This window comes from Trichosurus vulpecula, chromosome 2, assembly GCF_011100635.1.
Source record: "Trichosurus vulpecula isolate mTriVul1 chromosome 2, mTriVul1.pri, whole genome shotgun sequence".
Classification (NCBI taxonomy): domain Eukaryota; kingdom Metazoa; phylum Chordata; class Mammalia; order Diprotodontia; family Phalangeridae; genus Trichosurus; species Trichosurus vulpecula.
Genome location: NC_050574.1, coordinates 162,466,026 through 162,538,114, shown reverse-complemented (window position 1 = coordinate 162,538,114; position 72,089 = coordinate 162,466,026). Strand labels below are relative to the sequence as shown.

General features: G+C 37.0%; 3 protein-coding genes and 1 non-coding gene across 4 annotated transcripts; all 4 read left to right on the top strand.

The window, feature by feature from the left end:
- The first annotated feature begins 22,148 nt into the window (after positions 1 to 22,148).
- Positions 22,149 to 23,072, top strand: LOC118836822 (olfactory receptor 8D2-like). Its single transcript, XM_036743977.1, has one exon. It carries the CDS (start codon positions 22,149 to 22,151, stop codon positions 23,070 to 23,072), a length of 924 nt encoding a protein of 307 aa, XP_036599872.1.
- Positions 23,073 to 40,988: 17,916 nt separating this feature from the next.
- Positions 40,989 to 41,094, top strand: LOC118840635. Its single transcript, XR_005009804.1, has one exon. It is a non-coding gene; the product is annotated as a U6 spliceosomal RNA (small nuclear RNA).
- A 5,201-nt stretch (positions 41,095 to 46,295) lies between these two features.
- Positions 46,296 to 52,887, top strand: LOC118836821 (olfactory receptor 8B3-like). Its single transcript, XM_036743976.1, has 2 exons — positions 46,296 to 46,318; positions 51,924 to 52,887. The coding sequence occupies exons 1-2, from the start codon at positions 46,296 to 46,298 to the stop codon at positions 52,885 to 52,887; spliced, it is 987 nt and encodes a 328-aa protein (XP_036599871.1).
- Positions 52,888 to 70,880: 17,993 nt separating this feature from the next.
- On the top strand, positions 70,881 to 71,840 carry LOC118836820 (olfactory receptor 8B8-like). Its single transcript, XM_036743975.1, has one exon. The coding sequence runs from the start codon at positions 70,887 to 70,889 to the stop codon at positions 71,838 to 71,840; it is 954 nt and encodes a 317-aa protein (XP_036599870.1). The 5' UTR covers positions 70,881 to 70,886.
- Positions 71,841 to 72,089: the final 249 nt, after the last annotated feature.

The following is a 72,089-nucleotide window of genomic DNA, read 5'->3' as shown; positions in this document are numbered from 1 at the left end:
GAGCAAAATTCAACTTCCCAGGAAGTGAATGGTTTTTTTACTCAGTCATTTCTTCACCTATTACTTTCTGCAGAATATAGTTAAAATTTTTACTACATCCAGCCTTCATAAAATTCTCTTTATATTTCTTTATAAAAGAACAGTTAAAACAGCTCTAAAAGAACCTTATTTCTCTGTGTATTATCCATAAATTCCTTGTAGATCTTCATAGATCAAAGTTGAACCCACAATTTTCATTACCTCCATTAGGAAGAAGTTCTGTTAGAAAATCAATTGTGACTGAACCCATGAAGTTCTGGTGATACCGCCCTTTCTGCAACATTTCATTTGGCTCTTAAAGATATAGTAACAATATCTATAGTCTCTGTGGGAGAGCCCGGTCAAACAGGTATGATAGTAATAATGTATTAATGTGCCAGTATAGGGAATTCAGTAATGAATATTTTGGAGATGCATGCTCAAAATACTTTTATTGTAGTCATGCAAGAACAAACCTTTGGGGATAACTCTACTATTCTAAAAGATGGAACCATAGTTTCATAATGGGAAGTGACCTTAGATTCCATCTAGTGCAACACTGTCATTTTATAGACAGTTTAAATGGTTGCCAGAGTGATATAGGTAGTAAGAAGAAGAATCTATTTTGAAGAGCTGAACATTATTTAAGGAGCAGTTTAGACTTGAAGGTTTTTGTTGTTGAAAAGGAGCATGGTGGAGTAGAAAGTGTGCTGAAATCTTTTCTCAAATCCCAACTTGGCTATTTGTTAAGTAATGCACATTGTTAAACTTAACTTTTCACAGCCCAAATTTCCTCATCAACAAAATAGGAATAAGAACACTACTTCAAAAAGTTGTCATGAGAATCAACTGATAAAATATAAGCATTAAAACTCTATATAAGTTTCAGTTATTATTTGTCTATTACTTTCTCTTCTACCTTTTCCAATGGGAATCGAATAAAAATAGTACTGAGACAAGTCATTGTCCCACGATTTTTATATTTAATGCTCTACACACTCAAGTTCAGGAGGCTATAATGATTGCTTTCTGTAGTTAAGTCAAAGGATGTGATCCTAATCTCTGCAGGGTTGTTAAAAACACCCCCAGTACAATTCTAGTAGTAGACAGAAAAACCAGCATGTTATATACCTCTTTCTGTTCTCAAATGTTTCTAGTTTTCTCTGTTAGGCATTTACATTTTTTTCATTTTACAAAAACTAACTTTGAGATTTATTTCCTGTTGTTTTTTTAACAGAGAAAACAACACACTCTTGGGGGAAGAAAGCAGGGAGTTGGGAAAGAAAGAGAGACAGACTCAGGGGGTAAAAATTATTACAACAGCACCTGGAGTTGACAGGCCTACCTAGGAGAGAAACACTTCACTGCCACAACACCACAGGGAATAGCTACTGTCTGAGGCTGAGCAGACAGGTCCAAACTCCAATGAAAGGTGCTATCGATCCAAGTCATAATAATCTTCCAGCTCATCATGAAACAAGTCCCACTTGTCTTCAGAGTCCATCAGGTCTTTGTCCCCACCTAGGCATTTATATTTTTAAAAATTTTATTCTATGTAGCTTGGAGTTTATGTGTATTTAATAAAGCAACATCAAAAAAATGTTTTGGCTCAAAACCATATCTGGGCAGATGTGACTGTTCAATTCTGTTATAGTTTATTGGTTACATTCCCCTTAACAGTTTGAGATCTTTATTTGTCAGATAGAGATTTGTCGTTTTTGAATCCATGAAAAGTACTGTGCCTCTCATGTACAATTCTAGCCACCAGGTCATGTCTTGTGAGACATTTTATGAGAGCTAAACTTTTAAACATTGCACTGATATATTTCAAAGGTTTCACTCTTTCTTTTCATAACTTCCATTTATCCTTGGGGTACCCTTATGTGGTATCTGTGTATACGTATACGTATACGTATACGTATATGTATATGTATATGTATATGTATATGTATATGTATATGTATATTCCCTTCAGCTACCCTAATACTGAGGTCTCATGAATTATACACATCATCTTTCTGTGTAGGAATGTAAACAAAACAGTTCCACTTTCCTAAGTCCCTTATGATTTATCTTTCCTGTTTACCATTTCATGCTTCTCTTGATTCTTGTGTTTGAAAGTCAAATTTTCTGTTCAGCTCTGGTCTTTTCACTGAGAAAGCTTGAAAGTCCTCTGTTTTGTTGAAAATCCATATTGTGCCTTGGAGCATGATACTCAGTTTGACTGGGTAGGTGGTTCTTGGTTTTAATCCTAGCTCCATTGACCTCCAGAATATTGTATTCCAAGCCCTTTGATCCCTTAGGGTAGAAGCTACTAGATCTTGTATTATTCTGATTGTGTTTCCACAATACTCAAATTGTTTCTTTCTGGCTGCTTTCAGTGTTTTCTCCTTGATCTGGGAGCTCTGGAATTTGGCAACAATATTCCTAGGAGTTTTCTTTTTGGGATCTTTTTTAAGAGGCAATTGGTACATTCTTTCAATTTCTATTTTACCCTCTGGCTCTAGAATATCAGGGCAGTTCTCCTCGATAATTCCTTGAAAGATGATATCTAGGATCTGTTTTTGATCATGGCTTTCAGGTAGTCCAATAATTTTAAAATTATCTCACCTGGATCTATTTTCCACATCAGTGGATTTCCCAATGAGATATTTCACATTGTCTTCCATTTTTTCATTCCTTTGGTTCTGTTTTATAATATCTTGATTTCTCCTAAAGTCACTAGCTTCCACTTGCTCCAATCTGATTTTTAAGGTAGTATTTTCTTCAGTGGTCTTTTGGATCTCCTTTTCCATTTGGGTAATTCTGCCTTTCAAGGCATTCTTCTCCTCATTGACTTTTTGGAGCTCCTTTGCCATTTGAGTTAGTCTATTTTTAAGGTGTTATTTTCTTCAGTATTTTTTGGGTCTCCTTTAGCAAGTCATTGACTTGTTTTTCATGGTTTTCTTGCATCGCTGTCATTTCTGTTCCCAATTTTTCCTCTACTTCTCTAACTTGCTTTTCCAAATACTTTTGAACTCTTCCATGGTCTGAGACCAGTTCATGTTTTTCTTGGAGGCTTTTGATGTTGGTTCTTTAACTTTGTTGACTTCTTCTGTCTGTACGTGTTGGTCGTCTTTGTCACCATATAAAGATTCCAATGTCTGAGTCTGAATCTGAGTCCGTTTTCACTACTTGGCCATGTTCCCAGCCAACTTGCTTGACCCTTGAGTTTTTCAGTAGGGTATGACTGCTTGTAGAGTAGAGAGTACTTTGCCCCAAGTTTGAAGGGTTGTGCTGTTGTTTTCAGAACTATTTCTATGCAGCAAGCTCTGCCACACCAGTGTGCCTCTTCCTCCAAGAGCCGTCAACCCGGATTGTGACTCAGATCTTAAGCAGGTTCTGCACTCCTGTTCAGATCCACCACTTAATTCCTCCCACCAGGGGGGCCTGGGGCCAGGAGTAACTGCAGCTGTAGTTCCATCCTCAGGGCTGCACCACCTCACCTGCCCCGGGGAGATGGCCTGACTGCGAACTCCTTTCACTCTGTTCCCTGCAGCTTTTCCCTGTTGTCTTTGGTGTTTGTGGGTTGAGAAGTCTGGTAACTGCCAAGCTCACTGATTCAGGGTGCTAGGCCCTGTCCAGCCTGGCTCCTAGTCTGCTTGATCTGGGCATGGCTCACAATGGGCTCTACTCACTCCGCTCACAGCTCTGTAGGATAGACTTTACCCAGTGACCATCTAGGCCGTCCTGGGCTGAAGCCCTGCTTCCCTCTGCTATTTCATGGGTTCTACAGTTTTAGAATTTGTTCAGAGCCATTTTTATCACTGTTTGGAGGTTCCTGGTGGGGAGCCCTAGGCAAGTCCCTGTATTCCACCTACCATCTACTACAACACTCAGTTCTACAAGTTTTTGGCTTCCAAATTTTCTCTCCTTCCCTCTTCTCCCCCCAGTCCCCCAAGATGGCATGTGATCCAATGTAGGTTCTACATAAACCTTCATGTTGAACTTATTTACATCATAGTCCAGTTGTAAAGAAGAATTTTAACCAATGGAATGAATAATGAGAAAGAAGAAATGAAACCAAAAAAGAAGGAAAAATAAAAAAAAAGAGAGCAAATAGTTTGCCTCCATTTGCATTCAGCCTTCATAATTCTTTCTCTGAATATGCATAGCTTTTTCCATCATGAGTCTTTTGGAGCTATCTTTGAACCTTGCACTGATGAGAGGAGCCAAGTCTTTCAAAGTTAGGCCTTACGGATACGGTATTTCTATAATCGTGTATAACGATCTCCTGGTTCTACTCCGCCCACTCAGTATCAGTTCATATAGGTCATTCCAGGTTATAATGAAGTCTGTCTGCTCCTCATTTCTGATAGCACAATAGTATTCCATTACATTAATATACCACAATTTGTTTAGCCATTCTCCAATTGACGGGCATCCCCTTGATTTCCAAGTCCTTGCCACCACAAAAAGAGCTGCTATAGATATTTTTGTACACACTGGTCCACTTCCCACTTGTGTAACCTCTTTGGAATACAGTCCCAGATGTGGTATTGCTCAGTCAAAGGGTATGAGCATTTTTATAGCCCTTTGGGCATAGTTCCAAATTGCTCTCCAGAATGTCTGGATCAGTTCACAACTCCACCAACAATGCAATAGTGTTCCAATTTTCTCACATCTTCTCTAGCACTTATCATTTCCCTGTTTTGATATGTTCACCAATATGAAAAGAGAGATGTGGTACGTAATAGTTGCTTTGATTTGCAAGTCTATAATCAATAGAGATTTAGAGCATTTTTCATATGACTATAGGTATCTTTAATTTCTTCCTCTGAAAATTACCTGTCCACATCCTTTGAGCATTTCTCATTGTGGAATGACTTGTATTCTCATAAATTTGACTCAGTTTCCTGTATATTACAGAGATGAGGCCTTTGTCAGAGATACTGGTTGAAAAAGTCTTTCCCAATTTTCTGCTTCCCTCCTAATCTTGGAAGCACTGGCTTTGTTTATATGAAAACTTCTCAATTTAACGTAATCAAAATTATCCATTTTGCATTTCATAATGCTCTCTATCTCTTGTTTAGCCATGAATTCTTCCATTCTCCATAAGTCTGAAGGTAAACTATTCCCTTTTCTCCCAAATTGCTTATAGTATTAGCATTTATATGTAAATCATGTACCCATTTTGACTTTATTTTGGCATATGGAGTAAAACGTTGGTCAATGCCCAATTTCTGCCATACTATTTTCCAGTTTTCCCAGCAGTTTTTGTGAAATAGTGAGTTCTTATCCCAGAAACTGGACTCTTTGAGTTTATCAAAGAGTAGATTACTGTATTCATTAACTATTGCGTCTCATGGATGTGACCTATTCCACTGATCCACCACTCTGTTTCTTAGCCAGTACCAAGTAGTTTTGATGATTGCTGCTTTATAATACAGTTTAATATCTGGTATGGCTAGGCCTCTTTCCGTAGCATTTCTTGTAAATGTAACCTTAAAAAGAATACACCTCCATAGAACATAAAGGTAAAAATTAAAAATTAAGCTTCAGTGTTCATGTAAAAATAATAAAATGAAGAGGAGATAATGCTTGTACAATTTTTAGTACTCTGATTCTAACATCAAAGGTAGGTTTATACTCACAATGTTTGGGGTTTGTCATACAACAGTAGCAATACTTTGGAGGCAAGTGGGTCTAATGATAGAATGGAGAAAAACCAAAACTTCCTTTTTTAAGAACCAGAAAATAAAGATCAATTTGGTCCCAGGAAATTAGTGTAGAAGGTGAATTCTCATCATCTGCCTTACCCTCACCTTCTTCAAAACCTTCACAAAATCCTAAAAGGCTATGGTGCTGTATCCTAGGCAGCCACTTAGACTGACTAGTCTGCATGCATGATGCATAAGTAACAATAACATGAATAAAACAATTCACCTTTATAAATCTTGTCATATTTATAAAAGTAATAAAATGAAAATGGCAGTTGTTTATTATCCTGGCTATTGAATGATTCTATTCTATTAATATCTTTGCTTTTCTCATTATTTTTGATTGGGTGGAAATGAGCCAGAGTTATGAATTGACCGATTTTTTATCTGGTTTTCACCCTTAGAAAAAAGTCATTGATTACCAAGGCCCCAAGAAATGTTGACAGTAAGCTTTGGAATCCCCTGGAAGTCTTCTCCATTGAGAGTTCCATTAACTGGACGAGGGAAATGATGATTTGACTGTGGAAAATTCTCTCTCTGTCTCTCTCTGTGTCTCTGTCTGTCTCTGTCTATCTCTCTCTCTGTCCCTGTCTCTCCATCTCTCTGTGTCTGTCTCTCTCTGTCTCCCTCTGTCTCTGTCTCTGTCTGTCTGTCTGTGTGTAGGTCTCTCTCTCTCTCTCTCTCTCTCTCTCTCTCTCTCTCACACACACACACACACACACATACACACACATACATATACACACACATAGACATGCTCTCACAAAAAAAATGCCCTCCCAATAAACTTTGAGATCTGAGCACCCATCACCCCACCAGCTAAGGAAACTCCCAAGGAAGCTGGGTGATATATGGAAGGAAATTGTTAGGTGCAGAGAGGGAAAAATACCATTTCTGAGGGATGCAATGACTGGGGGAAGACTCAAGAATCTCAAACAATCAAAAGTGACCTGTGAATCCTGTATGAATCATATCCAATTGTATTTTTGAACTGTGGGGCATAGAAGAGGAGAATCAAGATAAAGTTTATGCCTATCAACAAGGAAGAATAAGTGAAAAATCATTTCTAGAAAATCCTAAAATCTATACTAATTCTGGTATTACAAAAAACAAAATTATTAAGACAGTTCCTGCTATAAAGGAGCTTACATTAAAAAAAAAAACCCTTTTCAAGATGGTGGAGTGAAGTGAACAGCTTTTTTGTCAAGCTCTCCTAACACAACCCTTTATATACCTTAAAAATCATGTCAAACTAAGTTCTGAGAAGGAAAGCCAAGAAAAAGTCACAATGAATTATTTTTCCAGCCCAAGGCAGCTTCGGGAAGACAGAACAAGAAGATTCTAGATACTGATGAGGTGACTGGCTGGAAGTCTGGTATAACAGAAGTGGCACTAACTGCAGGCCTTAAAGGAAGTGGCACCATCAGCGGTGGTTGCCCCAGGAATGCCTAGCACCCAGGGATAATAAAGGAACTAAATACCTGGTTAGGGAAAGATTGCAAGGGACCCTTGTACTAGCTCTGGTCACATGATGAAACATTATTTGGCAGCTCTATCACCCATTACCTAGTTGTTGCTTGTAATTCCAGTAGAGAGAGGAGCAATTGTGGTCATGAGGGAACAGGGTTCCTGCTTGCGTAAGTACTGGAGTACAGACCAGGAATGTAGTGACTAAACCTCTCCTTAGATCACATCATTTTGGAGGCACCAAATATTTACAAGTGCCCATTGAACTTTAAAGGCAACAGATGCTCATGAAACACAAAACTCTAATTAGACACCATCACCACACCCACAAATGAGTAAAGCCTAACTCTGACCTGAAGTCCAAAATCAAGAGAGAGACTGAAAAAAATGAGTAAATGAAAAAAAAAAAGAACTTGACCACAAAAAGCTACTATGGTGACAGGAAATATATCTACAAGTAAAGCCTTGAAGAAAAATGCACATTGAACACAAATCCAACAAGAATTCCTTGAAGAGCTAAAGAAAGAGATTAAAAATTTTTGTGCTTTTGTGAAGGGGGAAAAAAGAGGGAGGGATAAAAGAGGAGAACAAAATAGAGGGAAATACACAGTTAGTAATCATAACTGTGAATGGAAATGGGATGAACTCTTTCATAAAAGGGATGTGGATAGAAAAATGGATTAGAAGCCAGAATCCAAAATATGTTGTTTATATGAAAGTCACTTGAAACAGAAAGATGCAGAGTTAAAATACAGGGCTAGATTGGAATATATTGTCCTTCAGATGAAGTAAAACTTGCAGGGGGAGCAATCATGAGGTTAGGTGAAGCAAAAGCAAAGATAGACCTAATTTAAAGAGAGAAATCACATTTTGCTAAAAGGTACTGTGGACAATGAATTAATATGAAACATATATGCATCAAATTCCTGAAGGAAAAGCTACGTCAGTTACAGGAGGAAATAAACAGTAAAACTATACTACTGGAGACCTCTATTTACCCTTTTTAGACTTAGATAATTCTGACAAAGAAAAAACAAAAATAAGTTAAGGAGACAAATAGAATTTTAGAAAAGTTAGATATAATAGACTTTTAGAGAATATTGAATAGAAACTGAAAGGAGTTTACCTTTTCTCAGCCATACATGGTACCTTCAAAAGAATGGCCATATGTTAGGGTTTCAAAAACCTCACACACAAATGCAGCAAAGAAGTAATATTTAATGTACCCTTTTTAGATCATAATGCAATAAAATAATTCTTGGCAATTTGAAATATGGATTAAAATTAATTAGAAACAAAATTACTACATTAAATTACTAAAATAAAATTATGAAAGAATGAATCGGTGAAAGAAAAAAATCATAGAAAGTATCACTAATTTTATTAAATGTAATGACAACAATGAGACAACATGAAAATCTGTGAGATGCAGCCAAAATGGTGCCTAGGGGAAAATCTGCATCTCTAAATACTTCTATCAGTAAAGGAGAGAAAGAGCAGATCAATGAATTGGGTAGGCAACTAAAAAGCAGAAAAAGAAAAAAATTAAAAATACTTAACTAGAAATACAAATTTTAAAGTAGAGACACTGAAAAATCAAAGGAGAAATTAACAAAATTGAAAGTTAAAAAACCCATTGAATTGATTAATATAATAAGGGGCTGGTTTTATGAAAAAAAATAAAACTTAATAAGTAAGCCATTGCCTGATTTGATGTTAAAAAAATAAGCTTTTATCCATGAATTTTTCTTTTTATATAATTTCTGTATTATCCTTTCTTTCCCTCTTTCTTCAGGAGAACTATACAATATAGTAAATAGCATTTTTAAGCAAAAAAGTTAAAAAAATCAGCATAACTGATCAATATATTGGAAAAGTCTCAAAAATATTTGCAATGAACTAGTATTTACAATTTCTGCTTCTATGAAGTGATAGGGTAGGGATGTCTTTTCATATCTCTTCTTTCATGTCATTGCTTATTCTTTATAATTTTGCAATATTTATTTTGATTTTTGTGGTTGTTTCATTTTTGAAGTAATTTTATTTATTTTCTTGGCTTACCTTACTTCAGTCTGCAATGGTTCATATAGATCTTTCTATGTTTCTCTGTATTTATCATGTTTGTCATTCTAATAACAAAATATTCCATTCTGTTAATGTACCACAACTTGTCTTCAAATTGTAACATGTTTCCCAGATAGCAGTTACTTGTCTCTTTGCTTCTGGATAAATCTTAAGCACCAAGTTTCTCTCTAAGGTCAAGATACTTATATCTAAGTCTAATAAATGGTTATCTGACTCATGACTGTTTCCACAATCTGGCTAGCAGCTGTTTTGGGGGTGAAAGCCCAACAACAAGAATGCTACGAGCATGCTGCAAAAGCACAGGTTCTTTTGATCTGCTTAACTAAGGAAAGCTAACTTAAGGGGTTTGACAAGCTTACTTTAATTCAGCATACAAATATCATTCACTTAGTTCAGGGGAAAAAGCCAGCACCCTGAACTTCAGAACAAATACAAACAAATTACAAACATTAACAGACAGACCTTGTCTGATTCCAATCCCAATACATAGTTACCAGAGTTTAACAAAGTCTCAGCATCCAGGTTATAAGCTGGAGGGCTGTTAGCTACAGCTTTCCGGGAGTCTCCACATCAACACCATCTTGACGGAGAGCCCTGCGCAAATGGCTCTGTCCTCTCTTCTTATAGGGCTTCTCAATGACCAGAACTTAGGCTGCTATAATTGGCTCTTGAGTTAGCCCCTCCCCTTAGGATCCTGGGAGGTTCACATCCACATAGGTTAGGTTAACACCTAATAGGGGTTAGAGCCTGGGGCTTAGCACTTAATAAGACTCAATGAAATACACTGAATTACTCAAAGCAAACAAAAGCCAAACTCTTCAAGGGCACTTGTTGAACTAAGTGTTAAGGAGCCCATTTTGCTTACCAACACAATGACACAAAGTAATATTTACAAAGTAGTGTTCAAGTCCTTTGTTTTTCATTCAAGGCCTTTCATAATCTGATGAGATGCTATTTTTCCAGCTCTATATCCTAGTTCTTCTCTGTAAGCATGGTCCATGAAGATAATAGAATGTTATTGTTCCATAAGAAATAATGAAATGGATATCTTCAGAGGAAACTGGGAGGACCTTATGATCTGATGAAGAAGGGAGTGAGCAGAATTATGAGATCAAATTGTATAGTGGTAATAGTATCACAGAGAAAGACAACTTTGAAAGACTTTAGACATTTGATCAATGTAATGATAAACCATGGATCCAAAAGAATGAAGATGGAACATTCTATTCACCTTCTAATAGGTGACTAAATGCAGAGAGAAATTTTCAGTTTTAGATATGACTAAAACGGGAATTTTGTTTGGTAGGGAGGACTATGTACATATGTACTAAAGGAATTACTTTTTAAGGTTTCTTTACAAACAATTTTTGAAAAGAATGGATAGGAATTTAGTACAAGAAGTGCTAACATGCAACAAGCATTTTAAAAGTACTTACTGTGTGCTAACCACTTACACAACATTGGTGTTACAAATACCAAAGGGAAGAAAGAGTCCTTGCCTCCAAGGAGCTTACACTATAATGGGAAAAAGTAATACACAAAAGGAGAGCGAAAAAAGCACAGGAGAGAGGAACAGAAAGTGGGAGAAGGGAGAGGTCTGATGTTGAAGCCTGGAAAATCTGAAGCAGATTTAGGAGGGTATAAAGGTAGGTTGACCTGGGCTCTTTCTCAAAATGGAGGCCACAAGAGGAATTCACAAATGCGAGAAGGGGGCCAGCATGGTTGAAGGATGTTTCAGGGTGAGAAGTTTGAGGAAGTCAATGGATACTCAAGGATAAAGAGGCCCAAGATGCTGAGGCAGCTGAGGCATGCTTATAAAGATCAGCAATTTAGTGTCAGAGGTAGGATGGGAATGAAGATGGCAGGAAGGCATTTAAGTAATAAGACAGTATGAGTGGATATATAGATTGGAAAGCACAGGGTATGGAGGTCTACTTTGCTGTCATATAGAAAGCCTGGAGTGAAGTCCTATGAAATAATGCTAGAAAAGTTAGATCATACCATATTGGAAAGAGTTTTGAATGCCAAGTAGCATTTGAACTTTACCACTAAGGAACCATTGAAAGATTTTGAGCAGAGGAGAGATTGATCGCTAAGCAAAGTGTCTTGCAGTGATTTGAAGGATAATTGAAAAGAAAAAGGAAAGAAATGAAGGAAGGAAGGAAAGTCAGTTAGGAAACCATCATAATATTTCCATTTATGATATTGTAGGATAAATTAGGGTGGTGACAGTAGGAATAGAGGGATTGTCTTTGTTTTGGTGATGGAACTCATGCTTTTGTAACTCTCACCTCTGGTTCCAAAGACAGAGTTGGGCAGGTATACATGAAATTTCCTAGGATATAGTATGATTTCCCTGTAAGGAATTACTTAGAATGGTCATTGTGAATATTTGTATTCAGCAAGCAATGATACTTATTTATGACCTGATATTTATTCCTCATAGATCCCGATCCCTTGGGATTTTTCTTAAAGGCTTTAATTGCTTTGTCATTAATTGTGTCTTCCAGCAAGAATCTATTCTCCAGAGATGTCTCATCCCATTGGAGTCTAGGACCTATGTATTTCTAACCCCTCATTCTCAATATGTCAACAAAACTAGTTTCTCATCCTCCCCCTGTCACATCCTGGGAGGAAAATGTCTTCAGAAAAATCAACCTGAGCTTCTTGAAAGGTCAGAGAAAAGTGCTGATTTATCTTGGGAGGGGCAGTGTAGATGAGGGACCGGCTTTACTTAATGATCCTGAGTTGTTGGGTTTATATATTACTCCAAAACATTTTCCTAGAAAAAGAGAAGATGCTGCCTTTCTGCTCACACTTATAAAGCCACTACTACCAAGAGCAAATTGTGAAAGGAAAGCCCCTGACTACTCTAAAATTCCTTCCCTGTTAGATGGTATGTATGAATTCTCCTTTTTCTTTTTTTTTCCTCTCTTATTTTTAAGCAATTGATTCCCAGTTGAAACTATTCAGTTTGAATTTATTCAATATGGGTTTGGGTTTCTCAAAAGTCCTCTTGGGGTTATAGACAGATCCAAGGAGGTCATCTGATTACTTTTAACCTTGTTAGCCTCCACAGCTACCAGTGCCACTTGTGAACATAGGAGACAGATATACAATATATTATTTGTCTAGTAATTAAATCCCAAATTCTATACCACTAGAAAATTTTCATCCTTTAAAGCTCCAGGACTGATCTGTCCAACTCCATTCATAGCTAGTGTGATGGGTGAAATCTGAAATAACTGAGGAAACAAAGATTTGAGTTTTCTAGAATATTAATTTGTTAAGCAATGCATACCAGTTGCATAACCAATTTAGACCAGACCTCTTCAGCTTTGGCACTAGACCCTGAATACAGGGGGGATATAGATTTTTATGCATTTAAAGATAATTATTAATAAGATATAAGCCAGGATGCAAGATAAGTTAATGTAATTCTAATTGGTGGAGATATTAGGGGCTTTCTGAGTTGGGAGGTAGAAAAAAAAGAGGTGTAATTCCCTGAAATCAGAAAAAAGAGTTGTTCCACTCCCTTCCAAGTGTCTGTATTTAATCAAAGGAACAAAGAAACAGTAACTAATTGACCAGTACAAGCCAGTTTTTAGATAAGACATATGTGTTGCTTGAAGTGTGTAATTGTGAGAAAACTTCTTGCATCAGTCTTTGGATGTGATTATGTTTATGGTCAGTATAACCTAGTTCCTTAGTTAAGGGTGTCTAAGTAACAGGAAGAGGTGGTCCATCTTCCCAGCTATGCGGATATAGGTTCAAATAATGCAACAAAATTTTCTCACAGTTCTCCTAATTGAATAGTTTTCTCACAAGAGAGAAACTGAACTAGACCCATAATTGAATAGCAAGTGAACTGAGCTAGAGCTAGAATTGAATTACATCTGGACGTCTCTGCTGCACTCCTATCCCTGTTTCTGTTCCCTGCTGCCATCTGATAGACTCCAGCAGATAGATAGCCTCTCTCCTGTAGGCAGAGAGCACATTTCCTTTAGCCATAGTTCGAGAGTTTTTTACGGGCACCCCCAGCCACCTAGGGAGCAAAAGTCAGCAAGTTCTCAAATCTAAAATGTATCTTTGAATTTTTTTTCTCCTGCTGCCCATTGGGTTTTCTTTCATCTAAACTCTTACCTGATTTATGGTTTGAAAATCCTTTTAACTCCTATCATATCCTATCATACCACAATCCACGGGGTCTATGTGGTTCACTCAATTCCCACAATTCCCTCATTAAGCTGTTACAAGTCACTGAAAATTTATGGGTTGCTTAGATTATTGTGGGTGTGAATATTTTGGCTTGTGTTTTTATGATAGCAAACAGTGACACTTGAATTCCTCCCTGCTTAGAGCTCTTTCGGAGGCAGACAGATGACCAATTGTTTTGCATCTTATATAGAAGTTTTCTATTTCAGTGATTCTCTGAGCTGTACTGACCTTATCTAGCTGATGCTCTTGGTGCTCTGTTTCACCTTCTGAGAAATCTTTTTGTGGACTAAAAAATTGGTCAGGTGTGGATTACATTCTTTGAGGTGTCAGGTACTAAGACCTCAGTACTCACCTTCTGTTACAGCCCTATTTCTCACCACACTGTTGTCCTGGGGCATGTATGATACAAAAGAGAAAAAGAATAGAGCCAAGAGAGGAAGACCCCAGTGTAACTCCTACAAATTCCAGCAATCTTAGGAATTTGCATATTGAGATTATCAAACTGATGGATTATCAATTGATAAAATTGTACCTCTAATATTCCCTTCCATCTTTCAAGAAATAAACAAGACATATCTAACCCTAGTCCATGTTTAAATTTTTTTCTGCTTTCATTCTCTGAATAATATAAAATTCGATCCTATGCTTCCCTGTGGAAAATGACTGGCTCTAATGAGAAGGAAACCATGATGATGCTCCCCATGTCTCATTCTCATTTTGTTATGAATAAAACAGAAGGAAGTAAGGTAGAGTCTGTCCTGATTCATAAAGAGCTACTCTCAATGTTTTATTCCAGGAAAAAGAAATGGAAAATTCCTTTCCCAACCTGTAATAACTGATATTTATGTAAGTATTTTAACAAAACAGTTTTAAACCTAATGCCATTTGATCCTCACAACAGTTTTGTAAAAAAAAGAGAATGTTCTCCATTTTGACTTTTGTTTGAGGCTGCCTTATTTAGGGAATTGGCTTCATGGCCTAAGGTTGGTCACTGTCCTCTACTTCCTCCTGATTTCATCCCCCTACATAATTTTGGCAAGGCACATAAATTCATTGCTTTTTTCTCATGAAATAAGCTTCGAAAATCTACTACTTAAGGGGAACTTAAGGGGACAAATAGAAAGAATCCTATTAGGAACTGAAGTGTATGAACAAATGCAATTATAATTAGAAGGTAGAACATTTGAAAAATGATGAAATTAAAAATATTGTTTTGTATTCTTTTTTGAATGGATTTGATCTCATTTGTGATGGCTTTGCCAATAAACGAGGGAATATTCTTTCTCCTAATGTAAACCCTAAGTCCTATCCTCTCATGTGGACCCCAATAATGCAACCCTCAGTTTGAACCAGTTTTTTGCAACAGCATCCATCCACACTCATAGCTAATGAATTCTCACTATTGCTCTTTTTTTTAAAACTAGACCAACTAAAAGACACATTGGTTCGAAGCAGAATATATTTGATGAAACACTAGGGCAAAATAAGTGACATTGTACATCTCACATGCACATAGGATCATACTCTCTTACACAAGACCACATCCATAAAGGAGGAAGGGAACTCTGCTAGGAAGACCTGTGAGAAGGGAACACTTCCATTGGGGCAGAGGCATAGGGAACTTGTGAGGACAAGGTACATGGGTTTCTAGATTAATTCACATCTCTACCAGTTTCAGAATAACAGATGGCTTCTGTGGATTTCGTCAGGGAAGCTGCTTTCTCATTGAGTAGGAATCCTTTGCTCCTATGTTCTCTTTGTTACAATACTCTCTGCTGGATGCCTCTGCTGAGTTAATATTTCTAGCTCTTTCTGGTCATTTCCACTGAGCTGCTTTCTTCTGAGTATTATCTCTGTTTCTGCTCTCTGCTACAATGTGATGAACTTCAGCAGACAGGTAGTCTCTTTCCTGTAGGCAGAGAGCATATTTCCTTTAGCCACAGTTCTTGAGTTACTTACAGGTAGCCCCAGCCAACTAGGCAGCAAAAATCACCAATTCCTCAGGTCTAAAATGTATCTTTGAATTCTTTTTCTCCTGCTTCCCCTTGGGCTTCCTTTCATCTAAACTCTTACCTGATTTAAGGTTTGAAAACCTTTTTAACTCCTATCATATCCTTGAGTCACAAGCCTGGGTTCCATTTAAGGTAGTCCTACGGACTCAACATAACAAAACTATAAGAAGTTGGAGGAAGGAGTTTGCTTTCAGTTCTCTATAATGTCACTGGTTCCTATACAAATCACCTAGAGAACAAAAATCAAAAACTCAAGAAGGAATTGGTGGAGCTTATAACCTTTTTCTTACCTCTAGCGTATCAAAAATCCCCTCATTCCTCATACCTTTGTTTCACATTCCAGGCCAAAGGAATAGTGTTCACAGATAATAAGTTTTAGAGGTAGAAGCTGTGTGGGACAGCAACTTCACCCAAAATTAAACTCAGAGGCTTCTCAAGTAGAAAGTAGAAAGAAATTTAATTTTTTAAAAAATTTTCTTTTATTTAATATATTTAGTTTTCAGCATTGATTTTCACAAGAGTTTGAATTACAAATTTTCTCCCCATTTCTACCCTCCCCCCCACTCCAAGATGGCGTATGTTCTGGTTGCCCTGTTCTCCAGTCAGCCCTCCCTTCTGTCACCCCACTCCCCTCCCATCCCTTTTTCCCTTCCTTTCTTGTAGGGCAAGATAAATTTCTACGCCCTATTGCCTGTGTATCTTATTTTCTATTTGCATGCAAAAACTTTTTTTTTGTTTTTGAACATCTATTTTTAAAACGTTGAGTTCCAAATTCTCTCCCTTCTTCCCTTTCCACCCACCCTCCCTAAGAAGTTAAGCAATTCAACATAGGCCACATATGTATCATTATGTATAACGCTTCCACAATACTCATGTTGTGAAAGACTAACTATATTTTGCTCCTTCCTTATCCCCCTTTATTGAATTTTCTCCCTTGACCCTGTCCCTTTTCGAAAGTGTTTGTTTTTGATTACCTCCACCCCCATCTGCCTGTCCTTCTATCATCCCCCCTTTTTTTAATCTTCTTCCTCCTTCTTTCCTGTGGGGTAAGATACTCAATTGAGTATGTGTGGTATTCCCTCCTCAGGTCAAATCTGATGAGAGCAAGATTCACTCATTCCCCCTCACCTGCCTTCTCTTCTCTTCCTACAGAACTGCTTTTTCTTGCCACTTTTATGCAAGATAATTTACCCCATTCTATCTCTCCCTATCTCCCTCTCTCAATATATTCCTCTCTCATCCCTTAATTTGATTTTATTTCTTTTAGTTATCTTCCTTTCATCTTCAACTCACCCTGTGCCCGCTCTCTCTCTCTCTCTCTCTCTCTCTCTCTCTCTCTATATATATATATATATATATATATATACACACATACATATATACATACACACTCACATATACATATATATAAACGTAAGAATATATATATATATATATATATATATATATGTATACACACATATTCCCTTCAGCTACCCCAATACTGAGGTCTCATGAATCATACACATCATCTTTCCATGTAGGAATGTAAATAAAACAGTTCAACTTTAGTAAGTCCCTTGCAGTTTCTTTTTCTTGTTCTTTTTCTTGATTACCTTTTCATGCTTCTCTTGATTCTTGTGTTTGAAAGTCAAATTTTCTATTCAGCTCTGGTCTTTTCACTGAGAAAGTTTGAAAGCCCTCTATTTTATTGAAAATCCATATTTTGCCTTGGAGCATGATACTCAGTGAGTGAGAGGAGCAGAGCCAGGAGAACATCATACAGAACCACAGATATATGGATTCCGTGAGGACCAACCTTGAGAGACTTCGCTCTTCTCAGCAACACAAGGTACAAAGACAACTCCAAAGGACTCATGATGGAGAATATTATCTACATCCAGAGAAAGAACTATGAAGTTTGAATGCAGATTGAGGCACACTTCATGCTTGCCCATTTCCCCCCCATTTTTTCTTCTCGTTTGTTTTTGTTTTTGGGTTTTTTTTGGTTCTGTTTCTACTTTCTCATGATTCATTCCATTGGTCATAATTCTTCTCCACAACTTGAGTAGTGTATAAATTAATTCAATGTGAAGTTATATGTGGTAGTTATATGATATTCCATGCCATCTTGGGAAGGGAGGGGGGAGGGGAGAAAATCTGGAACTGAAAATTATGTAGAACCATGTGTTGTAAACTAAAAATAAAAAAAAAAATAAAAAAAGAAAGTCCATATTTTGCCTTGGAGCATGATACTCAGTTTTGCTGGGTAGATGATTGTTGGTTTTAATCCTAGCTCCATTGACCTCTGGAATATTGTATTCCAAGCCCTTCAATCTCTTAATGTAGAAGCTGCTAGATCTTGGATTATTCTGATTATGTTTCCACAATACTCAAATTGTTTCTTTCTGGTTGCTTGCAGTATTTTCTCCTTGATCTGGGAGCTCTGGAATTTGGTGACAATATTCCTAGGAGATTTCTTTTAAGGATCTATTTGAGGAGGTGATCTGTGGATTCTTTCAATTTCTATTTTGCCCTGTGGCTCTAGAATATCAGGGGAGTTCTCCTTCATAATTTCTTGAAAGGTGATATCTGGGCTCTGTTTTTGACCATGGCTTTCATGTAGTCCAATCATTTTTAAATTATCTCTCCTGGATCTATTTTCCAGGTCAGTGGTTTTTCCAATGAGATATTTCACATTGCCTTCCATTTTTTCATTCCTTTGGTTCTGTTTTATAATATCTTGATTTCTCATCAAGTCCCTAGCTTCCACTTGTTCCAATCTAATTTTTAAGGTAATATTTTCTTCAGTGGTCCTTTGGACCTCCTTTTCCATTTGGCTAATTCTGCCTTTCGAGGCATTCTTCTCCTAATTGGCTTTTTGGAGTTCTTTTAACATTTGAGTTAGTCTATTTTTTAAGGTGTTGTTTTCTTCAGTATATTTTTCAGTATTTTTCTGGTTCTCCTTTAGCAAGTCATTGACTTGTTTTTCATGGTTTTCTCGCATCCTTCTCATTTCTCTTCCCAATTTTTCCTCTACTTCTCTAACTTGATTTTCCAAATTCTTTTTGAACTCTTCCATGGCCTGAGACCAGTTCATGTTTTTCTTGGAGGCTTTTGTTGTAGGCTCTTTGACTTTGTTGACTTCTTCTGACTGTATGTTTTGGTCATCTTTGTCACCAAAGAAAGAATCCAAAGTTTGAGACTGACTCTGGGTGCGTTTTCGCTGTCTGGCCATATTCCCAGCCAACTTACTTGACCCTTGAGTTTTTTCAGTGGGGTATGACTGCTTGTAGAGTTAAGAGAACTATGTTCTAAGCTGGGGGGGATGTGCCAGCTCTGGCACACCAGCACTCCTCCTTCCCCAAGAACCCCCAACCCAGATTGGACTTAGATCTTCAGCAGGCTCTTCACTCCTGCTCTGATCCGCCACTTAATTCCTCCCACCAGGTGTGCCTGGGGCCAGAAGCAACTGCAGCTGTAGTTCTGCAGCTGCCCCACCTCTGCTGCCCCAGGGGCAGTTGCCAAACCATGAACTCTTTTTTTCACTCTGTCCCCAGCAGCTTTTCGCACTAACCTTCTCTGTTGTCTTTGGTGTTTGTGGGTTGAGAAGTCTGGTAACTGCTGCAGCTCACTGATTCAGGGTGCTAGGGCATGCTCTGCCCGGCTCCTGGTCTGGTTGGTCCACGCCACCCATGCTGGGCTCTGCTCCGCTCCGCTCCCAGCTATGTGAGGGATAGACCTCACCCAGAGACCATTCAGGCTGTCCTGGGCTGGAGCCCTGCTTCCCTCTGCTATTTTGTGGGTTCTGCAGTTCGAGAATTAGTTCAGAGACATTTTTATACGTTTTTGGAGGAACTCAGCAGAGAGCTCACACTAGTCCCTGCTTTCTAGCCACCATATTCAGAAAGGAATTTTATTATGATCCCATGGGGAAGGGTGGTCTCTGAACTCATAGATAATCGATAGGGAGAGGCAGCACCCAGACAGCAGAACTGAGCTATATACCCTAATGCAAACAACCCTTACACACCACTGACCTTTACTGTCATTGGTAGAGTTCAGGCTCAAAATCTAAACATGGAAATCTACCCCATGTACAAGAAACAAGGAAATGCTAATTTAGCCAATACCAACTCTTAAGAACACTTTTATCCTTATTTGGCAAGGCTTGTGCTGAGGGGGTGAGGCTGCTCTAAGTTTTGGATTCCTACAGGTCAGGTGATTTTTTAGTAACTGGAAACTTAGCACTAGCTGTCAATCAGGAGCCCTGAGCTATGCTGAAAAGTCCTCACTTTTATTTATCTCACTCAGTTTACAGAAAGGCTCAGGTTTAGATTTTGTGAGAGGTCTTCACCATCCCACTTCACCGGATTTTAGAGATCTTTTAGTTCAATCCATTTTAGTTCAATTCATTTTACGGATGAAGAAACTGAAACCCAGAGAGGTAGAGTGATTTGCTTAGGGTTACACAGGAAGTAAATAATGTTCAGTCCCAGGTTGTCTGATTTTAGGGGCTTTCCCACTATACTTTTTCTCCAAAAATAGACTTGGGATCAACATGAATGCCAACTTTGTCTAAGCCCAAAGGGATATCTGTATTTCCCAGTTGGTTCAACTGTCTCTCTGATCAAAGCTTCCCCTTTCCAGTTTTGACTAAGAAAACCAAGAGTATTTTGTCAGTGAATCTTATGTTTACATTTCATTGCAAATTACAGAATGTTTTTTCTCTGTATCCTTATTCATTTAAGTAGGTAGGTACTGTAGCTAAGAAAAACTCAATCTCCTTTTGCCCTTTGGTCTTTTATTTGAAAGTCAAGGGTTTTCAAAAATGAAGCCCTAGAAAATGTAACATACTAATGCAGTAAAGGGACTTCTAGGACCTCTTGTTTAAAAACTTCATTTTACATACGAGGGAATCAAAGCCCAGAGAAGATATAACCCTCAAAAAGATATTACCCTTAAAATGACACTAAGTCTCTAATTAGACTCTCAGAGTTAGAAGGGATAACAGAGGTGGTGTATTTTAGTTGTTGTGAAGGAATCCTTTAGGTAATACCCCTTACTAGGGAGGGGCAGTCAACCCTAAATACAAATGACCAAAGAGTCACAGAGGTTTTGCTGTTAACTCTAAAAATACCAAAGAGGTTACATAAGTATGTGGGAGGTAGACATTTTTCTCCCCTGAAGCCTTATATTTTCTAGTCCAAGTCCATTAGACCCTCTCATAAACTTCTAGGTTAGTTGCAGTGGTGGGATTCAGCTGGTTCGCTCTGGCTGAGCAGAACAGGTACCTAATTTTACCTTGAGTCTGGAGAACTGGTTTTTAGTGGGGGTGGGGGCTACGCTCACCATGTCAGCAGTGGCAGTGGTGCCTCAGCTCAGTTCTGTTGAGTTGTTAATTTGTTTGAATCCCATGACTAGTTAGCTGTCCTTGTTACCATCACATGAATTGCAAATCTATCTGTTTCTCTCCAGCCTGAATAGGTCAACACAAAAAAGGGGACACCGGTGTGTAAGAAGGAGTAGTGACTATAAAGCAATGGACTTTTGATGCTAATACCAATCGTACACTCAAATGAGTGTTTGTCTATTTCAGAGCTGTCACTCATTAAGACTACTTTCCCTTCTGTTTGACTGCTTTAGGTTGAATACTATGGAACTTCAGCCATCACTCTGATTGTTCTCTCATGGAGGAAAAGCCCAGAGCGTTTTTTTGAAAGGAGGCCTATTCTCATGGCTGTGGTTAATTTGAGATATGGCCAGAGCTATGAATTTAGAATGTAAGATACATGAAGGCAGAGTTTTTAATTTGTCATTATATTCCTAGTGGCTATCATGGTACTTTATATAAAGCAAGTACACAGTACTTGGACTGGACATAGGATTCAGGACTTTTGACCTCTTACACTGCCTCATTTATTTCCATAGACTAGATTGAGGACTGAAAGGAAGTACCCATCTTTTTCCTGTGGACTAAAGGCACCATATACCCAAATTCGGTCCAAGTACATATTGTATGCAATCATTCATTCACAAAAATGGATGGATGGTCCACTAGGTGGAATGGAGGAGAAAAAAAGGAGGTATAGGCCCCTTCTTTGTGAACCTATGACCTACAGGTTCAATTAGACCATCCCCAGAGTGAGGCAGTAGGTTTTGATTCTATGATATCACTGAGTGTTTCTGTGGACCATTTGAAAAGTGAATTTTGGAGCTTCCAAGTAATCTAAAAAGTGTGTGAGAGCTTCACACTTTTCCTATGGGGATCAAATACAGTGATGTAGGATTTCTCTCACACAGTGGAAATATAGTAGCACCTTGAGGAACAAAGCTTCTGGTCCCGTTCTGTGGCCTTTCCAGAGTCCTCAGGGAACGCTGGTGGAGACAGAGTATTCAGGCTTGGCGAATTAGAATCATAGAGCCTCAGAGTTGGATGTGTCCTTAGAGATCATCTATTCTAACCTCTGAACTCACAGAGGAATCCAATCTACATCATTTCTAGCAGGTATTTATTTAGCCCATTTCCTGATGCTTCTATTAATGATCCACTCCAACCTCCAAAAGCAACCCCAGCATGGGCAGGAATGTATCATTCTGTTCTAAGGAGGGAGAATTACCTAGAATGTAACTCTTCTCTTCAATCTTCACAGTTTTCATTTATAGGAAAATGAGCACAGGAAACCACTCTACAATGATGGAGTTTATCCTCGCAGGACTCACAGATCAGCCAGAGCTCCAACTTCCTCTGTTTCTGTTGTTCCTGGGAATCTATGTGGTTACTGTGTTGGGGAATCTGGGCATGATCTTACTGATTGCTATCAGTTCCCAACTTCACTCCCCCATGTACTATTTCCTCAGTCATTTATCCTTCATTGATCTCTGCTACTCCTGTATCATTACGCCTAAAATGTTAGTGAACTTTGTGGCTGAGAAGAATGTCATCTCTTTTCTGGAGTGTATGACCCAACTCTATTTTTTCCTAATTTTTGTCATTGCTGAAGGTTACCTTCTGACAGCAATGGCTTATGATCGTTATGTTGCCATCTGCAGTCCTTTGCTTTATAATGTCCTCATGTCTCAAAGAATGTGCTCTGGAATGATGTGTGTGGTATATTCCTTGGGATTTTTTGGTGCCACAGTACATACTAGCCGCATGGCAATGCTCACCTTTTGTGGATCTCATGTTGTCAGACATTACTTCTGTGATATTCTTCCCCTGTTAAGCCTCTCCTGCTCAAACACCCATGTTAATGAAGTTCTTCTTTTTATCATTGGGGGAGTAAACACCTTAGCCCCCACTCTGGCTGTCATTATCTCTCACACTTTCATCTTGTCCAGCATCTTCCGTATCCGCTCTACTGAAGGCAGGTCCAAAGCCTTTGGTACCTGTAGCTCCCACCTCATAGCTGTAGGAATTTTCTTTGGGTCTATCACTTTCATGTACTTCAAGCCCCCTTCTAGCAATTCTATGGAGCAAGAGAAGGTATCCTCAGTATTTTACACTACTGTGATCCCCATGCTAAACCCTCTAATTTATAGTCTGAGGAATAAGGATGTGAAGAATGCCATTAGAAAGGTTATTGGGAATTGAAACTTCTCCTAAATTTCAGAATTTCCCAGATGTAGAGAAAAAAATGAGTCCAAAGGGAAGCTATTCCAAATTTGTTTCTTGGAATCACGTCTTCCCTGGGAAGCCAATCTCTTTATTCTGATAGAAGCTAGTGTTCTCATAATTCTTGTGAGTCTTTCCTTCACTAGTATCTTGAGATTAGAAACCATATAGGCCCTTTCAAAGCTTTCTTAGCATCTATTAGTAAACTATGCTCTCAGTAAGTAGTCAATAAATGCTTATTGAAGGAATCATTGAATAAGCTAAATAAACAAAATTCCCCTCAAATTGTTTCCTGTTCAGTAGTTATTGATAGATTTTCTGTTTTTCCCAGGGTTTCAGATTAATGCTCAACTCACTCCAGATCTTTTCAGAACTCCTGAATAATTCTTGGCTCTAGGTTCTAACATATGATCTCCACGTCTACCACAGAGAAATTTTGAAGAAGGTTCAAAGATCATGGACTGCCCAAGAAGAGAGGTTGACCAAAGTCTAGAAGTGGTTCTCCTGATCTCTCTCTCTTTTTCTCACCTATCTATTTATATATGTACATGTTTATGTGTATATGTAAATATATATTCAATTTCAACATGTACATAAATATATATATATGTGTATGTATACATGTGTATGAATATGTGTGTGTGTGTGTATGTGTGTGTTTGGGGTGTGCTGGAGCCAATTCTACCAAAGCATTTGGTAGAGGTTATTTCATCTCATCTTTAAAACAACCCTTTGAAGTAGGTGCTATCATTATCTCTATTTAAGGTTTTTAGTGTAAAGAAATGGAGGCAGAGAGAGGTTAAATGATTTGCCAAGGATCATACAAGTAGTAAGTGCCTAAGGCAGGTTTATAACTCAGAGTTTCCTGACTCCAAGTCTAACATTCTATCCAATGCACTATCCAGTTTCTCAAAACTCAGATTCTGTGACTTCAAGGTCATTGTTGTGGGGAGATTTAACACTGTATCATGCTGCCTTATGTATGTATACACACATACACACATACACACAAACACACACATATATATGTATATATATACACACATATATATACCAATATGCATTTACACAATGTAATATTACCCCATAGGTGTATATACCTTTGTATGTATACATATATGTATTTTTCTTCAAACTTGGGATTTTATTAGTTGGGTTTTGTGTGTGTATGTATTTGTGTGTGTGTGTGTGTGTGTGTGTGTGTGTGTGTGTGTGTGTGTACACATACACGCATGAGCAAGTAGGGTGAAAATTCCCTCCTCCACTTCAGATAAGGAATTTATCCAAGATTTCTAGTTTTTGAGAGCCTCCTGACATAATGGCAGTTTAAGCAATAGCCAAAATAGGTATTTCTGATTTTCAAACTGGATTTTTATGTACTATATAAATGTGCTCTCTCCCAACCCTCATTCCTTCCCTAGCCCCTAATCTTCCAAGTTTTATCCAGTAAAATGAATTATTAGAGGTCTGTGGTATGAAATAATCTCAAACTATTTGTAAACACTAAATAGTTAAGAAGCATAGATCTTGGTGCAGAGATAGGTATAGGCCACTTTTGCTAAGTAGAAATGGCAGCACATAATGAACTACATAAAAATGCATGTCTGTACCCGTAAATCAGCAATTGGGAACCCTCTACCTCAAGACCACAGGTGACCCTCTAGGTCCTCAAGTACGGCCCTTTGAATCCAAACTGAACTGTGAAGTTTGGATTCAGTTAAAGGGCTGTACTTTAGGACTTGGAGGGCCACCCATGGCCTTGAGCCTGCATGTTCCCCATCCCTGTAAAACAAATGTATAATATGTACTCATATATGTACATAAATACATATATACTATAGGGGGAAATGAATATCTTTCTACTCATTCACATGAAACCCATAATATCTGTAGGAATATATAATAGTAATGAATTGCACCCAATCAATTGATCAGTCAATAAGCATTAATCAGTACCAACTCTGGATGGGGCACAATGCCAAACAGTGAAGGTACAAAGGAAAAAGGAAGAAGTCCCTTGATCATAAACAGCTTGCATTTTATTGGAGAGGGAATATTTACATGTATATGTATGTATAGAATAGAAGGCTATGGACTGGATGTGATTTTATTGGTATATGGAACTCCCAGGTGAACAAACTCCCTCTATCATTGTAGGTTGGCACTGTCTCTGCAACTTATAATTTTAGGGTTACTTGGGGGCACTTAAAGGTTAAGAGACAGCCAGGGTCACAGAATGTATCACTCAGAGTTTGGACTTGGGTCCTGGTCTTGCTGGCTTCAAGGCTGGTTCTCCATCAACTATGCCATGCTGGATACAAGTTAATTATTTGAAGAAAAGTATTAGCACCTGTGGCTATCAGGGAAAACCTCTTATAAATGGCAGTGACTGGCATAAGGCTTGAAGGAAACTAGGGATTCTAGTAGTTGAAAAGTAAGGAGGGGAGGTGTTCTAGACATGGGGCACAGGCTGGAGATGAAAGATGGAGTTGTGTGTCTGAGGAATAGTAAGAAAGTTAGTTTGGCCAGACTGTCTTAGGTGTGAAGGCAGTCTGGTCTGTGTCTGATGACAGATCAACAGACATAAATTGGCTTAGAAATAGTACTAGTACTTTATTAAGTACTTGAGAAACCAAAAGTAGATATGGTTTCTGACCTCAAGGTGTTTACAATATTGGCATTAAATCTCTTCATAATGTAATCTTCTCTCCTTTATTATCTACTTCCCACCCCAAACCCCTAAACGCAGTCTTTGATCATGTGATTCTAGCCTCCTGGCTGTTCCAAAAGCAACAAGTATTCCATCTCTCACCTACAGGCATTTTCTCTGGGCATTCCCTACAGGGAAATGATGATGAAATCAGTGTGACTCTTTTGGGGGACCAGGAAGAACTCTTTCCCAAGCCCTCTCTGCTCTTTGGAAGCTGAGAAAAGGATACAGCAAAGCTTTGGTAGGACCAATATTCATTCTCTTTAAGTATAGCTAGCCAAGGCTTTTATTTAACAGAAGGTGAGTCCTTTACTCTGACGATTACATAATGGAGGTGTTCTCATGTCAGGCTTTCCTGCTCTCCATTCCCTTGTTCCTCTTGCTCTCCAAGGAAAAGAAGATGGTGCCCTGCTCCATCTCTCATGTGATTGCCCCTAGTCCTGTTCCTGCAACTCAGCAATGGTTAGTTGTGCTCTTGCCTTTTTTGCTTCTATGACCCACAGTAGATAAGGGCCAGCACAGTTTGAGGCTGAGCCCTTCTTATTTTATTGTCCTCTGAAGTTCAGGATTACCTGTCTCATTTCAGATATAACTGGCAATGGTTTTTATGTCTGCAGATGATGACATCAGATGCACCAAAATAATGCATGGCTCAGTCTCCACGGTATAATTTTACCTGCATTCTCAGGATTCACAGTATTTATCAGGATGAGTCTCTTAATATATTTTTCTACCCTGAGGGAAAACTCAAGGTTTTTCTCCTTTGCCCTGCATGGTATTAGAGACTAAATTAAGCAGTGGTCTGTCCTGTGGCTTGCATATATATCTACTAAAATTTGCATGTATTTATGGCAGACACCATCTAGCTATGTATCAATGAAGTTATTTAGGTTGAAAACTTCATGAGACACTCTTGAGGCAAAATAGTGTAGAACCTTAGAAGGAACGCCTTAAAAATATCCCCAAAACATCCCATAATTTTTTTTCTTTTTAAAAAATTAATGACCAGGAATTGTTCCTATGTTCATATGGATGGACTCCTACAGGTAGAGTGTTTGTACGTGTGTGCGCGCGAGTGTGTGTATGTATGTTGTCCTTGTTGTTTCCGTAAGTTGTTTGTGTCCACAGGGGTGTGTCTAGGTAAGGTTCACAGGTGTGGCTAGAATAGATCTCCTTACAGTCTCCTCTTCCCACTCTTCTCCAAAGAAGACTCTGGTGTCTTCCAGGAAGGAAGCATGGAATTGGGGCCATGAAGTTGGTTGATTTATTCTTCTCAGAGAAGGGATACTAGAGAGAAATACATGTCTTGGCTCCCCTAAATAATGTTAGTCTAGGAGAAAAAAAATTTATGTTCAAGTTATAATCTTGAAAGCTATTCCTTAATGGGGAAGAAATGCCCAAGAAGTACACACACACACACACACACACACACACACACTCATACACACACACATATTCATATGTGTGTATATGTGTTTATGTATACATATACACATCCATACATGCCTAGATGTAATCTTGACTCCCTTCCCATTGAAGGCTAGTCACTCAAAGATGAAAGTGAATTCCAAACAAACTTATTTATTCAAGCTGATAGCAAACAGAAATCAGAGAGATTATCTGGATGAGAATATATCAGCCAATGTACAGAAGGAATGAGCTTCTCTCCCAGTGGGAGGGACCTATTGTGACAATAATGTTGCTAGCAGCCGCTCTGGCTATGTAAGGCCTAATAACACCAGCACACAGAAGGGCTGCCAGCACAAGTTTTTTGATCTGCTTTTCTAAGGAAAGCAACCTTAAGGGGTTAACAATCTGACTTTAATAAAACATACATATATAATTTACTTAGTTCAGGGGGGAAAGCCAGCACCCTGAACTTCAGAGCAAATACAAACAGAAATTACAAAGCCAATATAAACAGAGCAAAATCACAATACTTAGTTACCAGAGAAGCACCAACATCTGGGTTTTTTTTTTCAAAACTGAGGGGCTCTAGGGGCTACCCAGAGTCCCCACAAGGACACTCTTCCAGTGAGTGAGAGCTCCAAACAAAACACTAACCTCCGAGTTTATGTAGCCTTCTTAGGGCCCAAAGGCTTCACACTGTATCAGCAAAAGGGTGTGGGCCTGGGGCTTAGCACCTAGAAAGAGTTAATCAAAGGCACTTGATTAGCATTCTAAAAGAGAAAACAGTAAAAAAGTCCCACCCTGCTTAGCATTCCAGCTATCTCAGTTCAACCAAGACAAAGAATCCCATGTCTTGCAAAGGGGAATTTCCCTGAAATTTCTAGTGTGGTAAGCTTGGCATAGGGCATGACTGAGATGCCAGCTCTTCTCTATGTCACCTTCTTCCCAGACTCTTTGTTTACATTCATAGATCCCTTCCTGAAGAGAATATGGAATCATGGGTTTTCTTTCTTGAAGCTGGAAACCAGAAGACCAAGGTCTCTCCTCTGCTAAGCTCCTGCCAAATTCACAGTCCTTCCCTACCAAACCCAAACCCTCCTAATGTTGATCACTCGATGTCCCACCACTCAGTGAGCAGCCTTGAGCCCTTGGTGATTAAATCTCATCCTAACACTTTTCAGAAATTCATATTTTAATTCATTTCAACAAACATTAAGTACCTATGCAGTGCAAGAAACTGGGCTGAGGATAAAATGAATGAGTGAAAAAACCTTTATTACTGCATACTGTTGTTCCAGGCACTGTGCTAACTATTTGGACTACCAATAAGACAGTCCTTGCCCTGAAGAAGCTCATATTTGGCAGGGGAAAACAACATATAAAAGGGAAGGCTGGCCGGGGTAGGCCTATTTGGTCTGGGTAGTTGCAGGGATAGTGGGTACAGTGATGAGGCAATTAATTTTCAATTCTTTCTAGAAATAATGATGTTTCTGATTACTTTTCTCAGATGTGGAAGTGAGTAGTGTGTATGTGAAAGAGTGCTACATGACAGGATGATAGGTAGATTCAATTGAAATGGGTCTGTGAAGGGCATTCTCACCACTCAGAAGCCCAGGGCTCCAGAGCAGGAACTGGAGTGATAGGTCTGGGCATGAGTGAGAGGTAAAGAATGGATCAAAGGAATATGGCAAGAAGATGGATGGCTTAAGAGGCAAAAATTATATCAGCCTTCCCCTCAAGGAACTAACACTCATAACACATAGAGAATTGCATCTATAGAAAAAAAGAACTCACAATTTTCACATTTCAGAAGTCATTAAACAGCAAGGAGTCCCTTCAGATATTATGAGCTTGAGGTACTTTAGTGTGGTAGTCTGTCCTGTTTGACATCTTTACCGGGACATATAGGTAGAGAGCAACAAGTAAGTCTTCAACTCCCTGAAACTTCCATGAATGTGGGTTGTATTGTCAAGAAAGTGATTTTTTGTCTGTGTATCCATAGTGTCTGGCTCATAGTGAATGCTTATTAATAAATGCTTTTTGATTTGGGGGAAAAAGAAATTAAAATATCTTAGTATTATAATTAACACAGTTTGACTTCATGGACCTAAAGGATCTTGGGGAAAGTCTGAAATGTGCTTGGGCAACCACAGGGATGCCTGGATCACACTTTGAGGACCACTGTTTTATAGCATGAGACCAAAATTATTGTTGAGGAGGAAGCTTCTGTGTTGTTTATTAAGATCTATTAGAATCAAAAGTTTATTTTGTCATCTATCTATCTATCTGTCTAACTACCTATCTGTTGAACTGATGCGCAAGTGACTTAGGTGCAGTAGAGATTGATGCTCAACACAGGATGTTTATTGTAACAGCAAGTATAAATACCTGAGAGCAGGTTTAGGCAAGATCGCTCAGAGCTGTTTGCATTTACAGGAGCATGATAAGGGCCAGAAAGGCTACAGCAAATCCAGGTCTCTATATCTGCCCTTGATTTGTTCCTTAGGATAGAAAGCCACAAACTGTACATCAAAGATACCAGATCACCCCCAGTAACAGCAAGGCTGCATCATTATTCCCCTCAGGCAGGAGCTTGTGGGCCTTCCTGCCCCACTAATGACTCAGCATCAGTGATCAGGCTAGATGGTCATAGCTATGATCTAGACTGGCTGACAAGGAAAAAAAAACAAACTAACATGGGTTTTATACAATTTTTAGAAGGGTAAAGGGAGAGGAAAGAGTTTTACCTGAGGCACACACAGGAGGTACCTTGGGCTCACCTAAGCTTAATTACCTAAAACTTATACGTATAAGGGCATGAACTTAACTGATGCCTTGGGGCCCAGCTAAGCTTATCTATATAAATTTATATCTTAGACGGTATAACCATTGGGGGTAACCATGATTATACTAACTTATGCCTTTTATTTTAAAAAGGAGTTTTTTTGCTAACCTTGGGGTGGGGGGGTACATGCCTTCACACATAATATGGGAGCTTTAGGAATTTAATTAAATTATGGAAATAGCTGACAGGGCTCTCTGTTTCCAAAGTCCAGACTTTCTACATGTTTTCTTCCTCATACCTGATTAACAACTTTTTTTAGTGAGACAGGGTCATAAATTTCACATATCTATCGATCTATCTATCTGTCTTTCGGTCTGTATATCTAGTCCATCTACTATATATGTATGTGTATGTGTATATATATATATATGCATATATATACACACATACATACATAAATATGTATGTATGTATGTATATATACATACATACATAAATATGTGTGTATACATATATAAATATGTATGTATATATACATGCATACATAAATATATATGTGTGTATATATACATACATATATATGTACATATGTGTATATGTGTGTGTGTGTGTGTGTGTGTATTCATCTATCTCTCTAGAGATAGAAAGAGACAAAGGTCTAGCTGGCCACCAGGTTGACACAACAAGTAGTAAAGTAACCAAGTACTAAAAAACTAATGTGGAAATTTTATATGCTTTAAAAAAAACAACCTAAATGGTAATCTCTGGAAGAGGATATATATACAAAATTTTTTTTTCCTCAGAGAAATGGAGGAACAATTTAAAGATGCATTTGTATTATAAAGCAAGAAAGAACACAAATAAGAGTCTCATGGACTTCAAGATGAGACTCAAACAGTTGCAAAGCATTTAACAAACAGGTTTAGTAAATTGTTATAGTCTTGGAATAAACAGAATTGCAACATTCTAATTGTTTTATCTACCTTTATGTAAATGCATATGCAATGAAACTTAAACTATGGTTTGTGGCCTATTCTTAGCAGCAATATTCTATTTAATTTCTACTAAAGCTTTACATTTGGAATATCAGTTTTATTCTTCATCACATTCCCCTAGTTTTTGTATATTAATCTCTCAGTAGAGTATTATAATATCCCCTTACAGTCATGTGTCACAATTTGTTCAACCGCTCTCTAAGTCTACAAATTAGACAATATCACTCAACAGCAGGTAGAGTGATCAGGTTTTATCTAGGCAATAAAAAATTTCAGGGAAATTACTTATAGGGAAATTCGAAAAGTTCCAAAACAAAACAAAACAAACTTTGGAGGTATCTACTGTCCTTTTTATGGAGACAGGAGGGAGATAGAAGGGGAGCCCATACTTCAGAGTCTGTACTGGCCCCTGAAAGCAGAGCCAGTGGCAGAACCAAGGGCTGAGGTAGCAGCCCCACAGGCTGCTGACCCTCAGCACTCATCTCGCTTATGTCAAAGCTCCCACTCCAGCTGCCATTCCATCACCTTGCTTACACAGAAAACATGCCAGTGTCACATCCAATCTGCTCTGATTCTGTTACAACCATTCTGCATTTGTCACATCCTTGGGCCCAATGCTCACTCTCCTGAGGCAATGCCTATCTCATAGCTCATTGAGTGTCTCAGTACCTCAATATTTAATAGCCACTAAGTACTAATTAAGTGCCTACTATGTGCAAGGCACTTTGCTAAAATCTTGAGGGTGCAAAGAAAGGGGTATGCCAGTCTATTCCCTCAAGGAGCTCACAATCTAATGGGGGAATATAGCAGATAAAAAAATTGAAAAAGGAGGGAAGGGGAAAAAAGGAAGGAATGTGATGAAGTCCAGTAGCCAGGGTAAGAAATGATTTAAGAAGTTGTGAATTAGAGGATTGATTCCATTTTGCATGATAAAGTTCTGGAGATTGTGAAGCCCAGGAGAGCAGCCAGTTAGAAAGTGTTAAATGATCTTCCCTCTCGGATTGGGAAGAAAAACACAGCCTACATACACTAGAAACACACCATGCCATAACCCACACACTCCTTCGTTGTAAGAAATCATCTCTAAAGAATTATGAAAGTTTGTCACATATGATTGTGAGGTTGTAGGACAACTCCTTAAAACATTTTTGACACATTCCTACAAATTTAATGTTTTAATTATGAAGTTTGCATGTTTCTTTATTAAATCATTTTTTATGGATAGCTCCCAAGTGTAGTGGATAAAAATGTTGATAGGAGTGAAAAGATCTGAGTTCTAGATTTGGTTTTATAATTGGCTGTGTGACCTTGGGTAAGTAATTTTTCCTTTGGGGCTACAATTTCCAAACAGAAGAGACTTACAGATTTTTAGCTTTCCTGGTATGACTAAAACCTTCTGTTTAATTTACCTGGTGAAGCTGGATATCTGAAGCAAAAATTCACTTGTTAGCGAGATCTATCTGCTAGTCTCAGCATTCTTGTCTCTTCTGTGGGGCATCAAGGCAAACTGCATTGCTGTGTGGATTTCTTTATATTAGCACAAAGAGTAGAAGGACAATTCAAGGTTGAATTGCAGAGGTAGTCTACTACTCTTAATTCTAGACAGAGCTGTCCCCAAAGGACCTGTTGGGTGGATTTCTCTTTAATTAATATAGTTGATGCCAGGGTATCAGGTGTTTGCATGTACAAACTGATTTCTCACTATTTGATTTTTTCTTTAAAAATCATTTTTATTGATATCCTTTATTTTTATATTGCTTAGATTTTTCTCATAACCTCTCTTTCTCTCCTTCTCCCGTTCCATAAAATTAGCCCTTAAAGCAAAGATTGTTTTGTGGTTTTTTAGGAGGGAAAAACACTCTATTATCTTTCAGCGTAAAACCTGATGTCTTGCAACAGGGTTCTAGCTCAATAAGAAGGAGGATTAGACATTTTCTCCAGACCTCATTAAATCTCAAAATCTCTGAAAATGAAGGAACATGTACCAGCAGTAGCGTGATCATAGTTGTCTCTATACTCCAATCTACCCAGAGGCCTAAAAACAAGTTTTATAAACTAAGAGCAGATATCATTTATGCCTGCTTTCTTTCCCCCACAAACCACCACCATGCTCTGGTGGGGGGCATAACCTGATTCACCAACTGGTGTTCTGGAATCAATCACTCAATCAATAAATAAGTATTAAGTGCCTACATTGTGCCAGGTATTGTGCTAAAGCATAGAGAGAAAAAAGGAGACAAAGACATTCCCTCTCCTCTAGGACCTTATAATCTAATTTGAGAGTACACTATTAAAATATATTAAATAACTATGGCGACGAAAGCTTTGTACAGGAAAATAAGGAATAATTAATAGAGGGAAAGCACTGGAATTAACAGAGGTTGCAGAACGTTTCCTGTAGAAGGTAAGATTGCCTTTGGGATTGAAAGAATTCAGACAGGTCAGTAGTAGGAAGTGTAACAACAATTTTACTAGCAGCTGCTGCTGAGGTGTAAGACCCACAACATCAGCACACAGAAAGGCTGCTAGCACAGATCTATGATCTGCTTTACTAAGGAAAGAAACTTTAAAGAGTTTACAATCTCACTTTAATCACATACATATATCATTCCCTTAGTTCAGGGGGAAAAAGCCAGCACCCTGAACTTCAGAGCAAATACAAATTACAAACAGAAACAATATAAGCAGACCAAATCACAATTCATTGTTACCAGGGAAGAACCAATAGGTCTGGGTTAGCAAAGCCAGGGGGTGGTTACAACCACTTGCTCAGAGTCTCAACACTCCTTCCATGAGTGAGTCCCAGAAAAAATCCTAACCTCTGAGTTTATATACCCTTTTTAGGGCCGGAGGGGTTCACATCTTATCAGCAAAATGGTTAGAAGCCACTAGTAGACTGAGTGGAGCAGGAGTGCCAGGTGCACGGAAGAGCACCAGACCACACCAAATGGGAGCAGCAGAGGAACCCAGCCAATACGCCGGTCTGGGAGAGTGCTAGGCATGCTAAATGCAGGAGCAGAAGCAGGGCCAGGGTGGAAGTACTGGCTATGGCAGCTATCCCCAGGTGTCTCAGCCCAGGACAGGAGTCTGTTGGAGCTACGGGAGATACCAGCACAGTGCCTGCAACAACAGGAGCAGTTACCCCTGAGGACTCCAGCCCATAGTCTAAAGGTTTGAAATTCACCTTCCCAAACTTCAGGGAATCATGATGACCAGTTAAAACTTTTCTCATCCCTCCCTTCCTCACCCAAACAATACTCCCTCAGGAGAAACCCTGAAATAGAAGAGCCAGAAGTGTGGCTTCAGTAGCTTTTTAGCTCGAGAAGTTGGGGAGAGGGCCCTTCTTGTGGTGGTGGAAGGAAACTAGTGCAGAAAGAGAGGTGTCCTGGCAGGTCCCACCTAAGCAGAGCAGCAGGAGTTCCAGAGCCCCAGTGGGGTGAAGCCAGCAGGAGGAAAGCAGATAAGGAGGCAAATAGAATTTTAGAAAAGGTAGATATTATAGCCCTCTGGAGGAAACAGAGTGAAAATAAAAATTAATATACCTTTTCCTCAGTGGTACATGGCACATACTCAAAAATTGACCATGTACTAGGGCATAAAAATCTCACAATCTGGTGAAGAAAGCAGAAATAGTCAATGCCTCCTCTTCAGATCATGATTCAGTTAAAATTATTTGTTTAAAAGCACTATGGTGGGGTGGTGGATCCCAGATGGCAGCTGGAAAGCAGGGACTTGCGTGAGCTTCCACCCACATCCCTCCAAAAACCTATAAAAATCGCTCTGAACAAATTCTAGAACTGCTGAATCCACAAAATAGCAGAGGGAAGAAGGGCTCCAGCCCAGGACAGCTTGGATGGTTGCTGGGTAAGGTCTATTGCACACTGAGCTGGGAGAGGAGTGGAGCAGAGCCCAGAGTGGAGCAGAGCCCAGTGTGAGCCATGCCTGGACCAACCAGACTGGGAGCCAAGTGGAACAGGCCCTAGTGTCCTGAATCAGTGAGCTGTGGCAGTTACCAGACTTCTCAACCCATAAACACCAAAGACAACAGAGAATAACTGCAGAACCCATGAAACAGCAGAGGGAAGCAGGGCTCCAGCCCAGGACAGCCTGGATGGTCACTGGGTAAGGTCTATCACACACTGAGCTAGGAGTGGAGTAGAGCAGAGCCCAGAGTGGGCTGTGCTGGGACTGGCCAGACCAGGAGCCAGGCCGAGTGGGCCCTGCCACCCTGAATTAGTGAACTGTGTCAGTTAACAGACTTCTCAACCCACAAACACCAAAGACAACAGAGAAGGTTAGTGGGAAAAACTTCTGGGACAGAGTGAAAGGAGTGCGCAGAACGGCCACTGCCCCAGAGGCAGCAGGAGAGGTGCAGCTACAGAAATACAGCCTCTGGCTCACCTGGTGGGAGGAATTAAGTGGCAGATCAGAGTAGAAATGCAGAGCCTGCTTAAGATCTGACTCCAATCCAGTTCTTGGGGGAGGAGGAATGCTGGTGTGGCAGGGCTGGCTGTATAGAAATAGCTTTGAAATCATGAGTGCATCCCCTCAAGCTTGGAACAAAGTACTCTCTACTCTACAAGCAGTCATACCCCAATGAAAAACTCAAGGGTCAAGTAGTTGACTGGGAACATGAACAGGCAGTGAAAATAGACTCAGACTCAGACCCAGAATTTAGAATCTTTCTTTGCTGACAAAGAAGACCAAAACATACAGCCAGAAGAAGTCAACAAAGTCAAAGAGCCTACATCAAAAGCCTCCAAGAAAAACATGAACTGGTCCCAGGCCATGGAAGAGCTCAAAGAGGATTTGGAAAAGCAAGTTAGAGAAGTAGAGGAAAATTTAGGAAGAGAAATGAGAGTGATGCAAGAAAACCATGAAAAACAAGTCAATGACTTGCTAAAGGAGACCCAAAAAAATACTGAAGAAAACCACACCTTAAAAAACAGACTAACTCAAATGGCAAAAGAGCTGAAAAAGCCAATGAGGAGAAGAATGCCTTGAAAGGCAGAATTAGCCAAATGGAAAAGGAGGTCCAAAAGATCACTGAAGAAAGTACTACTTGAAAAATTAGATTGGAGCAAGTGAAAGCTAGTGACTTTATGAGAAATCAAGATATTATAAAATAGAACCAAAGGAATGAAAAAATGGAAGACAATGTGAAATATGTCATTGGAAAAACCGCTGACCTGGAAAATAGATCCAGGAGAGATAATTTAAAAATAATTGGACTACCTGAAATCCATGATAAAAAACTAAGCCTAGATAGCATCTTTCAAGAAATTATCAAGGAGAACTGCCCCGATATTCTAGAGCCACAGGGCAAAATAGAAATTGAAAGAATCCACAGATGGCCTCCTTAAATAGATCCCCAAAAGAAAACTCCTAGGAATATTCTTGCCAAATTCCAGAGTTCCCGGATCAAGGAGAAAATATTGCAAGCAGCCAGAAAGAAACAATTTGAGTATTGTGGAAACACAATCAGAATAACACATGATCTAACAGCTTCTGCATTAAGGGATTGAAGGGCTTGGAATATGATATTCTGGAGGCCAATGGAGTTAGGATTAAACCCAGCCAAACTGAGTATCATGCTCTAAGGCAAAATATGGATTTTCAACAAAATAGAGGACTTTCAAGATTTCTCAGTGAAAAGACCAGAGCTGAATAGAAAATTTGACTTTCAAACACAAGAATCAAGAGAAGCTTGAGAAGGTAAACAAGAAAGAGAAATCACAAGGGACTTACTAAAGTTGAACTTTTTTTATTGGGGTAGCTTAAGGGAATATATATATATATATATATATATATATATATTATATATATATAGACAGAGGGCACAGGGTGAGTTTAATATGAAGGCATGATATCTAAAAAAATCACATTAAGTGATGAGAGTGGAATATATTGAGAGAGGGAGAAAGGGAGAAATAGAATGGGGTAAATTATTTTGCATAAAAGTGTCAAGAAAAAGCACTTCTATAGGAAGGGTAGAGGGGGCAGGTGAGGGGGAATGAGTGAATCTTGATCTCATCAGATTTGTCCTGAGGAGGAAATAACATACACACTCAATTGGGTATCTTACCCCACATTAAAGTAGGGGGAAGAAGATAAAAAAGGGGGTATGATAGAAGAGAGAGCAGATAGGGGGAGGAGGTCATAAAAAACAAACACTTTCAAAAAGGGACAGGGTCAAGAGAGAAAATTCAATAAAGGGGGATAGGTTAGGAAGGTGCAAAATATAGTTAGTCTTTCACAACATAAGTATTGTGGAAGGGTTTTACTTAATGATATGCATGTGGCCTATGTTGAATTTCTTGCCTTCTTAGGGAGGGTAGCTGGGGAGTGCAAAGGGGAGACAATTTGGAACTCAAAGTTTTAAAAACAGATGGTCAAAAAATTTTTTTTCATGCATCTAGGAAATAAGATACATAGGCAATGGGGCGTAGAAATTTATCTTGTACTACAAGAAAGTAAGGGAAACGGGGATGGGAGGGGAGTGGGGTGACAGAATGGAGTGCTGACTGGGGAATGGGGCAACCAGAATATATGCTATCTTGGAATGGGTGGGAGGGTAGAAATGGGGAGAAAATTCATAGTTTAAACTCTTGTGAAAATCAATGCTGAAAACTCAATATATTAAATAAATTTAAAAAAAGAAGAAAAAAGGACAATGGAAAAATAAACTAAAAATTATTTGGAAACTAAATAATATAATCCAAAAGAATGAGTGTGTGAAAGAACAAATCATAGAAACAATTAATAACTTCATTCAAGAGAATGGCAATAATGAGACAACATATCAAAACTTATGGGATGCAGCAAAAGCAGTTCTTAGGCAAAGTTTTATATTTCTAAATGCTGACATGAATAAAATAGAGAAAAAGGAAATCAATCAATTGGTCATGCAACTGAAAAAGCTAAAAAAAAAGAACAACTTGAAAATCTTCAAGTAAATACCAAATTAGAAATGCTAAAAACCAAAAAGAGAGATTAATAAAATTGAAATCAAGGAAACTATTGAACTAATAAACAAAACTAAGAGCTGGTTTTATGAAAAAAAAAAACAATAAAATTGGTAAACCTTTGGTCAATTTGATTAATAAAAAGAAAGAAGAAATCCAAATTGCCAGTATCAAAAATGGAAAGGGTGAATTCACCTCCAATGAGGAGGAAATTAAAACAATAATTACGAATTATTTTGCCTTATTGTACACCAATAAATGTGACAATCTTAGGGAAATGGATGAATATTTATAAAAATATAAACTGCCCAGGTTCACAGAAGAGGAAGTAAAATACCTAAATAAACCCATCTTAGGAAAAGAAATTGAGCAAGCCATCAATTAACTCCCGAGGAAAAAATTTCCAGGGCCAGCTGGTTTTACATGTGAATTTTATCAAACATTTAAAGAACAATTAATAGTCATACTTTATAGACTATTTGGGAAAATAGGTGAAGTAGTCCTACCAAATTCTTTTTATGACCCAAATATGGTACTGACACCCAAACCAGGAAGAGATAAAACAAAGAAAAAAAATATAAACCAATTTTTCTAATGAATATTGACTCAAAAATTTTAAATAAAAATCTTATCATGAGAATAATATACTTTCACCACATAGGACTTATTCCACCTATGCAATGCTGGCTCAATATTAGGAAAACTATAAGTATAATTGATCATATCAACAACAAAACCAGCAGAAACAATATGATTATCTCAATAGATGCAGAAAAAGCTTTTGGCAAAATACAATATCCATTCCTATTGAAAACACTAGAAACCATAGGAATAAATGGAGTCTTCCTTAAATTTGTAGGTTGCATCTCCCTAAAACCATCAGCAAGCATTATATGTAATGGAGATAAGCTAGATCCATGCCTAGTAAGATCAGGGGTGAAACAAGGATGTCCATTATCACCCCTATTATTCAATTTTGTACTAGAAATGTTAGCTTTAGCAATAAGAGAAGAAAAAGAAATTGAAGGAATTACAGTATGCAAAGAAGAAACTACGTTATCACTCTTTACACATGATATGATGATTTACTTAGAGAATCTTATAGAATCAAGCACAAAACTACTTGAAATAATAAAAAAACTTTAGCAAAGTCGCAGTATAAAGTAAACTCACATATATTTGGCATACCTATGTATTACTAACAAAGCCCAAGAGCAAGAGATAGAAACAGAAATTCCATTTAAAGTTACTGTAGACACCAAAAAATATTTGGGATTCTACCTGCCAAGATAAACCCAGGGCCTATATGGACATAATTGTGAAATACTTTTCACATGAATAATGTCAGATCTACATAAATGTAAAAACATCAGTTGCTCATGGTTAGGCTGAACTAATATAATAAAAATGACAATTTTACCTAAATTAATTTACTTATTCAGTGGCATAGCAATAGAACTACTAAAATTTTATTTTACAGAGCTGGATAAAATAATAACAAAATTCATCCGGAAGAACAAAAGGTCCAGAATATCAAGGGAGTTAATGAAAAGAAATGCTAGGGAAGGTGGCATAGCCATACTAGATGTTAAACTGTATTATAAAGTAGCAGTCATCAAAAGTACTTGGTACTGGCTGAGAAACAGGGTGGTGCAACAGTGGAATAGGTTGGGTACATAAAACGCAGTAGTCAATAACTATAGCAATCTACTCTTTGATAAACCCAAACTATCCAGCTTCTGGGCTAAGAATTCACTATTTCACCAAAACTGCTGGAAAAATTGGAAAATGGTAAGGCAGAAACTGGGCATAGACCAATATCTTACACTGTATACCAAAATAAAATCAAAATGGGTTAATGTTTTAAGAATAAAGGCTATGATACTATAAGCAATTTGAGAGAGCAAGGAATAGTTTACCTGTCAGATATATGGGAAAGGGAAGAATTCATGATACAACAAGAAATAGAGAGCATTACAAAATGAAAAATGGATAATTTTGATTATTTTAAATTGAGAAGTTTTCATATAAACAAAGCCAATGCAACAAAGATGAGGAAGGAATAAGAAAATTGGGAGAAAATCTGCACAACCAGTGTCTCTGATAAAAGGCCAAATCTAAAATGTACAGGGAACTGAGCCAAATTTATAGGAATACAAGTAATTCCCCAATTGAGAAATGGTCAAATGATATGAACAGGCGGTTTTCAGAGGACGAAATTAAAGATATCTATAGGCATATGAAAAAATGCTCAAAATTACTATTGATTAGAGAAATGAAAATCACAACAACTCTTAGGTACCACATCTCTCCTGTCACACTGTCTAATGTGACAAAACAGGAAAATGATAAATGCTGGATAGGATGTGGGAAAGTTGAAACACTGTTACATTGTTGGTGGAATTGTGAACAGATCCAGCCATTCTGGAGAGCAATTTGGAACTATGCCCAAAGGGCTATAAGAATGTGCATACCCTTTTACCAAGCCATACCACTTCTATGGCTGTAACCCAAAGAGATCACACAAGTGGGAAAGGGACTTGTATGTACAAAAATATTTATAGCACCTCTTTTTGTGGTAGCAAAGAATTGGAAATCAAGGGGATCCCCATCAATTGGGGAATGGCTAAACAAGTTGTGGTATATAAATGTAATAGAATACTTTTGTACTGTAAGAAATGGGGAACATATGGCCTTCAAAATAATGTTGAAAGTTCTACATGATATGATGCTCATTGAGGGGAGCAGAACCAAGAGGACATTGTACACAACCACAGACATATTGCTTCTGTCATGACTAACCTTGATAGACTTGGTTTTTCTCAGCAATACAAGGTTCAAAGACAGCTCCAAAGAACTCATGACGGAAAGAGCTATATACATCCAGAGAAGGAATTACGTAGACTGAATGCAGATTGAGGCAAACTATTTGCTCTCTCTTTTATTTTTTCTCTTCTTTTTTGATTTTGCTTTTTCTTTGTCATGATTCATTACATTGACAACAATTCTTCTTTAATAATTGACTATTGTATGCTCACTTTGGCAGCACATATACTAAAATTGAACGATACAGAGAAGATTAGCATGGCCCCTGTGCAAGGATGACACGCGAATTCGTGAAGCGTTCCATATTTTTCAAAGCATCCTTTTCAGATCATGATGCAATAAGAATCATTTTTAATAAAGAACCATGGAAAAATAAGCTAAAAACTAATTGGAAACTAAATAATTTAATTCTAAAGAATGAGTGGTCCAAAGAACAAATCAGAGAAACAATTAATAACTTCATTCAAGAGAATGACAATAATGAAACAACATACCAAAACTTATGGGATGCAGCAAAAGCAGTTCTTAGGGGAAGTTTTATATCCCTAAATGCCTACATGAATAAAACAGGGAAAGAGGAGATCAATGATCTGGGCATACAGCTGAAAAAGCTAGAAAAAGAGCAAATTGAAAACCCCCAATTAAATACCAAATTAGAAATAGTGAAAATCAAAGGAGAGATTAATAAAATTGAAACCAAGAAAACTATTGAATTAATAAATACTTGACTATTGTGTAAATAAGTTTAATGAGAAGGCATATGCAGAACATATATCATATTACATGCAGTCTTGGGGGGAAGGGGTAGGGGAGGGAAGGGAAGAAAATTTGTACCTTAAAAACTTGTAGAACTGAGTGTTGGAAACTAAAGATAGAAAAAATGAAAAATGAACTACATAATATTCAAACCCAGGTTCTCTGTCTTTAGTGGTTTTCCCACTATGCCTGTTACCCACCAATTGTCTTTGATCAGCATGAATGCCAAGTCCTTTAGTTTGTGTACCGTGAAACTTTGACCATCACTTTGACTCCTCTTTCCTGGAGGAAAAACCCAAAGAAACTATCTGGAAAGAGTCCTATTCCTTTGGTTCCTGTTGAGATATAACCAGAGCTGCACCTTTAGAATACAAGATTTTTGATTTCAGCGGCTGTTTCTCATTTGTCTTTGTGGCTAGCACAGTGACTTACATGCAGTAATTACATAAAAATGTTTGATGTAATGGATTGAATCAGACACAGCAACTAGGACTTTTGACTCCTTGCTCTGTCCCACTTATTTCTGTGGACTAGTTTGAGGAGTGAGAGGAACTATCTTTTTTATATACTGAAGGCAATGGATATCTAACTGTCAGTTCCAGTACATGTGCCATGCAGTCATTCATTCATTCTGTTCCTTGAGGTCAGAAACTATATAGACACTTTTATACATTTCTTATAATTTATTACATTGAAGTGCTCTCTGTAAACAGTCAATAAATGCTTGTTGAAGGAATCAATGAATAAATTGAACAAAAGAGTTTACCTTCACACCCTATCAAATGCTTGACTTGCTTAGAGGTGTTTTCTTCTCAGGAATTTGTGAATACTTCATTTTTCATTTTTTCAAATTTATTTAGTTATTTTTAGTTTTCAATATTCACCTCCAGAAGATTTTGAGTTCCAAATTTTCTCCCCTCCCCCCAACCAAAGACTTCCTGCATTCTGATTGCCCCTTTCCCCAATCTGCCCTGCCTTCTATCCCTCCTGCTTCTCTTATCCCTCCCCCCTTCTATTTTCCTGTATCATAAGATATATTTTTATACCCCATTGCCTGTGTATCTTATTTCCCAGTTGCATGTAAAAACAATTTTTAACCTTCATTTTTAAAACTGTTAAAGTTAGGTTCTGGGTAGGAAGGTTGTACAATGTAGAACTCCAGGCCTGGAATTAGGAAGACCTGAGTTCCTATCCAACCTTTGACGCTTACTACCCGTATGACCCTGGGCAAGTCACTTAATTCAGCTTTCTCTAGTTTCCTCATCTGTAGAATGACCTGGAAAAGGAAATAGCAAACCATTCCAGTATCTTTGCCAAGAAAACCCCAAATGGGGTCATGAAAAGTTAGATACAATTAAACAAATAAAAAGTTGGGCTCAACTATGGGGTTGAAGGAGGTACTATCCCAAACTTCAGTTATTTCATCCTGCTGTTTTCAGAGCTAGTTCTGCATGTCTTTATGTTTTTCTGGTTCTTCCAAGATGGTATGATCTAAGGAGAGATGTATGTGTTCACTGGTCTCCTGTCCTGCGAGTGACCATCAGCACTCTTCTCTGTGCTGGAATTGAGGCCAGGGCCACTGCTCCAATGTGGCCTCAAGTGCTTTCTTGCCTTATAATCCTGGAATTGTGACTTGAGCTCCTGCTGTCCTGTGGTTGAAAGCATTTAGTTTTTATTGCCTTGCTCCCAAGGCTAGGGCACCTGCTTCCCCCATAAGTGACCACAAGCACACTTCTACACCTGAAACTGTGACCAGGATCCTCACTACACAGGTGCCATAATCTCTAGTGTATTAGTGCTCCTTCTCACCCTGAGACTGTGATTCAGAACTGCTTACGGGAAATGCAACAGGGTCCTATACCCAGTGCACTCAAAGGGTCCTTTGTAATCTCTGACTAATTGTCTGACTGATGCCCCTGTGTGCTGAGAGTTCCTAAAGCCACTGTATTAGCTGATGCAGCTGCTCCCAAGGCCCACTACTGAATTGCCAGCAGAATATGCTGCATTCTGCTACAGGCCTGGCCACTGCTCAGGCACAACAGAACTTTCCTGCTGAGCTCCTAAATTGTCCTGGCATGGAGAATTGTTCTGTGACCTTTTGTTGGTTCTGCCACTCTAGAATGTGATTTGAGGCACTGTTTTAAAGATTTTTGGAGGGGAATTTGAGAGAGCTCAGGTGAATCTCTGCCTTTTGTCCACCATCTTGGCTTTACCCTCCTCAACTATTTCCTTTCATAATTAGTATTTTCCCCTGGGGTAACCATCATGTAATTTCTGATAACAATGATGTGGTTCTGAATTTGCTTCCTTTTCTACATACAAATACATGTGGCACAGTGTTCATTCAGTCCTTACTTGTGTTTATCACATTATTGGATGTATCACTGAATATCACTGGATGAATATATGTGTATATTTTACATGGAAAACTTATTAGTTCCATCATTAGAGAACTATTGGAATTAGGTCTTTCACAGGTTCTATCTGGAGATGACCCATTTTTGCTATTACTTGGTGAAGAGATATTTACCACTTTGAAGATTATTTTTGTAGGTTTTTGGCATATTTATCATGTGCTTTCTGAATGTCTGTGAATCATACTCTTTTGGCATGGAAATCTTCATCTTTCTATAATTGCCTTAGAATGACTATCTTTGTTTTTCACTAAAATTGTATGGATTTTTGTGATACTTGAAAAATCTGATATAGTCTATTTTTAAAATTCCAAAACATATATTAAGTTTGGTATTTCATAGACTTTAATTGCTTTAAATACATTTTTCCCATTTAGCTTTGACTTGGTTTTTCAACAAGTCTTCTAAGGTATTGAGTCATTGTTTTCTCCTTGATATCTTTATGCTCAGTATGTCTTGCTGGAGGACAGTGTAACTATTGCCTTCATAGATTGTATCCATATGACCTTTGGATTCAAGCTCAACCTTTCAAAAAAAATTAAATTTATTTGAATTCAAATTACATTCTTAATCCACTGTAAAAATTATGCCAGAAAGTAAGGGAGCTCTATAATGTGTTTTCATTGGAGCCAAGTAACTTCTTGTTTTCCATGCATTTTGAGTGAATTTACATTATATATTGAGATTTTACATTGAGGGAATAAGATATTTTGATTTGATTTCTTTTTTTTAAACTTGGAAACTATACTTATATTTAGGAGAGATGAAAATGATTTCAAATTAAAAAGAAACATAATCATCTCAATGTATTTCCCTGTCAAATGCTATTTTAAAATTATTTGCTTTTGATTTTATTGTATAGGAGGCATGTTTTAAATGGAGAAACATTTCCATAAAGATATCTAATACTCTTAAATTTAATTTTATATATTTTCAGTATTGAAGTCATGAGTGTAAAACTGAGTGAAAGGTTTCGCCTGATCATACTTTGCCTGTTTTAGTGGTCAACACCATCAACAACCAAGTATTTTCTATAAGATGGGTGGTGATAGTTCAGACTCATTCACATTTATCTTTCCTGTTTTGGTATTGTAATAGGAAGGAGCTCCACTCATCCTGATTTTCTACATGTCAGATTCATCATCATCATCAACAGTTTCTTGTTCCTGTTCTCCTTGTTCTTGTTATTTTTCTTGACTTCATCCTCCTTATTTTCTTTGTCAACATTGTTATTATCATTGTTGCTTGTCCTTCCTTTTCCAAGAAGACTAGTGACATCACAGGTGATATCTTGACTCATGGATGAATTGGAGTTAAGTGAGGCAGAGTTGTACAGGCTCATCACTCTTAGTCTCTCTTCCAGAGTCCTTGAACTACAGTGGCAAGACAAAAGTCAGGACAGTTGGTGATGGCCTGGGGTACAGTGGATGATCTTGTCATCTTTGATGTCTGACCAAGCTCTAAGCACTCCACAGTGCTTTCTTCAGCTGCCTTAATGGACCTTGGAACAAATTATATTCATCTGTTCATTCCACTGGAGGTTTCACTTGCTTGTGGTTGACACACCCATAAATGGGCTTGTGGCCCACCAAACACCCTTTACCTAGTTTAGCACATCTCCAAAGATTGTTTATTGGGTTGAGGCTGCTGTGCATGCTCCAGCTTTTTGGAGCCACTGGTAATTGTTGAGTGCCAGGTGGACACCAAAGGTGGATGAGCAGCCCAGAGATACCAGTCCTCCTTGAACAAACTAATCCCCTTTATGGTGGAAGGAGAATGAGAGACAAGAGGGAATTTCCTCAGGAAAAGGCTATGAAAGACACCACATTGATGAATAACCAACCCTAACCCAGTTCCAAACCCTAAATCTAAATTCTCAAAGGTATAGTCTGATATGTGAAGCTTTCAGAAGTCCTTTGCAAACCATAAATTACCATCTAAATATGAGCCTTTAAGGTTTTCAAAGCATTGTATATACTTAATCATTTGAACCTCACAACAATAAGGCAAGGCAAATACTTCAGATATTTATCTGTATAGAGAAGAAACTCAGATTCAGTACCCATGATCATACAGATAGTAAGTATCAAAAGTGGGACTCAGACCTATATGTCTCCTTATCCCAAGTCCAGCAGTCTTTACTTCTCTGCCTCTATTTATTTGGTTTGAGTCAAATAGACCTGATCTTCAGCAACTTCTGAGATAGTAAGGTTATCAAATTACAACCCCAAGGTTAAGACACTCTCCTTCTACCCAATTACTTAATGTCTTGTCCCTATGACTCAACCTCTAAAATAAGGAAAGTGGCTGAACAGTCTCACCAGATAGGCTTGCCCCAACAATGTTGACTAAAATTCAATACATGTACATCTCCTTTTGTTCTGCAGAATTGCTAGCCACATAGGAAATGCTCATCACCTATTGCTAGAAGCTTTTTCTCCTCTAGTCCTGCCACTCAGTCAGACCAAGGTGGGAGGAATTACTTTCCAGTCGGATCTTAGGACTTCTGTTAAGAAATTCCCAGTGATTGATGGTTTCCTCTTCTTTGAGAGGAGTTACCAGACTAGCATTATATCTCTCTGTTAATAATGCTACTGTAGGGAAAATAATTTTGTTTTCTCTACTTTTTGCTAATTCCCATTTTTCTTTTTCTTTCCTTATTGCTAAAGCAAGTATTTCCATCACAACCTTAGATAACAGCGGTGAATAAAGGGTATCCTTGCTGTAACCCTGATCTTTTTGTAAAAATCACTAGTTTATTTCCATTTTATATATAATTCTCCCTATTGTTCTTAGATAGTGATTACTTACAATATTAAGGAAAATTGTATCTATTAATATGTTTTGTTGTGGCTAAAAAACTGAAATGTGTGTTGTATTTTGTTAAAAGTGTTTTATTCATTGAGTGATATAACCTCAAAATTTTGTTGTTCTTGTTATTAATAGGATTTTTTATGTTTGTAGTTTTTGCTAATGTTGAACCAACCTTCATTTCTGGTATAAATCTTAGTTGGTAATAATGTATAATCTTTTTTATATGTTGCTGTATGCTTCCTTGTTGCTAACATTTTGTCTAAATTTTTATATTAATGTTAATTAAATATATTGGCCAATTCGATTCTCCATTTTTTCTGTTTTGTCTCATCCTGACTTAAGCATCATGACTATATTTATATAATAGGAGCTAATTTAGTAGGATCCCTTTTGTTTCTGTTTTAAAAAATAATTTTCATACTATTAGAATTAATTTTTCTTTTAATGTTTCATGGAATTCAATTGCAAATCCACCTAGTTCTGGAGTTTTTTTTCTGAGTGTTCATTTACGGCTCACTCAATTTCTTTTACTGGTAAAGGATTGCATAAATTCTCTATTATTTCATTGATCTGAACATTTTACCTTTTAAAATTATTTATACAGTTCATTTAAATTTTCAGTTTTAAAGACAGAACTAATAATTTCCTTTTGTTTTGAGTTCTTTCTCATTTTTGATTCTAGTAATTGAGTTTTCTTCTTTCTTTTTAAAATAAATTTAATTGGAGAAAATGCTATCCACATCCAGAGAAAGAACTATGGAGTCTGAATGGAGATTGAAGTACACTTTTCTCTTTTTTGTCTTTCTTATGGTTTTTGCCTCTTGTTTAGATTCTTCTTTTACAATATGACTAATGTGAAAATATGTTTAATATCATTATACAAGTATAGCCTATATTAGATTGCACTATGTCTTGGGGAGGAAGAAAGGAAGGGAGGGGGAAAATTTAGAACTCAAAAATACTATAAAAGTGAATGTTTAGAACTAAAATTTAATTAATTGATTAATTAAAAGAAAGATACATAGTCCTGTAAATTTACATTAAGACCATTGGAAAACTGGGATTCACTGTGCTCTAAAAATATAAGGCCAGTGATTAATCAATTAATTGAAGAAAGCAAAAGAAGTCATTTTGATATTTAAAGACAAAATTAAAAAAATTGATAATATAACAGTATAAATAAAGCAAAGACATTTTTTGAGAATATGAAGAAAATTGGTAAATCAGTAATTTGGTTCTTGTAAGAAAGACTCTTCAGAAATGAGAAGAGAAAATACAACAAATGAAGAAGAAAGTAAGTTTCTTTCCTAAAAGAATTATTAAATTCTTTTATTAAATTCTTTTATACATGGGTAGATGCCAACAATACTGAAGATATTAATGAAATGGGAAACATTAAAAAAATTAATAAAATAAGGAATAAATAGCTGAAACAATAAAATATAAGAAAGAGAAATTGAAAACTCCATAAAACATTTTCCATGGTAACTTCTAATCCAGAATCAGGTTGACTTAACAATGAATTCTAGCAAACATTTAAATATCTGATAATTCTCATGGTACCAAAAAAGTATTTTCAAAAGTGAAAATGCCAATTTATCAAATCCTTTCTATAAAAAATATGTACTTAGTGTACAAATAAGGAGAGTATAAAGCAGAAAAAAATGAACCGAAGACAAATGTAGATTATCAATAATGATACAAATAGTAAATGAAGTCCTGGAAGCTGTATAATTATATCCCAAAAAGTATTCACAATGACTAAGTGGCATTTATACCAAGTGTGCAAAAATATTTTATTAGAAAAACAATGAACATATAAATCATAATAACAAAAAAATTCTAAACATGTTAGATCAATAGGGATTGAAAAAAATTGACAGTGGTCAGCATTCATGCTGAAAACTTTTAAAAAGAGGAACATAAGGACTTTTCTTCACTATATTCTTCAGAAATAGTATGAAAAACCAAGTGTTAACCATTATTTAGAGCCAAGCTTTCTCACTGAGACCAAGAGAAAAGCAAGAATGCCTGTTACCATTATTAATACTTTCCAAAGTTCTCGGAATACATATAGCTATATGATAATAAACAAAAAAAAAACAAATTGAGGAAATGAGAACTGGAAAAATTGTAAACAAGACATTTGTAGATGATAAGTTCTTTTACTAAGTAAATCCAAAATAATTGCCAAAAAATTAATTGAGACAAATAACTTGAAATGGAATAGCATGATAAATGAAGTCCACAAAATTAGTTCTCTACATATGAATAACAATAGGAAAATAGATTGAAAGAGAAATGATGTTAAGGTAGTACAAAATGCATCAATTATTTGAGATTTCACTTACTAATTCACTGCTGGGGTTTATTTAAATACAAAAATAATTTCCTAGAAATAAAGAAGAATTAAATTACCAGAGAGTCATTCAATATTCAAGTGTTGTCTATGATAAACTAATAAAGACAGTAGTAGTAAAAAAGTTAATGTATAAATTTTAAATAATTAACTGTAATTTTAATACAAATAGGACACAAAATAATTAGATAAAATAATGGCATATTTCACATGATGAAAAGAAATAAAAAACCAAAAATTATTATTGAAACAGAGAGAAACGAAATAAATAAAAAACCCATAATAATAGAGACCAAGTGGCACTTTCAGACTTAATATGTGCATATCATATTTTTACAGAAAATATTCTTTTGAGTCTGAAGATCTATATTTGAATTATTGCATTACGATTTTTGTAATCATGGACAATTCATGAACTTTCTGGTCCTCAGTTTCCATATATGTAAAGTGAGAGAAACAAATTATTTAGACTCTAATAAAATTTACAATTAAAAAACTTAAATAAGATATTTTTTTTCCTTCAAAATCTCTTCATTGGGAATAGAGCCAGGATGGTGGAGTAAAAGGAGTAAAAGCTCTTTATTTAGTGAGGTTTTTTCTTTCTTTTTTGATACTCATTTTTGATAATCTCTCATTTGATTTTTTTAGGATTTTTATTTCAGTCTTTAATTAAACAAATGGTTTTAATAGATATTTTCTAGGGACCATGATAGAGTGCATAGTGGAAGAGGATGTATCGCAATATGTGGATTATTGCCATGCTGCTCTTACCAAAAAGCAAAATTGACTGATATCTGGTATTTTAACTCCTTCCTTCATTTATGCATTCCTGTATTCAAAAATCAAAGCAAAAGTTAGCCTGAAGAAATTTACAATTTGTTAGGTTTGAGTGTAGATAGACCCACATATATGTATAGAAGTAGATAAACCTATATGTTTGCATGGGTTTGTGTGTGTGTGTGTGTGTGTGTGTGTGTGTGTAGTTAACATAAGCTCTCATGTATCCAAATGGTGTGCCAGGGTAGAGGATCTAACTTCTTTAAAGCCTCAATGATCCTGGCTTTAGGATTACACATGGTGAGGAGAATATTTTCCTCTGCACACCAATAGGATAACTCAGTCTGACTATCATCATTCTATGTTGACGGGAGGATATACATGCATTTTCTTGAGATCTCAGTTTGGGGCTGTAAGCCTTTGAGCTCATACTTTCCTTTTATTCTCTGAATCATGTAGAAAAGGCCTAGAGATGATGGCTGCATAAAATGTTGTTCAAAAGAGAAATTCTCAGGACAAAGGCTAGAAGAAAATGGGGAAGTCCCATGTGTGAATGTAAAGGCTGAGTAGAAGATTAAATCCCTTAGGAGAAAAAAAAGTAAGTTCTGTGGTACGGTGTGTAAATATTATAATTATTGCTTTCTGAAGGGTCTGAAGGGAGAGGACCTGCTGGATCCTCTCTGTGTTTCCAATGTAGTCCACCAGAATATCATTTTCAGAATAAAACCTTCAGTTTCCTATTGCCTGTTGATTGTGGTGACACCTCTAGGCACTACTCCCTCCCCTAATTTTGGAGTAATCCCCAGATGAAGTCACAGTCATAACCTGTGATCTTTATAGCATAACTCATCTCTCTATGAAGTCCAGAGGCTGAGGATTATGCTCTGATTGCTTCAGTGCAAAAGGGAGCAGAGGAGGGAGAATCTCTGATCACCCTTATCAAAATTATTTCTCTTTCAGAACCCAGGGGCTCAAACCCAGTAAAGACCACCACTGAAGTGTCCAGGCAGGAGAAGGGTGAGTGTGTAAGACATTCATTTTTGATTTTTCTTTTTATTTTGTCCTCTCTGCTTTGCCAACCAGGAGATTTGAGGATTCTATAAAATATCATGTCCCCAAGCTTCATCACTAACTCATATATAGATCTTTTGGTATCGTATAGGTAAGAATGGGGAAGAGAACATGCAAAGACAATGGGGACCTTGGTAATGTTAGTCCCTCACCTCTAGAGGACTCTATAGTATGAAAAAGGGACTCTGGATCCACTTTACAGGCACCTGGGTGGTGCAATGGATAGAACTCTGGGCTTTAAATTAGAAAGATCTGAGTTCAAATTCAGCTTCAGGAATTAAAAAGCTATGTGACCTTGGGCAGTGTCACTTATCTCTGTTTTGCCTCAATTTCCTCAACTATAAACTGGGTATAGGAATAAAACCTACTTCCCAAGGTTGTTATGAGGAACAAGCAATATAATATGTTTAAGGAATTTAAGGCAGTGTTTGACACGTAATAATTGTGATAGTGCTTGCATTTATTATTTTTATTACTAATAATGTTATTGGCAATATTGTTAATAATTAATACAATGCTAATAATAATACTTTTACCATAGGCATTTGTAAAACTCTTTGAAGTGCTACTTTGCACCACTGAAATGGGGAAAAGTATTTAATGTTTTTTCCTAAGTTGTCCATCATATGGGATATTGTGGGGGATGGGGGAAACTTTTGTCATTTTCCTGGTTTCCATTTGCTTTGAATTCTGAGGAACATCAACTGTTATTCTGCAGGGAAACTCAGGAGCAGTATTCTACAATCATCCAGCTTCTGGAGACATCTACTCAGCCCAACCAAAATTCCTGGATATCTTGGGGAAGATAAGAACAGAACCTGCATGGCATGGTGATGATGTTTTCCAGACACTTCTAGAAGTGCTTCTTTTTCATAACTGGGGAAGAGGGTTTGTTGAACTTATTTTGCTTCTAGTATAACTTTTTCCTTCTCCTCATAGATCCCTCAGGAGGAGAATGTCTTTGGAAAATGCCTCTTCAGTGACTGAATTCATTCTTGCAGGGTTGACAAATCAACCAGAGCTCCAGCTACCTCTATTCCTCCTGTTTATTGAGACCTATGTGATCAGTATAATGGGAAACCTGGGATTGATCATTTTAATCTGGGTGAATTCTCAGCTTCACACTCCTATGTATTATTTCCTCTTCAACTTATCTTTCATCGATCTCTGCTACTCCTCTGTCTTTACTCCCAAAATGTTGATGAATTTTGTCCTAGCAAAAAACATCATCTCTTATTCAGCATGTATGGCTCAGCTCTATTTTTTCTGTTTTTTTGTTATTTCTGAAATCTATGTGTTGACAATAATGGCTTATGATCGTTATGTTGCCATCTGTAATCCATTGCTGTATAATGTTACTATGTCCAATCAGGTGTGTTCATGGCTATTGGGTGGGGCATATGTAATGGGGTTTGCTGGTGCCATGGCCCACACTGGATGTATGCTGAGACTGTCCTTCTGTGATGCCAACATCATAAACCACTACATGTGTGACATTCTTCCCCTCCTCCAGCTCTCTTGCACCAGCACCTATGTCAATGAGCTGGTGTTTTTCATTGTTGTGGGCATTAACATCATAGTTCCTAGTGTCACCATCTTCACCTCTTATGCTCTCATCCTGTCCAGCATCCTGAACATCAGTTCCACTGAAGGCAGGTCCAAAGCCTTCAGCACCTGCAGCTCCCACATAATTGTTGTTTCTCTTTTCTTTGGGTCAGCTTCATTTACGTATCTCCAGCCATCTTTTTCAGTATCTGTGGACAAGGGCAAAGTAGCTTCAGTCTTTTACACAAATGTGGGGCCCATGCTAAACCCCATAATTTATAGTCTGAGGAATAAAGATGTTCAGACTGCCTTGAGGAAAACATTGAAAAGAGGAATATTTTCCAGAATAGGAGCAGGATTTTCATAATGTGAGTTGAACTCAAGGGCCTAAGTTCCTTTTCTTTCCTTGGTTAGTTAAAATTATCAGGTGAAGGAATCTTTACCCTGCATTGGTAATTAAGGTGGGACTTTTCTTTTCACTGTTTTCCCTTTTGGAGCACTGAAATAATCAAGTGCCTTTGTTTCTTTGATTAAACCTGGAGTCTTTGATGACCTGCTTAAGAAACAAGAAAGGCTAGTTCACATAGGTTTGAGTCACATGGTTGTGATGCCTGAAGAAGCAACACATAGTTTTGAGTTGCATGATTGTGACACCTTTTTACCCTGAACAGAGTATATAAACTCTGAGGTTAGCGTTTTGTTTGGAGCTCTCACTCACTGGAAGAGTGTTGATGTTGACACTCTGGGTAGCCGCTGGAGCCCCCCCAACTTTGGAAAAACTCAGATGTTGATGATTCTCTGGTAACTATGTGTTGTGATTTGGTCTGTTTATATTGTCTCTATTTGTAATTTCTGTTTGTATTTGCTCTGAAGTTCATGGTGCTAGCTTTTCCCCAGAACTAAGGGAATGATATACGTATATTTAAATAAAGTAAGTTTGTTAACCCCTTAAGGTTGCTTTCCTTAGAAAAGCAGATCAAAGAACCTGTGCTAGTGCCTCTTTTGTGTGCTGATGTTATTGGCCTTACACCCGCATAGCAGCTGCTAGCCACATTGTTGTTACATATCTAAATTCTTTTCTCCTCATTTTGTATTGCCCAATATTCTACCACCATGACTTAATTCTTTTGGTTTAAAGAAGCAGTGGAAAGTGCTGAATTTACAGTAAGCTGATCAGGGTATAAATCCTGGATGTTTTCTCTCTGTGACCTTCATCAGGTCCTTTAACCTCTGTGGGCTTCACATGTTTCATTTGTAAATGTGGAAGTGTTTGAACTATATGGCTTCTAAGATCCCTTATAGCTGTAGATCTTTGATCTATGACCCTCTGTGAAAATTCAATTACTGTAGTAATAATTCAATAAGTCATATCTTACTCGTAATAGAACTTTCATTCTCTGCCCATTATTACTCATCAATAATTCAGGAAGGCAGTACATGAAGATAGGTTGTTGGGAAAATAGTAATAAAATGGCTGAATGATGTAGACATAGTGAAACTCCTTCAAGGCCCTCCCCCACCTACTCAGGTCAAGCATAACTAACCTTATAGCCCTTTTTATAACTGCACTTTTGATTTTTCCTCCTCAAAATTGTTATCAAAATTGCATAGGTGCACAAAAGTATAATTTGTCATTTATACGAAAACCCAAAGTAATTTTCTTTCACTTTTTTTCCCCAGACCCAAACCTCTATGCTTTTAGGCATAGCTGCTTCCATTGAAAGAATATATATATATATATATATATATATATATATATATATATATATATATATATATATATATATATACCAGTTTTTCTTTCATTTCTGCAGAAATGTTTTTCATCTAAACTGCCCTCTTAGATGATTTCTTCAATCTTGTCTGGGAACTTATTCTGAACATGAATAGCTTATTTGAATTCTTTCATCTGTCCAATTAGTGAGATAGAGCAAAATTCAATTTCCCAGTAAGTGAATTATTTTATTTTTTCTCAGTCCTTTCCTCAGCTATCACAGGCAATAGTTTCTTCAGAATACAGTTTAAATTTTTACTACCAAGCCTTCTTCCTAAAGTTTGTTTATATTTCTTTATAAAAAACAGTTAAAACAATTCTAAAAAGAACCTTATTTCTCTGTGTATTATCCATAACTTTGTTGTAAATCTTCATAGATTAAAGTTGAACCCACAAATTTTCCCTACTTCCATTAGGGAGAAGGCCTGCCAGAAAGTCAGTTGTGACTGAAACTCCAAACTACTGGTGAAACTGCCCTTTCTGCAACATTTCGTTTGGATCTTGAAGATATGGTAACAAGATCTGTAGTCTCTGTGGGAGAGCCTAGTCAAACAGGTATGATAGTAATAATATATTAATATGGTAGTATGTGTAATTAAGTAATGAATATTTTGGAGATTCAAGCCCAAAATATTTTTTATTGTAGTAGTGCAAGAACAAAATGTTTGGAGATGACTCTATTCTAAAACATAGGACGATAGTTTTAGAACAGGAAGGGACTTAGATTTCATCTAGTCCAACACTGTCATTTTATAGAGGTTAAGTACTTGCTAGAGTGACATAGGTAGTAAGAAGAGTTCAACATTATTTGAGGAGCAGTTTAGACTTCAAGGTTTTTGTTGTTGAAAAAGAGCATGGTAAAGTAGAAAGACTGATGGGATCTCACCTACAATTCCAACTCTGATATCTAGTAAATAATTGACATTGGCAAACTTAACTTTTCACATACTAAATTTCCTTACCAATAGAATAGGAATAATAATACTACTTCAAAAGGTTGTCTGCAATCAGTTGAACTGATAAAACATAATAAACTGACAGACTTCGCTCTTCTCAGCAACACAAGGTACAAAGACAACTCTAAAGGACTCACGATGGAGAATGCTATCTACATCCAAAGAAAGAACTATGAAGTATGAAGGCAGATTGAGGCATATTTCATGCTTGCCTTTTTCTCCCCCCCTTTTTTTCTTCTCTTTTGTTTTTGTTTTTGGGTTGTTGTCTTTTTTTTTTTTTGGTTCTGTTTCTTTTTCTCATGGTTCATTCCATTGGTCATAATTCTTTTCCACAACTTGACTAGTGTATAAATTAATTCAATGCTAAGTTAAAAACAAAAACAAAAAACAACATAATAAAAATGTTTGACAAACATTAAAACTCTATATAAATTTCAGTTATTTATTTGTGTATTAATTTACCTTTCTTCTTTTCCAATAGGGATCAAATAAAAACAGTATTGAGACAAGTCATCACCCCACTATATTTTTATACTGAATGCTGTATATACTCAAGTTCGGGTAGCTATAATGATGGCTTTTTGTAGTTAGGTCAAAGGATGTGATCCCATTCTCTGTTGGACTGTTAAAAGCATCCACAGTACATTTCCAATAGCAGACAGAACAACCAGGATGTTATACACCTCTTTCTGTTTTCATATGTTTCTAATTTTTTCTGCTAGCCATTTATATTTTTAAGACTTGTTCTATTGTAGCTTGGAGTTTATATGGATTTAATAGAGCAACATCAAATTTTTTGGCTCAAATCTATGTCTGGGCAGTTGTGGCTGTTCAGTTCAGATACAGCTTACTGGATACAAACTCCTTAATAGTTTGAGATCTTTATTTATAAGACAGCCATTTTTCATTTTTCAATCCATGAAAAGAAATGGGCCCCTCATGTATAATTCCAGCCACCTGATCATGTCTTGTGAGGTATTCTATAAGAGCTAAACTTTTAAATATTTCAGTGATGTATTTCACAGATTTTACTCATTTTTTTCTTACTTTGCATTTATCCTTGGGGATAACCTTTATATAATGTCTGATAACAATGATGTGGCCCTGAATTTCCTTCTCTTTCTATAAACAAATACACATGACTAAATTATTTATTCAACACTTTTTGTGGGAATATCATTGGATGAATTTATGTGTATATTTTACATGGAAGATCTTTTGGTTCCATCTTTAGAAAGCTATTGAATTAAGTTTTTCTTAGGTTCTGTCTGGAGGTGACCCATTTTCAGTTACAATAATTCAACAAATCTAATGGAATGTATCTCTTATTGTCTTTACTATTTATTACTTGGTGAAATGATCTTTACCTCTGTGAAGATTATTTCTGTAGGGTTTTTACCTGTTTATTATATGCTCTAAGAATGTCTGTCCATCTTCTTACTCCTTCTTTGGCATGGAAATGCCAAACTGCCATAGAATGATGATCCTTGTTTTTCCACTAAAATTTTATAGATTTTTGTGATGACAATTTCAAAAATGATTATGGTCTATTTTAAAATTCAGAATGCATATACTCAGTCTTATATTTTATAGACATTAATTGATGTAAATATGTTTTTCCCATTCACCTTTGATTTTTAGTTGCCAGTGATCTTCTAAAATATTTAGTCATAGCTTTCTCCTTGATATCATTGTTTATGGAGACCAAGGAATTTGTAGTTATTGCCTTCATAGATTGTACCCATGTGATCTCTAAATTCAAGCTCAAACTTTTCAAAACAATTTACATTAATTTGAGTCCAAGTTAAATTCTTTGACCATTGGAATAAATATGCCACAAAGTGGAGGAGCTCTCTAATGTGTTTTCAATAGAGTTATATAACATGATGTCTTCCATGTACATTGAGCTATTGTACATCTAAGTTGCTATTGTACATTGAGTAAGTATGATATTTTGTTTTTTTTCTTTTTTACACATGGAAACTATTCTTATTTCTATTTAGGAGAGAAGATAATGAATTTAAGGCTGGGAAGAACCCTAATAGGCTTGAAGTGCTTCCCTGAAAAACTGCCATTTTAAAATTATTTTCTTTGGTGGTATGTTTTAAATGGTGAACAGTTTTCCACAAAGATTCAGAATATTTTCTTATCTGCAATATAATCATTTATTTTTATGTATTTTATATTATATGCAGTAATTATGTAATTATTGTATATAATAATATATTACACATGTTTATTATATTTATAATATGCTACATATTTTTATTAGAGAAGTCATGAGTCACAGGTTTTGCTTGATAATACTTTGCCAGTTTTAGTAGTCAGTATCATCAACAGCCAAACACTTCTTAGAAGATTCTGGGTAGTATTGCTTATTTGTTCACATTTATCTTTTCTTATTTTGGTACCAGAATATGAAGGACATCTACTCACTCTGATATTCTACATGTCAAAATCATTATCATCATCACTTTCTCTTCTTCTTTCCTTTGCCAACATTGTCATTGTCATTATCATTATTAAAATTACCTTAATGGAAGGAAGATGAGAGATAAGTGGGAATTTCCTCAGAAGCAGGCTATAAAAGATCCCATTCTGATGATTAACTAATCCTGTCTCTGCAACCCTGGATTCCCAAATGTGTAGTTTTGATAACTGGCACTTTGAAAAGTCCTTTTCAAACCCTACAGTACCATCTAAATAAGTCATTATTAATTGGAAATGTTTAGATCTCTTTAACTTGAGATTTCCCAAATACTATATACACTTCATCTCATTTGATCCTCACAACAATACTACATAGTAAATACTTCAGATGTTGTCCCTACTTTATAGAGGAGAAATTCAGATTGAGGGCCCATAATCACAGAGGTACTGAGGAATGAAAATGGAATTTGTTCCTATATCTCCCCTGACTCCAAGTCTAGCACTTTTTAGGTCTCTGCCTTTGTTTATTAGGTTTAGGTCAAGAAATTTTTACTTCCTGTCCTCATTTCAAGAGAGCACATTGGCCCATAATCTCTTATCTAAGAACCTGCCAAACGATATGTAATTTCTGGACCTTTTGTGATTATCTCTGCTACTTGCTGTCCAAGTTGAGCTTTTATTCTCACATGATTTCATCATATAATCTAAATACAAGTTTTATTCAAAGATGCATAGATTTCATATGTCTTAAGTCCTCACAATAATTAGATATATTTTATGGAGTAAAGACATTTGATTTTCATGACGATCATTTCCTTCTGAGGTAAATTAAAATAGTCTCTTATATTTTCAATGTCTTGGAATAAGACTGCACAAAACACATTTTAGATATTTTTTCACAAATAATAATTTTGAAATGTCCAGGACTAGAAATAGTGGCCAACTTTGCAAGAACTTTTCATACTCAGCAGATAGTGCTCTATAGAGAACCACATTTACTGACTCAAAGAATTGGTGGGAAGTCATAAAAAATTGTAATCCCTCAGTATTTATTGCTTGTTGGAAACAAAAATTTTAGCCTTAAACATGATTCTCCCAACAAGTTACTAAAAGAGAAAAGAAAGGAAAACATTTGTATAAGGAAACTGATAAGACCTATTTGTGAAGGGACACCATTTCTGAGATAAAATGTTGAGGCAGGCCAAAGATAGTTCAGAGCATGAGATAGAAAACTGCTCAATAGATGAATGTACTGAGAGTACTGGTTTGAAGTCAGAGCAATGGTAGGTAATAATGGTGTGATTCAAAGAAGTGGCACCAACTGTAGGCCTTGACAGACATGGCAGTATCAGTAGTGGTGGCACCAGGAGTGCCCAGGAGTCAGGGATGTTAAAGGAAGTAAAAAATTGGTTAGGAAAAGATTCCAAGGGACCTTTGTACTAACTCTGGTCACATGATGAGACACTATTGGGAACTCTGTCAGCCATTACTTAGTTGTGGATTATAATTCCAGGACAGAGAGGAGTAACTGTGGTCATGAGGGAACAGGGGTCCTGCTTGTGTAAATACCAGAGCTCAGACCAGGAAGGGAGTAACTAAACCTCTCCTTGGATCACCTGACTTTGGAGGTACCACATAATTACAAATGCCCAGTGATCTTTAAAGGCAGCAGAAGCTCATTAAAGACAGAAACTCAGACTAGAAATCTGCCCCAATCTACAAATGAGTGGAGTCTAACTAACAAGAAGTGTACTATCAAGAGAGGCTGAAAAAATGAACAAACGACAAAAAAGAGCTTGACCACTAAAAGCTCCTATAATGACAAGAAAAATATCTACAAGTAAAGCCTTAATGAAAAAAATGCAGATTGAACACAAAACCAACCTTGAAGATCTAAAGAGATTAAAAATTTTTTAAATGATTTTAAAAATTAAAATGGTAGGGAAAAATTGGGAAAAGAAATTAAAACAATGGAAGAAAATTGTGAAAAGGGAATTAGAAGCTTGGTACAACAGGCACAAATATATTGAGGAAAACAGCTCTTTAAAATTCATCATCGTTGAAGAAAATAACTTCTTAAAAATTGGAATTGTTCAAATGGAAGCTAAAACCTCCATGAGACATCAAGAAATAATGAAACAAAGTCAAAAGAATGAAAATTTAGAAGAAAATGTGAAATATCTCATAGGAAACACAACCGAAATGGACAATAGATTTAAGAGAGATAATTTGCAAGTTACTGGACTACGTGAAAGCCATAATAAAAAATTTCAATATTTTGAGAAATTGTAAGATATTCCAGAAGGAAGTGGCAAAGTAGAAATAGAAAGTGTCTACTAATCACATCCCAAAAGAATGAAAAAATGAAAACTCCAAGAAATCTTATAACCAAATTCCAGTAATTTCTGGTCAAGGATGAATATCACAAACAACCTGAAAGAAGTAGCTCCAATACTATGGAGCCACAATCAGGACCACACAAAATTTCACTGCTACTAATTTAAGGGAGTAGAGAGCTTGGAATATGATATTCTGAAAGGCAGGGAAGCTAGAATAACAATCCAGAATAACTTATCCAGCACAAGTATAATCCTACAGGGTAAATATAAACATTTAAAGATGTAATGGACCTTCAAGATTCTTGATGAAAAGACCAGAGCTAAAAAGATAAATTGACACTGAAACACAAGACTCTAGAGATGCATTGAAGGTGAACATGAATAAGAAATCATAAGTGAATTAATAAGGCTAAACTGTTTATTATCCTATATGGCATAATGATACAACTAACCATTAAGAACTTTATCATTATTAGAGTAGTTATATGGAGTCTACTTAGAGAGCATGAATGTAAGTCTACTGTTGTGGGATTATCTCAAAAGAAAATTGGATGGATGAGAAAGACAGATATACTAAGAGAAAGGGGAAAGGAGTAGAAGGATAGGGAAATTATCTGACATAAAAAGGCGTACAAAGAATGATTCATAAAATAGAGGGATAGATGGGGGGTAGTGGACAATGCTTGAAGCTCACTGTCTTGGAACTGGTTCAAAGATGCAAGAATATACAAACACATATACATACATACATACATACATACATGCATATATTTATTCACACACACATACTTGGGTATATTGGGTATAGACATTCATCTTACAGAATAGGGGAATAGGAGGGCAAAAATCTTACAGGAATGAGAGGAGTAATAAGTGAGAGTGTTTAAGGGAGCCAGTAGTCAGAAGCAAAACAGACTTTTGTGGGAGAAATGTATCAGTAAGGCAAGATTTTTCCTGAGGAATTCTCTGGGTGTGGTGTGGGGGGGAGGGATTAGAGCTGTTTACCTGGCCATTATGTCTCTTGTAAGTTCAAAAGATGAATTTCATACCTTTGGGCTGCAAGCCTCAGGAGCTGATGTCTCACAGCTGGTGGCGTTGATCTGCTGCCTCCTGTCGCTTCCACAGACTTCCATCGTGTGTTGGGAGGTCTGGGGATCTCTGCTGGTTTTGGGCGCCCAGCTTTCTCCTAGCCTGTCTTGCTTGGGAAAGATCTTTAACCATGATTATCACCACAATAGGGCAAAAAATGAGCAATAAAGGAAGTGAATAGGATAGAGGGAAATGCACAGCAATCATAACTGTAAATGTGAAAGGGATGAACTCACCCATGAAAGGGAAATAGATAGCAAAATGGATTAGGAAACATATTCCAAAATACGTTGTTTAAAAGAAACTCACTTGAAACAGAAAGACACAGAGTTAAAATAAGGGGCCAGAGCATAATCTATTATCCTTTAGCTGAAGTAAAAAATGCAGGGGTAGCAATCATGATCTCAGGTGAAGCAAAAGCAAAAATAGACCTAATTTAAAGAGAGAGAAAGTACATTTTGCTAAAATGTACCACAGACAATGAATTAATATCAAACACATATGTATCAAATTCCTTAAGGAAAAGCTAAGTCAGCTATAGGAGGAAATAGACAGTAAAACTGTACTAGTGGGGGAATCTCTCTTTACCCTCTTTAGATTTAGATAATTCTCAACAACAAAAAAAACCCAACAAAAAAGAAGTTAAGAAGATGAATAGAATTTTAGAAAAGTTAGATGTGATAGACCTCTGGAGAATATTGAATCGAAACAGAAAGGAGTTTACCTTTTCTCAGACATACATGGCACCTTCAAAAAATTGACCATAAATTAGGGCATAAAAACCTCACACACAAATGCAGAAAAAAGAAATGTTAAATGTATCCTTTTCAGATCACAATGCAATAAAATAATGTTTAGAAATTTGAAACATAGAATAAAATTAATTACAAATAAAATTATCTTTGGGATTACTAAAGAATGAATTGGTCAAAAAACAAATCATACAAAGAAGAATTTTATTACAGACAGTGACACCAATGAGACAACATATGAAAATTTGTGGGATGCAGCCAAAGTGGTACTTAGGGGAAAAATTTATATCTCTAAATGCTTGTATCAGTAAAAGAGAGAAAGAGAAGATTAATTAATTGGATAGGCAACTACAAAACAGAAAAAGAACAAATTAAAAATACCCCTAGTAGAAATACAAATTCTAAAGTAGAGATACTGAAAAATCAAAGGAGAGATTAACAAAATTGAAAGTTAAAAAAACCCATTGAATTGATAAATGAAACAAGGACCTGGTTTTATGAGAAAAAAATAAAACCCAATAAGCCATTGCCTAATTTGATGTTAAAAGAGAAGAAAAATAAGCTTTTGTTGATGAATTTTGCTTTTTATATAATTTCTCTAGTACCCTTTCTTTTCCTCCTTCTTCTAGAGAACTATACAGTGTAGCAAATAGCATTTAAATGTGAAAAAAGTTTGACAACATCAGCATAACTGATAAATACATCAAAATAGTCTCAAAATATGTGCAATGAACTAGTATACACTTTCTGTTTCTACAAAAGAATAGGGTAGGGATATCTTTTCATATCTCTTCTTTCATGTCATCGCTGCTTCTTTATAATTTTGCAATATTTATTTTGATTTTTGCGGTTGTTTCATTTTTAAGTGATTTTATATATTTTCTTGTCTCATCTTACTTCACTCTGCAATGGTTCATGTAGATCTTTCTATGCTTCTCTGTGTTAATTATATTTGTCTTTCTAATAACAATAACATTCCATTATGTTCGTGTACCAGAACTTATTTTCGAATTGTAACGTGTTTCCCAGATAGCAGTAACTTGTCTCTTTGCTTAAGGATAAATAGAAGCACCAAGATCCCCTCTATGGTCAAGATCCTTATATCTAAGTCTAATGAATGGTTATCTGACTCATGACACAAAGTAACATTTACAAAGTAAAGTTCAAGCTCTTTGTTTTTCATTCAAGGCCCTACATGATCTAATGAGATGTTATTTTTCCAGCTCTACATCATAGTTATTCACTATAAGCATGGTCCATGAACATATTAGATGGTTATTGTTACATAAGAAATAATAAAATAAATACCTTCTGAGGAAACTGAGAGGATTTTTATGAACTAATGTTGAAGTGAGTGAGTATAATTAGACCAATTTGTACAATGATAACAGTACCACAGAAAAAGATAACTTTGAAAGACTTTAGAACTTTGATCAATGTAATGATAAACCATGGGTCCAAAAGAATGAAGATATAACATTCTATTCACCTTCTAATAGAAAGGTGATTAATTTAAAATGCAGAGAGATATTTTCATTTTTGGACATGACTAAAATGGCAATTTGTTTGGTAGGGCTGTGCATGTATATATTAAGGGAATTTTTTGTGGGTTTTTAAAGCAATTTTTTAAAAGGAATGGGTGGGTATTTAGTACAAGAAGTGCTAACATGCAACAAGAATTTATTAAGTACTTACTATGTGCTGAGCATTTACACTGTGCTAAGCATTATTGTTACAAATCCCCCCCCAAAAAGAAATATACATGGGTGAGGGGAACAGAAAGTAGAAGTGAAAGGCATGATGTTGAAGTCTGGAAAACCTGAAGCAGAGGTGAATGAAGGTTGGTTGGTCTGGACTTTTCCTTAAATGGAGGCTAGCAGCAGGATTCACAAGCGGGAGAAGGGGGCCAGCATGGTTGAAGGATGTTTCAGAGTGAGAAGATTGAAGAAGACAGTAGATACTCCAGAATAGAGAGACCTCAGGAGCTGAGTCAGCTGAGGCATGCTTGTAAAGCTCTTGAAGTTAGTATCAAAGGTAGGATGGGAATGAAGGTGGCAGGAAGGAAATTTGACAGCATGAGCAGATATGGAGGTGGGAAAGCACAGGCTATGGTGGTCCACATTCGCTGTCATGTAGAATTCTTGGATGGAATGAATATAGAAAAGAAACTCAGGTTCAGAACCCATGGTCATACAGGTAGTAAGTACCAAAAGTGGGACTTGAATCCATATATCTCCTTATCTCAAGTGCAGCAGTCTTTATTTCTCTGCCTCTATTTATTTGGTTTGAGTCAAATAGACCTGATCTTCAGCAACTTCTGAGATAGTAAGGTTAACAAATTACAACCCCAAGGTTAAGATACTCTCCTCCCACCCAATTACTTAGTGTCTTGTCCCTATGACTCATCCTCCAAACTAAGGAAAGTGGCTGAACAGCCTCACCAGATAGGCTCACCCCAACAATGTTGCCTAAAATTCAATACATGTGTATCCCCTTTTGTTCTACAGAATTGCTAGCCACATAGAAAAATGCTCATCACCTATTGCTAATTAAACTTTTTCTCCTCTAGTCCTGCCACTCAGTCAGACCAAGGTGGGAGGAATTAGTTTCCAGGAGGATCTTAGGATTTCTTTTAAGAAATTCCCAGTGATTGCTGATTTTCTCTTCTCTGAGAAGAGTTACCAGACTAGAATTATATCTCTGTCTTCCCCTAAATAATTACTCGAGGGAAAATAATTTTGTTTCCTCTGCTTTTTGCTAATTCCCATTTTTATTTTTCTTTCCTCATTGCTAAGGCTACTATTTCTGTCACTATCTTAAAGAACAGAGGTGAATAATGGGCATCCTTGCTTTAAACCTGATCTTTTTGTAAACATTTCTAGTTTATTTCCATTTTACATATGATTGTCCTTATTATTCTTAGACAGTGATTACTTACAATATTAAGGAAACATATATTTATTAATATGTTTTATTTGGTTTAAAAAAAACTGAAATGTGGGTTGTATTTTGTTAAAAGTGTTTTATTCATTGAGTGATATAATCTTCCAATTTTGTTGTTGTTGTTAATAATAGGATCTTTTGTTAATAGATTTTCCTAATGTTGAACCAATTTTCATTTCTAATATAAATCTTTGTTGGTGATATATATTATTTTAATATGTTTCTCTAGGCTTCCTTGTTTCTAACATTTTGTCTAAATTTTTATATTAATGTTAATGTGGAACTCAGCCAGCACCAGGCTGGGGGAGTGCCAGGCACATGGAATTGGTGGCAATCCCCAGGCCTCTCAGCCCAGGACAGGAGTCTGTCAGAGCTACTGGAGACAGCAGCGCAGCACCTGTGGCTGTGAGAGCTACTTCTGAGGCTTGCAGCCCACAGTCTAAAGATTTGAAACTTGCCTTCTTGAACTTCTGGGAGCTATGATGACCAGGTAAAATGGTTCTCATCCCTCCCTTCCTCACCCAGATAATATTCGCATAGGAGAAACCCTGAAATAGAGGAGCCAGACTTGGGTCTTCAGTAGCTGAACAGCAGGAGTTCCTGAGCCCCATGGGGGTGCAGGCAGCAAGTGTCAACCTAGAAACCCAGAGGTGCCCTTGCACAGCCAGGGGAAGTGGCAGACCCCAGAGCAGACAACTGCGGAGACCACCCATGCTGTAGCGCAACCCTAGGGGAAGTGAAGACTTCCAGCAGCCAGACCACTCCTCCCCCTCACCTCAGGAAACCAGAGACCACAGCACACAATGCCAGTAATCAGGCCCATGGTTCCCAGCACAAGAAGCTTGGGATAGAGCCCCCTGGGCCCCAGAAGTGGAGACTCACTTTAAAAAGCCAGGAAAAAAGACAGTCATCATGAAGAAGCAATCCAGAAAACCAAGGACTATTGATTCTTTTTATGGAGACAGGGAAGATCAAAATACCAATTCAGAAGATGATAGCATTGAAACTATATCCACATCTGAAACCTCAAAAGGGAATGTGGACTGATATTGAACCCAAAAAGCATTCCTGGAAGAGCTTAAGGAGGATTTTAAAAACTAAATTAGGGATGCAAATGAAAAAAAAATGGAAAAATTCACTGAGCAGAACAAATTTTTAAAAAGTAAAACTGGTGAAATGGTTAAGGAAATTCAGAATCTAATTGGAGAGAATAAGTCCTTGAAAAGTAAAATCAGTGAAATGGAAAAGCAGGTTCAGAAGATAAATGAAGAAAATAATTCATTAAAAATTAGACTTGGACAAGTAGAAGCTAATGACTTTACGAGGCAACAAGAATCAGAGAAACAAAATCTAAACAAGGAAAAAATAGAAGAAAATGTGAAATATCTGATTGGAAAAACTGACCTGGAAAATAGATCAAGGAGAGATAATCTAAGAATAATTGGTCAACTGGGAAGCCATGACAAAAAAAAAAAAGGCTGGACAGTATCTTCTAAGAAATAATTAAGTATAACTGCCCTGAGGTGCTAGAACAACAGGGTAAAATAGTCATTGCAAGAATCTACTGATCACCCCCTGAAAGAGATTCCAAATTGAAAACTCCAAGGAACATAGTGGCCAAATTCCAGAATTATCAGATCAAGGATAAAATACTGCAAGCAGCCAGAAAGAATTCAAATATCACAGGACTACAGACAGGATCATGCAGGATCTTACAGCTTCTACATTAAAAGACAGGAGGAGTTGGAATATGATATTGTGAAAGGCAAAGGAGCTTAGACTACAACCAAGGATCAACTACCCAGCAAAATTTGGCATAGTTTTTCAGTCAAGGAGATGACATTCAATGAAATAAGGGAATTTCAGAACTTCCTGATGAAAAGGCCAGAGCTCAATGGATAATTTGATCTTCAAATACAAAACCCAAGAGAGACATAAAAAGGTAAACTGGGGAAAAACTTTGTTATTCAATAAAATTGTTTAAATCCTTATATAGCATTATATTGTTTTATATGTGTTACACACACACACACACACACATATTGTATATATATATGTGTGTATATATATATATATATATATATGTAAATGTCAATCTAGAGAATGGTACAGTTATTATGACAATTAAAAGGAATATACATAGACTGAGGGTGTCAGTATAAAGTAACTGACGTGATGATAAGAAACATAATTTAGGGATGTAAAGGGATTGTTCTGGGATAAGAGGTAAGGAGATGATAGAAAAGGGTAAATTATATAATGTAAAGAGGTACAAAAACATATTGTTGCGAGTCCCCGGCCTCGCAACCAACTCGTGGGGGTCTGTTAAGGAGCCCCCCACACCCAGGCCTTTGCCTAGCAAAGGGCCTGATCTCTCGGACAACATATGGGGAGGGAACCGAAGGTGTTGAGTGGCTCCGTTTATTATTTCAGCAAGCAGCATTTTTATATCTTTGGTGACGTAGGTACATTCTTCGGTTACGTAGGTGAAAGAACAGGTAAAATCAAAACACCTGGGTACTAGGACCACCCCGACTCCACCAACTCTCCTCCCCTTCTGGGCATGGAGGTCCAAGGAGGGCAGGGCTGGGCTCTAACTCAGCCTGTAACACATATTATAGTAGAAGGGAAGAAGAGAGGGAGAAGACCACTGTTTGAGCTTTAATTTAATTGGCTTTGGTTCAAGGAGGGAATAACATGCTCTGAAAAGTATAGAAATCAAACTTGCCCAACAGGCAGTAGGAGAGGAAAGGGGAAAAAGGGAAGAGAAGAAGTAGAAAGGTGAAAAGAATAAGACAAGGGAGGGGAATCAAGAGAGGAAAACTTGAGGAAGATGGTGGTCAAAAGCAAAACTCTTTTGAGGAATGGAAGGGAAAAATAAAAGCACAAACATGGAATTAGGATGGAGAAAAAGACACAGATAGTTATCATAACTGTAAATGTGAATGGGATGAACTCTCCTATAAAACAGAGGTGGTTAACAGAATGGATTAAAAACCCAGATCCAGCAGTTTTCCCATGGACCTGATGGGTTGTCTTTGGATTTTGTGGGTTGTGAAGTCTGGTAACTGCCACAGCCCAGTGATTCAAGGCCCTGAGGCCTGCTCTGCCTGGTCTACTCAGGCCTGGTCTGTGCTGGCACAGTCCACGTTGGGCTATGCTCTGCTCTCAGTATGGTGCAGTAGACCCTTCCCAGTGACCATCCAGGCTGTTTTGGGCTGGAGACTTATTTCCCTGTTATTTCATGGGTTCTGTAGCTCTAGAATTTGTTTAGAGTCATTTTTACAGGTGTTTGGAGGGATTTGGGAGAGAGTTTAAGCAAGTCACTGTTTTCAAGCTGCCATCTTGGCTACAGACTGGGCTTTATTTAAATACAAAAATAATTTACATATAAATAAAGAAGAATTAAATTACTAGAGAGGCATTCAATACTCAAGTGTTGTCTATGTTAAACTAATCAAGATAGCAATAGTAAAAAGAGTTAATTTATGAATTTAAAACTACTGGCAGCAATTTTAATACAAATGGGACACAAAATCATTAGATAAAATAAGAAATAAAAAGCCCAAAATATCATTCAAATAGAGACAAATGAAACAAATGAAAAAAAATCCTAATAATGGAGACCAATTGGCATTTTCAGACTTAATATGTGCATATCATATTTTTATAGAAAGAATTCTAAATGTTGAGTCTAAAGACCTATATTTGAATTATTACATTACTAACTTTGTAATTGTGGGCAATTCATAACCTCAGTTTCCATATCTGTAAAATGAGAGAAACACATTACTTAGATTCTAATAAAGCTTACATCTCAAAAAATATTAAATTAGATATTGGTTGATCTCTTTATTTTTTCCTTCAAAAGTTATTTATTCAGTGAGATTTTTCTTTCTTTTTTGATATTCATTTTTAGTAATCTCTTGTTTGATTTTTCAGGATTTTTATTTTGATCTTTAATAGAAATTAAATAAAAGGTTTTAAAAGTTATTTTCCCCTAGGAACCGTGATGGAGTGCGTAGTGAAAGAGGTCACATTACAATATGTGGAGTATTGCCATGCTACTCTTACCAAGATGCAAAATTGACTGATACCTGGTATTTTAACTTCTTCCTTCATGTACACGTACATGTACATATATATATATTCCTTTATTCAAAAATCAAAACAAGAGTCAGCCTGAAGGAATTTACAATTTGTTCAGGTTAGGGGTGGATAGACCTGTCTGTGTGTGTGTGTGTGTGTGTGTGTGTGTGTGTGTAATTGTAGAAGTAAGTATCACATATAGGTTTGTGTGTGTTTATGTGTGTGTAGTTAACATAAGCTCTCATGTATCCAAATGTACACAAGGGTAGAGTATCTAACTTCTTCAATGAGTCTGGCTTTAGCTTTACACGTCATGAGGAGAGTATTTTCTTCTGGACGCCAGTAGGATAAATCAGTCTAACTATCATCATTCTTGAGACCTCAGTTTAGAGTTGCAAGCCTTTGATCTCATACTTTCCCTTTATTCTCTGAATTATGTAGAAAAGTTCTAGAGATGATGGCTGCATAAAATGTTGTTCAAGAGAGAAATTCTCAGAGCAGAGGTTAGAAGAAAATGGGGGACATCCTATGTGTGAATTTAAAGGCTGAGTAGAGGATTTAATCCCTTAGGAGAAAAAAAAATAAGTTCTGCGGTACAGTGTGTAAATATTGTAATTGCTGCTCCCTGAAGAGTCTGATTCCAGGGAGAAAACCTGCTGGATGCTCCCTGTGTTTCCAATATAGTCCATGAGAATATCATTTCCAGAATAAAACCTTCACTTTTGGTGACATCTCTAGGCACTATTTCTTCCTCTACATCTGGAGCACTCCCCAGATGAAGGCATAGTCACAACCTGTGATCTTTATAGCTCCATGTATCTCTCTATTCAGTCCAAAAGCTGAGATTTATGCTCTGATTGCTTCAGTGCAAAAGGGAGCAGAAGAGGGAGAATCTCTGATCACCCTAATCAGAATTATTTCTCCTTCGGAACCCAGGGGCTCAAACCCAGTGAAGACCATCACTGAAATGTCCAGGCAGGAGAAGGGTGAGTATGTAAGACATTAATTTTCCATTTTTCCTTCAATTTTGTCCTCCCTGCTTTGCCAACCAGGAGATTTGAGGATTCTATAAAATATCATGTCCCTAAGCTTCATCATTGACTCATATATAGGTCTTTTGGTTTGGTCTAGGGAAGAATGGGGAAGAGAACATGCAAAGATAATGGGGATCTTGGTAATGTTAGTCCCTCACCTCCAGAGGACTCTATAGTATGAAAAAGACACTAAATCCAGTTTTGCAGGCAGCTGAGTGGTGCAATGGATAGAACCCTGAGCTTGAAATCAAAAAGACCTGAGTTCAAGTCCAGCTTCAGGCAGCAACAAGCTGTGTGACCTTGGGCAATGTCACTTAATCACTGTTTGTCTCAGTTTCCTCAACTATAAACTGGGGAAAGGAATTACACTCATATCCCGGTGTTCTTAGGAGGTTCAAACAATATATGTGTAAAGGATTTAAAGCAGTGTCTGACACATCTCAGTTACTATGTCAATGCTTGCAATTATTATTTTTCTTACTAATAATGTTATTGGTAATATGGTTAATCCTTAATATAATTTTAATAATAATGCTTTTACCATAGGCATTTGGAAAACCCTTTGAGGCACTACTTTGCCACCTCTGAAATGGCAAAAAATAGTTAAAGTTTTTTCTGAGGTGTCTAGCATATGGGATATTGTGGGGGATGGGGGAAACTTTTCTCATTTTCCTGGTTTCTGTTCGCTTTGGAGTCTGAGGAACATGAACCATTATTTTGCAGGTGGAACTCAGGAACAGTTTTCTACACCATCCAGCTCATGGAGACAGTTATTCAGCCCAATCAAAATCCCTGAATATCTTGGGGAAGATAAGAACAGAACCTGCATGGCATGGTGATGATGTTTTCCAGACACTTCTAGAAGTGCTTCTTTTTCATAACTGTGAAATAAGGTTTGTTGAACTTATTTTGCTTCTAGTATAACTTTCTCCCTCTCCTCATAGATCCCTCAAGAGGAGAATGGCTTTGGAAAATGCCTCTTCTGTGACTGAATTCATCCTTGCAGGGTTGACAAATCAACCAGAGCTCCAGCTACCCCTATTCCTCCTGTTTATGGGGATCTATGTGATCACAATAATGGGAAACCTGGGATTGATCATTTTAATCAGGATGAATTCTCAGCTTCACAGTCCTATGTACTATTTCCTCTTCAACTTATCTTTCATTGATCTCTGCTACTCCTCTGTCTTTACTCCCAAAATGTTGATGAATTTTGTCCTAATGAAAAACATTATCTCTTATTCAGGATGTATGGCACAGCTCTATTTTTTCTGTTTTTTTGTTATTTCTGAAACCTATGTGTTGACAATAATGGCTTATGATCGTTATGTTGCCATCTGTAATCCATTGCTGTATAATGTTACTATGTCCAATCAGGTGTGTTCATGGCTATTGGGTGGGGCATATGTAATGGGGTTTGCTGGTGCCATGGCCCACACTGGATGTATGCTGAGACTGTCCTTCTGTGATGCCAACATCATAAACCACTACATGTGTGATGGGCTTCCCCTCCTCCAGCTCTCCTGTACTAGCACCTATGTCAATGAGCTGGTGGTTTTCATTGTTGTGGGCATTAACATCACAGTTCCTAGTGTCACCATCTTCACCTCTTATGGTCTCATCCTGTCCAGTATCCTGAACATCAGTTCCACTGAAGGTAGATCCAAAGCCTTCAGCACCTGCAGCTCCCACATAGTTGTTGTTTCTCTTTTCTTTGGGTCAGCTTCATTTATGTATCTCCAGCCCTTTTCTTCAGTATCTGTGGACCAGGGTAAAATAGCATCAGTCTTTTACACAAATGTGGGGCCTATGCTAAACCCCATCATTTATAGTCTGAGGAATAAAGATGTTAAGGCTGCCTTGAAGAGAACAGTGAAAAGAAGAATATTTTCTAGAACAGCAGCAGGATTTTAATAATGTTAGGCCCTTCATAGATTGTACTGATGTGACCTCTGAATTCAAGCTCAACCTTTTCAAATCAATTTATAGTAATTTGAGTTCAGATTGTACTCTTTCACCATTGGAAAAAATATGCCATAAACTGAAGGAGCTCTTTAATGTGTTTTCATTTGTTCTATATAACTTGATGTCTTCCGCATACATCAAGCAATTGTATGTGTATATTGATATTGTACATTGAGTAAATAATATGTTTTGCTTTTG

What these genes read in the sequence shown, in the direction of transcription:
- LOC118836822 (XM_036743977.1), top strand. Translation starts at nt 22,149, where the DNA reads ATGAGCACAGGAAACCACTCTACAATGATGGAGTTTATCCTCGCAGGA.
- LOC118836821 (XM_036743976.1), top strand. Translation starts at nt 46,296, where the DNA reads ATGTTGACTAAAATTCAATACAT. An exon ending in TTGACTAAAATTCAATACAT is followed by an intron (nt 46,319 to 51,923) that starts GTACATCTCCTT and finishes TAGATCCCTCAG; the next exon opens with GAGGAGAATGTCTTTGGAAA.
- LOC118836820 (XM_036743975.1), top strand. Translation starts at nt 70,887, where the DNA reads ATGGCTTTGGAAAATGCCTCTTCTGTGACTGAATTCATCCTTGCAGGG.